The sequence below is a fragment of the Gopherus flavomarginatus genome, chromosome 1, assembly GCF_025201925.1.
Source record: "Gopherus flavomarginatus isolate rGopFla2 chromosome 1, rGopFla2.mat.asm, whole genome shotgun sequence".
NCBI lineage: Eukaryota > Metazoa > Chordata > Testudines > Testudinidae > Gopherus > Gopherus flavomarginatus.
The window spans coordinates 106837720-106909808 of NC_066617.1; the positions used below are offsets into that span (position 1 = coordinate 106837720).

The 72089-nt window shown below is 43.4% G+C and overlaps 1 protein-coding gene across 1 annotated transcript; it reads left to right on the forward strand.

The window, feature by feature from the left end:
* The first annotated feature begins 1192 nt into the window (after positions 1–1192).
* LOC127047581 (tyrosine 3-monooxygenase-like) lies at positions 1193–47520 on the forward strand. Its single transcript, XM_050946012.1, has 12 exons — positions 1193–1396; positions 2168–2342; positions 6873–6961; positions 10814–10881; positions 11976–12026; positions 19969–20114; positions 27989–28124; positions 30830–30899; positions 35258–35314; positions 40163–40258; positions 44910–45043; positions 47361–47520. The coding sequence occupies exons 1-12, from the start codon at positions 1193–1195 to the stop codon at positions 47518–47520; spliced, it is 1386 nt and encodes a 461-aa protein (XP_050801969.1).
* Positions 47521–72089: the final 24569 nt, after the last annotated feature.

The window sequence follows — 72089 nt, forward strand, 5'->3', positions numbered from 1 at the left end:
AGAAACCAGCCCCTTGGAACAACATGGGTTTTTGCCCCAGGGTGAAGTATGCAAAGAGCCCCTATCAGAGTGGCAAGCTGGGGGAAAAAGGCTATTGAAAGTAAAATGTGAATCTGAAACAAAGTTTAAAGCGGACTGCGAGATTCCGGGCACCTTGCAAAAATCACAGAATGTTGACGACTGGCATCTCTTCTACTTCACTGCTTAAAAAAAATGTAATCACCGATTTATAACATTCTTAAACTAAGCGTTTGGAAATAATCATATTGCACGGCATAGGTTTAGGCATAGCTAATAACATTCTCTACGTGACAATATTTAAAGTAACGCTTAACACTCTTAGCTGACATTGCAGCGCGGTTTAAAGAGTTACTAGATTGAACAGTTGCCCCTTTCCAATTCATTCTAATTTCCTCTCGTCTCCTCCCTGCTGCTGGCGGGGACTATTGCTTCGGGAAATAAAATGTAAAGGTTTCTTTATGATTACCTGTTCCCCAAATCGAAGACCTTGAAAAGAGAAATTCTGCTTCCACTTTCTGAATTACCTGCATAATTAAACGCGTTAGGTAGAATACGGACCAGTTCAATAGTGGGAATTTAGCTATAGAAAGAAGATTTTTTTCCAGTTAGACAATAAAAGCAAAGAAATATGGGGGGGGGGACTTTTTTCCCCACACACAAAGCGTGAATGCTCAGATTCAGAAATGTAAACTGAATCCAGATTTCAATTGGCCTCTTAACAAAAGATCTTTATTTCTAAACCGGTAAAAAGATGCAACACTGCCGAAAATAGACACTTTCAAATGGAGCAGGAGGGTCCTGCTTTGAAATTACCATGAGAAGGGGGGTTATTTTAGTCTCCTGCGCACAGTGTCCGCAGCGCATTTCCATTGATCTCCCTGGGGCGGGCACCATAAATGGTCCTAACTCACTGCTGGGCTCCCCCCAGTGTCAGACACGCATGGAATCCTACACCCATCTCGCACTGTAAGGACGCCGGGGAGGGTTTTGTCCCACAGCCCTTAGCAGCGGGTGTATAGACCCCGTTAGCTGCCTATGACAGATCTCCGCTGGGGCTGGCACTGAGCAAGGCGAAGCCAAGGGCTGGTTCTCTGAAACTCGGCTCCTGTAGGCGGCGTGAGCTAAACACCCATCTGCACAGGTGGATCTGGATTTCCTGAGCCGCTTTTCTATGAAGACCGACGCTGCGGGCGCCCCAGGCAGGCGAGCAAGCCTCCAAGAAGATGGGGAGAAGGACGCGCCGGCCACAGAGCCCCTAGGCAAGGGAGAGGGCCTGGTCTGGGAGGAAGAGGAAGGAAGAGCCACCCTGATCCTGACCTTCACCCTCCGGAATGCTAGAAAGGCCGGGCTCTCTAAGACAGCCAAAGTCTTCGAGGTACAAACCTCCCCAGCCCGGCCTCCCTCCTAATCCTCGCCCTCCGCAGCATCCCTCTGCCCTGCCTCATCCCCTTCCGTGCTCCATTGGAGCCCCCTGCCTCTGCCCCCTAACCTTCCCCTCTCTTCTCACATGCTTGTACCTTCCAGCAGACCTGCTCGGCCTGACCCCCTCTAGCCTCTGCACGTGTCCCCCCCTTATAAGCCCGCTGCCTCTTCCCACTTCCTAGGCTCTCAGCTCTTCGATTCCCCTGTATGTTAGCATCACCTCTCTGCTCAGGGGGGTTGGCTGGGGCTCTCCTGGCTGAAGGGGGTTGCAGGGGCGCTTTGAAATGAGGATGGAGGGTTAGAGGGATGGGAACAGCTGTTTAGAGGAACCATCTTGCTGTATGGGGGTATTTGTCCAATGTAAGCAGCCCGCCCTGCCCTCTCCCATTCTCTGATTATGGTGCCTTGAGGTGGAAAACGATTCTAGAGTGAAGAGCCCTCAGCCAACGTGACCCTCTGGCTGTTATGATGCTGTGGATTCTCTCAGCAGATTCTATGCAAACTATCTGAAGGCAGGATCCTGAGTGAAAGAGCTGCTCATCTCCCACAGTAAAACATACACCCCAATGGACAGTTCATTTCAGGCATAAGAAAAATTGGTGTTGGCATTTCTTGTAAAGCTTTATCCAGTTGTCTTTTAAAAGACATATTACAGCTGCAGTCAAAGCGAGCTGTCTTTCAGTGATTTTAGATTTCTCACCACGTGTACCTTTGTCTTTTGCAGACTTTTGAAGCTGGAATCCATCACTTTGAAACCAGGCAAGCCAAAAAATCCAAGAACACTACTGATGACCTCGAATTTTTTGTCAAATGTGAAGTTCATAATTCTGATGTCAGTGTCCTTATAAACTCCTTAAAGAAAGTGGCAGAAGATGTGAAAACTATCAGAGAAGAGAGAGGTATGCAATGTGTGGAACCTGTACCCTAATGGCTAAGTCCCCTCCTCCCACCAATGTGTCTAATTGTATTTAAATTATTCATTAGGTCCAGAGTTTCCAGTTTATGCATGTGATGTTAGGCCCCCTGTCCTGCAAAGTGATGTTCCTGAGCAGATCCCACATTCATGCATAGCTCCAGTGACCTCACAGAGGTCAGTCTTCCTAAAACACATTGCAGCATTGGGGTCCACCTGTTTTTCATGCATCTTCTGTTTCTAGATGATTCTGAAAATAATGTACATAAAAATATGCAATAGATTTTATCAATGTCATATTCTCCATAGTAGTTCTGTGCGTTCTGTCTCTGTGTGTCAACATGTAGTAGCTATTATATTTTCTCTGAAATAGAAAATATTCAGGAAACCTGATGTTCTATAAACAAGAAGTGCTATTATTATTATTTGTTAGAATACAGAGTGTTCTCTTTTTAAAAAATTTTTAAAGGACAGGATATTCCTTCTGTAATATTGCTTGTTCTCTTAGGCCTGGTCTACACTACACATTTAAACTGAATTCAGCAGTGTTAAACCAATTTAACCCTGCACCCGTCCACACAACGAGGCCCTTTATATTGATATAAAGGGCTCTTTAAACCAGTTTCTGTACTCCTCCCCGAAGAGAGGAATAGCGCTGAAATCAGCATTGCCATGTCGGATTAGGGTTAGTGTGGCTGCAAATTGACGGTATTGGCCTCCGGGCGGTATCCTACAGTGCACCATTGTGACCACTCTGGAAAGCAATCTGAACTCGAATGCACTGGCCAGGTAGACAGGAAAAGCCTTGTGAACTTTTGAATTTCATTTCCTGTTTGTGCAGTGTGGAGCTCTGATCAGCACGGGTGGTGATGCAGTCCCAAATCCAAAAAGAGCTCCAGCATGGACCGTATGGGAGATACTGGATCTGATTGCTGTATAGGGAGACAAATCCGTTCTATCAGAGCTCTGTTACAGAAGACAAAATGACAAAGCATTTGAAAAAATCTCCAGCCTATTGATAGACAGAGGCCACAGCAGGGACTCAGCACAGTGCTGTGTGACAAGCATAACGGAAAGCCAAAGAATCAAATGGATGCTCATGGAGAGAGGGAGAGTGGACTGAGGACTCTGGCTATCCCACAGTTCCCGCAGTCTCCGAAAAGTATTTGCATTCTTGGCTGAGCTCCCAATGCCTGTAGGGTCAAAAACATTGTCCGAGGTGGTTCAGGGTATATCTTGTCAATTTACCCCCCCTTCCCCAAGAAAGAAAAGGGAAAAAAATCGTATCTTGCCATTTTTCAATGTCACCATATGTCTACTGCATGCTGCTGGTAGATGCAGTGCTGCAGCGCTGAACAGCAGCATCCCCTCCCCTTCCTTTCCTGATGGCAGATGATACAAAATGGTGGAAAACTGTCATCATCCCCTGAGTGCTTCTGGCTGGACTCGGTGAGGTTGGCTGGGGGCTCCTGCGTAAAAATGGGAATGACTCCCGGTCATTCCTGGCAGACAGTACAAAATGCTTGGTAACCGTCCTCATCATAGCAGCTGGAGCCTGAGCTCTATCAGCCCTGCCCCTTTCGTGTCTAAAGAAAAGATTCTGTACTCCCTGGACTATCATAGCAGCGGGAGGCTGTGCTCCTCTTTCCTCACCCGTTAATGTCCTGCCTGGACTATCATAGCAGCTGGAGGCTGCCTCCCCCTCATTTTATCTCGCTAAAAAGTCAGTGTTTCTTATTCCTGCATTCTTTATTACTTCATCACACAAATGGGGGGACATTGCAACAGTAGCCCAGGAGGGTTGGGGGAGGAGGGAAGCAACGGGTGGGGTTGTTGCAGGGGCACCCTCTAGAATGACATGCAGCTCATCATTTCTTTGGGATCTCTGGGGCTCTGACCCAGAGCGGCTGTGCTTTCTGTCTCTCTAGTAGACTTGCCCCATATTCTAGGCAGGACTGACTCTATTTTTAGACCAAACATAAAGAAGGGAATGACCCGGGAAGTCATTCCCACTTTTGTCCAAGCGCCCCCGGCCAACCTCAGCGAGGCCAGCCGGGAGCACCCATGACAGCAGCTGATGGTACAAAATGATAGATAACCATCATCACCAATTTCCAATTGCAAATAGTGCAAAATGATTGATAACCATCATCACCAATTTCCAATTGCAAATGGTGCAAAATACTGATAACCATCATCTCATCACCAATTTACAATGGCAGACGGTGCAATAGGGATGGTAACCATCTCTGCTATCTTGCAAAGGTAAATGAATGCTGCTATGTAGCACTGCAGTACTGCCTCTGTCAGCAGCATCCAGTACACATACGGTGACAGTGACAAAAGACAAAACAGGCTCCATGTTTGCCATGGTATGGCGTCTGCCAGGGCAATCCAGTGGAAAAAGGGCGCAAAATGATTGTCTGCCGTTGCTTTCACGGAGGAAGGATTGAGTGATGACATTTACCCAGAATCACCTGCGACACTGTTTTTGCACCATCAGGCACTGGGATCTCAACCCAGAATTCCAAAGGGTGGGAGAGACTGCAGGAACTATGGGATAGCTATGAGATAGCCACCCACAGTGCAATGCTCCAGAAATCGCTAGCCTTGGTACATGGACACACACCACTGAATTAACGTGCTTAGTGTGGCCGCGTGCACTTGACTTTATACAATCTGTTTTACAAAATCGGTTTATGTAAAATTGGAATAATCCCATAGTGTAGACGTACCCGTAGAAGAAAAACAACCTTCTCACTAGCCAGCCTGAAATTAACAGTGGTCTGAGATCTAAACAGCCGTTGCCAGAGAATAGGGGCTCAGCCTATTGTGGTAATTCTTACGTTCATTGACTGGTGAAGAGTGAATGACTTATGATCAAAACCTGAGGAAATGATAGAGAATACAGGTATATGGGCTTCATGCATGTGTGTAACACTCATTTATGCTAATGCAAACTACATTTTTTAGTTCAAGTATGAATAGGCACAGACTTAAACACATGCATAAGTGCATTACTGAATCAGGGCCTTATGCCCAATTCGGAAAAGCACTTCCACAGATGCTTATCTTTAATCAAGTAGTTAAGACGCATTGACACCAATGGAATTTAAACATAGGCTTTGCTGAATGGGGACCTTATTGGCTGGTGGGAGCATATACTGTATGCAGTGAACTGTACATAGTAACACCTGCTTAATCAAATGCCACCTGGGACAGAGAAAACAATTCTGAAAATGGGGGTTGTATAAAGTGAGGTGTTATTGGGGGAGGAAATATGGGCCGGAGAAAGAAATGATAATGATAACATGGCTTTTCTTCAGCTTTACTGCCATTGTTCATTTGGGGGGGGAGGTTGGGGCTTTTCTTCAGCTTTACTGCCATTGTTCATTTGTGGGGGGGAAGGTTGGGCTGGGTTTTTTTTAATCCATTGATTTAATAATCTATTTTCAGCATTCAACATTTGATTTAGGAAAGCACTTGAGCACATATTTAACTTTAAACAATGTGAGTTGCTACTGAGGAGAAGTCTTGCAGAAATGAATTTTAAGGGGGGATTTGAATGTGACAAGGCAGGTCACCAAGTCAATAGGAACAAGGAAGGTGTTCCCATGAGTGTGGAACTGTGAACGTGAGAATGAAACAAAAGGGGCACCTCAGCTGGAAGCTTGGATGGAGGGCAGGGAGCAAGCAGGGAGCAGCAGAAGATGAGAGCAGAGATGTAGAGAGCTTGAATACAAAGATAAGGAGCTTGAATTTGCTGGGAAAGGTGAGTGAAAACCGGAGTGGCACGGTAGAGATGGTTATTATAGCACTGTTATTATAGCACTGTTCCCAATGAACAGAAGGGAGAGAGGTTTGCTTCTGTCTTAAACTGTGATTTCATGTTGCTTAGCTCACGCAATTGTCATGCAACCCATCATTAAGGCAGTCTCTGTTTTGTAAAGACAGTTATTTGTAATGCACTCATGAACTCAGAGCTCAATCCTGCAACATGCTGAGCTCTCTGGTCCTGATCCAGCAAAGCATATGCTGTTCCATTAAAATCAATCGGAATATTCACAGATTAAAAAAGTAAGAATGTGCATATGTGTTTGCAGGTTTGGGGGCCTTGATAACCCCAGCTGCACTTGCAAATAATCATGTCTGGAATTATTTGCTCCCGTAACATTTTAGATGCAAAAAAAAGGCAGTGCTGGTTAAGGCCACACTGAACTTCAAGCATCATGACTAAATGCAAGAATATCACCTTTTACAAAAGCAAATTTCCGACTGACTATAAATGAAGCTCGCCTGAGTGGGGCCCTCAGGGTTTGGGTCACTGTGAACAGTGGCACTGTTTGTCATTTTTCAGCTCATTTTTAGTTCACCCTTTGTAACACATGGGGTGTAAGATATTCCTCCTATGAAGCACAGGTGCTTATTCTCAGTGGTTTGGTTTTATTCTGTCTCTTCCCAAGCCTGCACTGAACCTGTATCATTTAAATGTACCATTTTCTGCTATCTCCAACAGTCCCATGGTTTCCAAAGAAAATAAGAGACCTTGACAAGTGCCACCATCTGATTGCCAAGTATGAACCTGATTTGGACCACGATCATCCTGTAAGTTGAAGTTCATCCTTAGGTTACCTTTGAAACGATTTAAATACCTTGGTTATTTCTGCAGTCCAGAAGAAGCACAATAGAAAGAATTCTCTGTAAAACTAGCCTCTGAAACAATTCTATGCCCGACGTTTGTCTTTTAAAGAGGGGATTTACAATGGACACCAGTGAACTAGGAATGAATGAAGTAACCTAATAATAAAAAATCTTATAGACCTGTTGTATTAATTTATATGGAATAAATGGGCCCAAAGAGCTAAGTGTTAACATGATCCTGTCGCTGTCCAACATTAAACAGTGTCAGACTAGGTCTGGTGTTTAGTACACGGAGACTTCAGTCTGCTTAGTATCACGGCAAACACACCATTAAAATAGTTTTAACCCTTTAATAAAGATACAGGAGAAAAAAGGAAAAACAGTTAAAACATTTGAAAGATAAAGTATTAAGTAAGGTTTTTTTTTTAATAGTATTCTTGTCCACTTTCCCTTTAGCTGTAGAGTGTTTTTAGAAGGAAAATCCTCCTTGTCTGACAGTGTTTTAGATGGTAATAATTGTCCTTTCGTGGGGAAAGGGGAAAACATTAGTTGAGATGGGCTGGAGTTGTTGTTATTGCCATTGTTGTTGAAATCTGATGCTGTTTCCTAGAAGACACAGCAAGACAAGCACGCAGAAAAGAGGAAAGTAGAGAATAGCAAAGATGCAATATTTGTCCCTGGTGTTGACTCTCACATGCAGTATCACTGTGTGAAAAACACTGGCACAGAACGCGGTCTTATTGGGCTCTCTGAGGTGTGACAAACCTGCACAGCATCAGGCTGTTTAAGGCATTGCTTTTAGCTGCCTTTTTGGTCACAAAATATAGTCTTGGCCAGCTAAGTCAGGCTCTTGTTAGACAGAAGGAAAAAGAAAAGGGATAGGAAAGAGAAGACATAAAGTGGGGAAGGGAAAAGACACAAGAAGGGGCAAGGGGGAGAACAGTCTCACATCCCAGGTGGGGTTTGGGATTCAGTCACTGTCAGTGGACGTGGTGATGTCATCTGGGTCCCTCTCTCTGGCCCAGTCTGGTAAGAACCATCTCTCAGGATGAGTACAAGGAAGGCCCAAAGGTATGACAGGAGAGCCAGGGTCCCAGGAGACAATGGGAATGGCAGCCATGATGGTAAAGCTTACTCTTTTGTGTTCTCCCATTTTTCAGTTAGCCAGCATGCTCCTAATTTCCCCCCACAACATCTCTTTTTGAGGACGCTAAAAAGGGATCCATGGGCAGAATAGCCCATCTCCTCATTATGTTGTTCACCAACTAGGCCTCATTTCTGACACAGCTATTTTGGTTAATTAATTTCCAGATCCATACTTCTCTTGCTTACCAGCCATGATCTTAATATAATCCTTGAGTTATATCAGTGGCCATTTGGGGGCGGGGGGGAAGGGAGGGCTACTTCAGTCTTTCTGGCTCCCTTTTGCACCTTTCCCTGTCAACACTTATCAGGGCCGGCGCTTCCATTTAGGTGACCGAGGTGGTCACCTAGGGCGCTAGGATTTGGGGGGGGGTGGCATTTTGCCACCCTTGGTGGCAATTCGGCAGCGGGGGGCTCCTTCTGCTCTGCGGGGCTTCGGCGGCAATTCTGCGGCGGGTCCTTCACTCGCTCTGGGACCTGCCGCCAAAATGCCCCGAAGACTGGGAGCCACGGAAGGACCCCCCGCTGCAGAATTGCCACCAACGACCGGGAGCGTGGAAGGATCCCTGCCTAGAGCGCCAAGAACCCTGGCGCCGCTCCTGCTTATCATTATATGTGATTGGAACATTTTGTAAACTTTCATCCACTTTCCCACAGTTGAGCTTGCAATTAAGGTAAATTTGTAGGCCCAATGATTACAACAGGTCCCCATTCAGCAAAGCATTTGAGCACACGTTTAACTTTTAAGTACATGGTTAAGTGCATCCCTGTTCCGAAAAGCCCTTTAGCATGTGATCAGGTCTCACTTTCTAGACAAGAAACCTCTCATTCATTTGCCACCCCCAAATTACAACATATTAATCATGTGCTCAGCTGGTCTGACACAACAATGTGTTCTTGTTCCCCAACCTTCTGCATCTTGCTTTATTTTAGGTCTTGATCCGATGGTCTTTACACTTACTGGCAACTTTACACATGTGAGCAGTCCCATTGAAAAAGATAATAATTCTTCCCTGGCACACAGAGATTATAACATGCTCTCAGAGTCAAATTCTTCCCTCAGCTAAATGTGCACACCTCTACATTCGTATTCATGATCATAACCCTAAAGGAAAAGTTTGGCCCTTAACATGAAAAATGGTTCCAATAAATGTTGAACAATTTACAATAATAAATATTTGCACAGTGATACCAATCAGCTCTGCTTTATTAGCTGTGTTAATATGGAGCCAGAATTTAGATATGATTCTTATAATATCAAAAGTAATGTAAATCTGAAAGGGATTTGATTCCATGTTTTTAATATTTATTGAATAATTGGAAAGACCTGACTGAAAGAGCTGAATTTCTATTAAAACATAAGGAAAAAGAAACCCTGAATTTAAATTTGCTCCCTTTTGAGCAAAATATCATATGTCCATCTCTAAATGTCTCATAATTAAAAATGGCTGTCACGACTTTCCCATTCCTAGGCACACACTTTGATCAGCACTGGTGTTTCTGTGTTGTTAGTACAGCCTTTTCCCCCGCATCCCTCAGCTTCCTGTCATGACCCTTGCCAGTGAAAAGCGGAAGATCCTGTCTGCTTTTTCCTAATTCTATTTTGTGGACCTTGCAGATCTCTTCAAAACCCACCAACTAATCATGCTTCTGACTTTTATGTGTCAAAAACTACTCAACTTTTATTTAACCAAATTAAACATAACAATAGCTTTCAGTAACCCTTCTACTTACTCCCGGAGGGAAAGCCTGAGCTTATAAGAGTCAGGTGGTACTTCCCTTCCTGACCACAGTCCAGCTCCTCGCCCTCCTCTGCAATCCAGCTCCCTTTCCCCAGAGCAACAAACCTATATCATTCAAATTCAACCCCCAAAAGTTCCAAATGAGCAGGCTAATGGAGCTTCCATTCAGGAGTCCTGTGTTTTGGGTACCCAGATGACAGAACAAGGAGTCATGGTCTCAAGTTGCAGTGGAGGAGGTTTAGGTTGGATATGAGGAAAAACTTTTTCACTGGGAGGATGGTGAAGCACTGGAATGGATTACCTAGGGAGGTGGTGGAATCTCCTTCCTTAGATGTTTTTAAGGCCAGGCTTGACAAAGCTGATTTAGTTGGGCTTTGGTCCTGCTCTGAGCAGGGGATTGGACTAGATGACCTCCTGAGGTCCCTTCCAACCCTAATTTTCTCTGATTCTATATGTCCTTTTGGTCTTTGTCTAGAGACACATCTCATCTTACAATTTCACTTAACAACCCTTACTCTATAGCAACGACTCCTAGCATACAATTTCACAGCAGCAAAGTGCCTTTTCACAATGGCTAAGCAGAAAATCAATGGTGTGAGTTTAGTTTCTAACTCTCCCATTTAAATTGAGCCTTTCATTCTGTATAATGATCACTACTCAAGCCTACTATATCTTCATGCTTAGCTGTGACCAAAGTACACTACATTCCTTTTTAGGAACAGATCCAAAGTCAGTGAGATTTCATGGGTGTAACTAAGTGCAGAATTTGGCTCACTCTGTAATATTCCCATGATTCCTTGCCACAGAGAGACTGCAATAGAAGAAACAATCAAATTCAGGCCTGTTAGTTTTGAATGTTTCTATCATCAAATCCATTCAAGCCCATCACTGTCCTGATGTAAGAGTAATGCTAATTTATTTCCCAATTTAGGGCTACACTGACCCAGAGTACAGGAGACGGAGAGCCTTCTTTACAGACCTGGCCTTCAACTACAGAGAGTAAGTGTAGTACCACTGGAAAACTGCTTGTTCTAAATCAGTTTCACATTTTGTGTGCTCTTACAGTAAGTAGTTTGATTTTGTTCACCTGTAAGCAGCTTTATGGTTGATGTAACTTAATCCTAGGCCAATGGGCTGTGGTGCCATCTGTTGGAAAACTGAGTTAATCACAGAAACACACATCCTATATAAATCAGGAACATTTCAGAATACAATGAAAAATAATGTAATATTTAACTTTAGGGCTGCCTTCACACCTCACTGAGCTCTGCATAATTTCATGTAATTCTAGGGAGCAAATGGTCTCTATATGACTCTTTCTTTTAAATTATAGGATGAGAGTATCTTCCTTCCAGGATTTGGCATGTACCTTAATAAACCTGTCAGGAAGACAAGGACTTGTGCATGTCCTACAGAAAAAAAAAGATGGACTTATCCTCAAATGAACAATTTACACTTTCTTGCCTTTCTGTGTAAAAAACACATGGGAGTGGAAGAGAAGTCTGAGGACTTGTTCTTCTGGACACTGAAATTCATTCTATGCACTTGTGGGTGGCATTAGCAAGATGCATAATGGCCTTGAGATGTGAGACAGATGGTGCCCAAGAACTCAAGAGAAACCCTGAACCTTGAGAGATTTCTGCTTAATGCCAGCCTCTGTACATTGTGGCTAGTCAGCCAGCTCCCTCACTAGTATTGTGAATTATCTCCTTCTCTGATTGTAGATACAACTACAGAGAGGAAGTTAATGCTGAAATATGCACAATATACCTATACACCCACTTGCTATATAATTGTTGATGGTTTTCCAGCAGCTAAGCAATTGGAACGGGAAATAATACAGCATTGCTTCCTCTACATTCCACTAAGTGGTTTACCCTTTACAGTATTTCACTGTTTGCACCATCCCTGGGGATTCGGTGGAGCCTAGGACACCTGGGTCATAAAACCCTTTAGAATCCTTCAGGATGATTATTTATTATTTGTATTTATTTTAGTATGGCAAATAATCCTGAGGCATATAAAGAAAATTAAACTTGAGACTAGAACTCAAATCAGCTACATAATTTTTTTTTCTCTCTCTCTCTTTAAAGAGGAGACCCTTTGCCTCGAGTTGAGTACACTGTCCAGGAGACTGCTACTTGGTGAGTATATTTTTCATACTCTGTCCCATGACAAGTCATGGGGCAATTCCACTGAAACCCAGGGGAATTTCAGAGGTGCAAGAAGTGCACAATAGTGCCCCACATCTTCAAATAATATTTGACATCTCTAGTTTTAATTGATGTATTAATTATCCCTTCTTGTGGTTCATTTTGCAGAATTCTATTCTCCCCATGCAAGTGTAATTCCTAGTGTTGCTAAAAGGAGTTACATACCTGCATTGAGGGGTGACTAGACCTCTGAGTCTACTTCCAGGTTACATTAAGTGGTGAGAATACATCAAAAGGCTCAGGGTTGGTGCACCTAAGTGCTGGGGGAGGCTTTCTGCTACATTTGTGGCCCCTTTTCCTGCTCCCACCCAATTTCCAAGGTAACAGAGGCAAATTTGATCCCTATCAGGTTGGAACAACCTCAGGGCTGCTCTAAATTGCACTGGCTAAGGGGCTGTTAAATCCCCTGTGATGTTGATAGGAGGTGGGGAGCTTAGGACCAAAGCAGCACAAAGTAGACTTAGTAGGGATGTAGATCTAGCCCTCAGAGTTCTGGTTCAGTTAGAAGACACTAAAAGTTTGGCTACTTAACAATACTATCCAGAACTCTTGAAAATTTGTCTGGAAAACTCATGAGAACAAGTACTTTTTAAAGATTTCTTTTGCTTCTGGTTGGGCTGGAAATAAAATGAAACCATTTCTCGCAAGGTATTTTGGCAGCTTCTGTCTTGGCCAGAACCTAGAAGTGTATAAGACTGAAAAATGATCAAATAAATGTTAACTGAGCATTTCAGAATCTTTAAATGAGATTGTCCCAAGCCAAAAAATTCAGATCTGGATCCAGATCTGGATTAGAGTCTGTGGCTTTTGTTTGGTTCCTTATAAACATAGGAGCCTGAAATCATCTGGTACTGGTCTCTGCCAAAGAGAGGATGCTGGACTAACTGAAACACTGGTCAGTCCAGCATGGCAATTCCTATGTTCTTAACTTGAAATTGAACATTATCTCGTTCATGTTCTACTTAGGGGATAGTGTGAAAAAAAAAAAGAAGAGAGAAGAGGAGAAAGAATAATCCAGTGGGGAAAAAAAGGGTGAAGATTGAGCAAAAAGAGTGAAAAGTCATGTGAAAGTGGGAGGGAAGAGAAAAATCAGTGTAGTCAAATGTATATACTGTGACAGACCCAGACCAGTGGGGTACAGAAGTCTGGTAGAGGGCAAATATACTGGTCACTGGCTGAGTAGGTTTCTGTTCCCTGAGTGACCAGAGCAGGGGCTGCACTAGAGTAATCAGGAACCTGCTAGAACCAATTCAGGCAGACAAGCTGATTAGATCACCTGCAGCCAATCAAGGCAGGCTAATCAGAGCACCTGGGTTTAAAAAGAAGCTCACTCCAGTCAGGGAGGGGGGAAGCCAGAGGAGAGGAAGTGTGTGTGAGGAGCTGGGAGCAAGAGACACAAGGAGCTGAGAGTGAGAGGATGTGCTGCTGGAGGACTAAGGAGTACAAGCGTTATCAGATACCAGGAGGAAGATCCTGTGGTGAGGATAAAGAAGGTGTTTGGAGGAGGCCATGGGGAAGTAGCCCAGGCAGGTATAGCTGTCATGCAGCTGTTACAGGAGGTACTAGAGACAACTGAAATCCACAGGGCTCTGGGCTGGAACCCGGAGTAGAGGGTGGGCCTGGGTTCCCCCCAGACCTCCCAACTCCTAATCAGACACAGGTGGAGTTGACCCAGACTGTGGGGAAGATCATTGAGGTGAGCAAATCTGCCAATAAGCACAGGACCCACCAAGGTAGAGGAGGAACTTTGTTACAATACGTGTACACACACACACAGTGTATTTTTCCATTTGAATTTTTCTCTTCTCCTCTTTCCTCCCCTGCATATGCTAGAACCGATGCAAAGGTGTGCTCTGAATATATACATGCTGAGATAGATAGTAGGTGCAAGGGAGTGCATCTATCTAGCAATTTATGGAGTGAGGGATGTTTCTAACCCCAGTGCACAGTACAGGTTTCCCTTTATGTTAAAAATGTTCCTTTTAAAGTTGGCTCACTCTCTGAATAAACATGGTCTTAACTTACAATAAAAAAGCTTCATGATCTCAGATGAACTCAGGGCAAGCCACACTAGAAAGAGTCACTTTTCACACCAGTGCAGCCCATTTCCCCATGTGTTTTCCTCATTGTAGCTCTCCCTGTGCAAAAACCCCAGTGGGATTTGCAACAAAAAAATAATGCAAGAAATTCATTAAACCTAGAAGACATTTGTCAACTTCAGAAATGGATGAAGGTTTAGGAAGAAAGGAGAATTCTGATTTCTTGTCCACCTCCTTCCATCATCCCTAGCTGCCTTTCAAAAATCACACTATATAGCAATAATTATTGTTATGGGTTACTTGTTTTACAAGAATGTCTTGTGGTCCCACTTGAGATCAGGGCCCCACTGTGCAACATGTACACATAGTTGAAGATTGTACACTCTTCTGGGTAGGGCCTATCTAAATAGACAAGATGGACGAAAGGTGGGAAAAAGGAAAAATTATTATCCCCTTTTTGCAGATGGGAAAGTGAGAAATTAGACAATTAGCCCAAGGTCTTACAGGGCACAGCCAGGAATTGAGCGTAGATCTCCCAAGACCCCAACCAGCGCCTCAGCAACAAGGTCATCTTTCCTCTCTGAAAGAGTTTTTTATTTTAAATAAAATCTATTGGGCTTTAGAATTTGCAAAATGAGCACCAGATAACTACCAAGGAACATCATATCTTACTCATCCAACTGCTATTATTTTTCACAAGCTAGATTTTCAAATAACCTTTGAAAAGTAGTAACATGCCTTTTAAGTCCTTAGTGTCATGTGCACGACGGCTCCCATCAGCCAACAATATTGGCATGTTCTGGTGTGTGGGAATGTTGTATTTAAGAAAATTAAATTTTGTGTTCTTTCCTGTTTTTCCCCTTTTTCTGCCAACCTCTGTCATGGCAGCCATTCTCCATCTAGAACTATTCCCACAGTGGTAAATGGAACAGGCCTTCCGGTGGTATCTATCCATCTCTTCAACACAGTTAGCTCCAGCAACCCAAATTCCAAAATTAGATCTCACAGTTGTTACCGTAACTCCCTAGGGCTGTGTGCTGAGGTCAGCTGCATTACAGTACAACTTAATATGGATACAGGGAAACCAAAGGGGAATTTTTTTAACATGCTATAAAGTCCCTTGATGTTAGCTCTAAAGAGCTGTTGGATTCCTTTAGTTTGTAGCAACATGTGTATAAAAATGAAAACAAGAGCAGAAATCTCAGCTTCCAAAAACAGGGCTTGGACAATCCGAGTCTATGTTGTCAGGCATAGTTATTGCAGAGCCATAAACAGAACGATCATGGGAACAAATGGGGAGATGTTTACTGGGAAGAAGTTGCCCAGGAAAAGGGAGAACAGAGGACAAAGATATTGAGACATATGTCATGTGACAATAGTAAAGGCGGACAGTCATCTTTTTCTAACAGAGAACAAGGAACTTAATTAGAATAAGGAAACAGCATTATCCCTAAAGCTGTCCCAGCTGCCTTTCCCACTGCTTCACTGTCAAGATTCTGCCTGGAATCTTTCACAGCCCTCACCTGTCATTTTAAAGAAACAGTACACATATGCTCTCAGCATGCATGCATTTACAGTGCACTTAATTTACAGCACTATTCAGATCAAGGTTCAGTTTTAGAAATCCAGATTTTTACTAGCTTTTAGTATTTACAAAGAATATTCCCTTTTAAAATAGTTATTACCTTCCTCCTCCCACACTAAATAGGGCCTGATCCAACTCCACTAAAGTCAGTAAGAATCATTTCACTGCCTATAATGTGAGTTGGATCAGACCCTAAATTTCTCAGGTGTATTATCCTCAGTGTTCTGAATAAATTTTATCTAGGGAGGTACTAGAGATGGTCAGGAAATAATTTTCATCTCACAAAATGTTTTTGAATATCAAATTGTAATTGATTTTTTCTAAAAAAAATTAAGTACATTTTGTTTAGCCGAATATCCTGTCTTCTGATAGTGGCCAGTGCCAGATACTTCAGAGGGAATGAACAGAACAGGGTAATTCTGAGCAGTGGCATAGCCAGGTGGAGGGAACAGAAGGAGCATAAAAAAAAAAGGCGCCACCAGCTGCGGCTCTTTTACTGACTGGGCGGTGCTTTTACTCACCCGGCAGCACTCCGGGTCTTTGGTGGCACCTTGACGGTGGGCCCTTCACTCACTCCGTGGGACTTTGGCAGCATCTCCTTCAGTGCCACCGAAGACACCCAGAACGAGTGAGAATCCACCACCGAAGACCCTGAGTGCCACTGAGTGAGTAAAAATTAAAAAGGTGCCAAGATGCTCAGTGGGGGAGTGGCCGCTGCCCCACTCCTCCCCAGCTAAGCTACTGATTCTGAGTAATCTATTGCCTGTCACCCAGTTCCAGCTTCTGGCAGTCAGAGGTTTATGGACACCCAGAGTATGGGGTTCTGTCAACTGACCATCTTGGCTAATAGCCATTGTAGGACCTATTCTCCACGAACTTATCTAGTTCTTTTCTGAATGCAGTTATCATGAGAACATAGGAATGGCCATACTGGGTCAGACTAATGGTATGTTTTTAGGATTTTGTCTAAAAACCTACCACCAAGTGTGTATAGATATATATTTCTCTTTCTCAGCAACTGAAATTGTTCAGCTTATAATTAAAAAATGTATGATTTTTGGTTTTAAAAAAATTGGTTTTCAGGTTTTTTAACAAGATCCCTTCAAATTTTGAGAAAAACAGATTTTTTTCAAACATTTTCACTGATTCAAAAAGCCATTTTCTGTGGAAAAAATGTTTTGAAGGACCATTTTCCACTTTCTCTAGCAACCACTCACTCTTCTGTGTCCCAGGTAATTTTAAAAGCCCATCCCAGACATCTAAGGGTGGCGCATCATTCCACAAACCATTGATCATACAGGGAAGTGACTACAGCCTGGCTCAGGATGGACTGCCTCTGCTTTCCCCCTTGTGGCCTGGGGTCTTTGAAGACAATCCAAAGAATGAGAAGAGAAGGAAGTGCAGAATGAAGGAGAGGAGTACATGTTCCTTAGCTCACCATCTGCTCCTCCTGAGTAGCTCTGTGGAGGGGTTTGGTTTTAGGAGGTTCTGCCTTCAAAGCAGGTTAACTTTTCCTCTGCCTCAGACAGCTAACTATGGAGCTGGTTTCCAAGGCTTTCAGACCTAGAAAAGCTATGCACTGAAGCAGTGGGAATTTTGCCAGTGTAAGAACTGCAGAATTGAGACCTACATGTACACAGTTCTGTTTTCCTGTCACTGAATTGTAGCCACCTCTGGGCTGGAACACTGCCGTTGTGCAGTGCAGATCAATAGTGTACAACAGCTGAGAATACTAAATGAAGACCACTGTTTCTTCTCTCTATTGTCGAAGAATAAAATATGATTTTTTTTATTTGCAGTGCTTATAATTTTCTTTAAAAAAGTAAACTGTTTGCAGTAAAAGCATATGTAATACTAAACTTAGTTCTAGAGCAATCCATACAATTAATTTTAAACTTGTCTCTATTGTAAGTGTAAACACAATTTTAAATTTTCTAATAGGGAAATATTGGTCTATTATAATTTTTTTTAAAGTTTTGTACAGTATATTTAAAGTAAAGTAAGCGTATTTAAAAGTCTGTAATTTCTGTTTTCTAACTCAGTCTCTTTCTACTTGGTTTGTAAGCAGAATTGATAGGAACATTGGAGTGGAAGGGTTCTGCTGGGAAACCACAGCATACAATTCCATTCATAAATTTATCAAGCTCTACCTTAAAATGAGTTTGGGTGTTTGGCCCCACAACTGCTACTGGGATGCTGTTCCAGAACCCCTCTGATGGCTAAAAACGTTCATTTAATTTCCAGCCTGTTGTTCATGGGCAGTTTATACACAGTTGTTCTTGTGTCAACACTGTCCTTTTGCTTCAATAGCTGTTCTCCTTCCGTGGGGCTTACCCCCCAATGTATTTATAGAGAGCAGTCAGATTTCCCCTCAGCTTTTGTTTTGCTAGGCTAAAGAGGCTAACCTCCCCTTGTCTCCTCTCACATGATAGGCTCTCCATTCCCCTGATCATCCTCACAGTTCTTCTCTGCACCTGTTCCAGTTTGAATTAATCTTTCCTGAACACAGGTGACCAGAAGTCCCACCCCCTGGTGACAACTAGAGGTAAAGCAGCCTCAACACAGGGAATGTCCCTTTGCTGCTGACTGTAGGCATCCGAAGGCATGATCACAAACTCTTCTGCAGGGATTCGCCTTGTCTTCTCAGAGTGTGGACTGCAGTCAGAGGGGCTGCTATAGGATCAGGTTCCTCTGCTTACCGCCCCACTTTGCACTCTGCTCATCCCACCCTTCTTGTTAGGGTGGGGATGGCCAGCACTGGCCCTTCAGCATAATTGGTCCCTACAGCTAGAGCGGGCTGAATACAGGGCTCATAAATATTCCTTTGAATTTCCAGCTGCTCAGTTCATCCTTATTCATGTGCTCTGTACAATGGTTTGGAGAATGCCTGTTCCTTGTACAAATAGCTGCATTCACATGTGAACCGAGGTATTTATGCCCACACAAGATAGATTCATTCCTTTTATGTTATTCCCCGTTTCTGTCATCCGACCAGGGAGTAAGAACAAACCATATGGAGTAGAAAGGGGCCAAAAAGTGACTCCTCCAATATCAAAGTATCCTGGCAACAACTTCTTTCTCTGTGGGGCTTCTGTCCTCCATGTTTCCTCCTCCAAGCCCTGTACTAGAAGGCTAGTATCTAGTGGCTTCTCCTCTTCTATGCTGATGGTGATAATTATGCAGACAAATGGTGCTGAAAGACTTGGCTACAAAATACACTGTGGGCCAAAGCCTCATCCGCACGATGAGATAAAGCTCGTTGGCTGTGTCTATTTACACTGGCTGAGGCTCTGGCCCCTGTCTGCTCTGTGGAGATGGTCCAGGCTCATGCAGCTTTTACAATACTGACAACAGCCACTGTCTAAGCCTGTTTCTTTTTTTTCCCAATTACACCCACGCTAACATTAGAAGTTTATGTGATGGAATGACACCATTACAAGATACTGGCTATCACCTCCATAGCAACAATAGCAGCAAAAAAACTACAATACAAAAACAAGAGAGTCATTTTCTTTAGTCAGTATTTCCAAGAATGAGCTCAATTTTCATAAAACAATGTTTATACACTTGTTAGAACCCCAGAGCTGGGTATGACTAAATATAACCATTTCTTTAAGCTTCCTTACCATCACTTTAGTGCTTGTTTATTTTGCAACAGCTAAATATATTTTAAAAGTGGGGCCTTTAAAATGAAATAATAAAATACATGAGAAGGGCCCAAACTAAAGCCCTAGATTCCACGCACTGCCAACAAATTTTATATAATTGTATATAGCATCTTTTATTACAATGAGCTAAACCCCTCCAAAATTTGAGGTGATGGACATCTCCATCTTTCATTCAGATCTGCCTGGGCGGTATCTTGCACTTTCACAACAATCCTGATGCAAGAAAGCACTGAAGCATTTTATGCACATACTTAGTGCTTTCCTGAATAGGGAAATTCTGGGTGCCCGTTTACAGTTGAACAGTTCATGTGGTTCCACACAGGCACCAAGATCTGCCTGAGCAGAACCAAGTGCAAGATCGAGGCCCACATCCGGTTCCTCATTTTGTGCCCATCTCCTGGAAAAATCCTACCCTGCAGCCTCCATCCAGGCTTCGGCTCAGAGCATTATTTTTTCCGAGTTCAGCTTGGTTTTAGATACCCTCTCTGCACTGCCTGTGTGAACAGCTGTGATTCTGAAGCCAGGGAGATGAGGTGCTGCTCCTAGTAAAGGAGATGAACTAAGGGTTGATGTTCTTTCAGGAGAGAAGTCTACAGGAAGCTGAGCAGCCTCTATCCTACCCACGCCTGTAAGCAGTACCTGGATGCCTTTCAGCAGCTGGAGAAATGCTGTGGATACCAGGAAGATAGTATACCTCAGCTTCAGGATATCTCCAGATTTTTAAAAGGCAAGACTCATAGACTCATAGACTCTAGGACTGGAAGGGACCTCGAGAGGTCATCGAGTCCAGTCCCCTGCCCTCATGGCAGGACCAAATACTGTCTAGACCATCCCTAATAGACATTTATCTAACCTACTCTTAAATATCTCCAGAGATGGAGATTCCACAACTTCCCTAGGCAATCTATTCCAGTGTTTAACTACCCTGACAGTTAGGAACTTTTTCCTAATGTCCAACCTAAATCTCCCTTGCTGCAGTTTAAGCCCATTGCTTCTTGTTCTATCATTGGAGGCTAAGGTGAACAAGTTTTCTCCCTCCTCCTGATGACAGCCTTTTAGATACCTGAAAACTGCTATCATGTCCCCTCTCAGTCTTCTCTTTTCCAAACTAAACAAACCCAATTCCTTCAGCCTTCCTTCATAGGTCATGTTCTCAAGACCTTTAATCATTCTTGTTGCTCTTCTCTGGACCCTCTCCAATTTCTCCACATCTTTCTTGAAATGCGGTGCCCAGAACTGGACACAATACTCCAGTTGAGGCCTAACCAGCGCAGAGTAAAGCGGAAGAATGACTTCTCGTGTCTTGTTTACAACTCATCTGTTAATGCATCCCAGAATCACGTTTGCTTTTTTTGCAACAGTATCACACTGTTGACTCATATTAAGCTTGTGGTCTACTATGACCCCTAGATCTCTTTCTGCCATACTCCTTCCTAGACAGTCTCTTCCCATTCTGTATGTGTGAAACTGATTGTTCCTTCCTAGGTGGAGCACTTTGCATTTATCTTTATTGAACTTCATCCTGTTTACCTCAGACCATTTCTCCAATTTGTCCAGATCATTTTGAATTTTGACCCTGTCCTCCAAAGCAGTTGCAATCCCTCCCAGTTTGGTATCATCCGCAAACTTAATAAGCGTACTTTCTATGCCAACATCTAAATCGTCGATGAAGATATTGAACAGAACCGGTCCCAAAACGGACCCCTGCGGAACCCCACTTGTTATACCTTTCCAGCAGATTTGGAGCCATTAACAACTACTCTCTGAGTACGGTTATCCAGCCAGTTATGCACCCACCTTATAGTAGCCCCATCTAAATTGTACTTTCCTAGTTTATCTATAAGAATATCATGCGAGACTGTATCAAATGCCTTACTAAAGTCTAGGTATATCACATCCACCGCTTCTCCCTTATCCACAAGGCTCGTTATCCTATCAAAGAACACTATCAGATTAGTTTGACACGATTTGTTCTTTACAAATCCGTGCTGGCTATTCCCTATCACCTTACCACCTTCCAAGTGTCTGCAGATGATTTCTTTGATTACCTGCTCCATTATCTTCCCTGGCACAGAAGTTAAACTAACTGGTCTGTAGTTTCCTGGGTTGTTTTTATTTCGCTTTTTATAGATGGGCACTATATTTGCCCCCTTCCAGTCTTCTGGAATCTCCCCCGTCTCCCATGATTTCCCAAAGATAATAGCTAGAGGCTCAGATACCTCTTCTATTAACTCCTTGAGTATTCTAGGATGCATTTCATCAGGCCCTGGTGACTTGCAGGCATCTAACTTTTCTAAGTGATTTTTTACTTGCTCTTTTTTTATTTTCTCTTCTAAACCTACCCTCTTCCCGTAAGCATTCACTATACTAGACATTCCTTCAGACTTCTCAGTGAAGACTGAAACAAAGAAGTCATTAAGCATCTCTGCCATTTCCAAGTCTCCCGTTACTGTTTCCCCCTCCTCATTGAGCAGTGGGCCTACCCTGTCCTTAGTCTTCCTCTTGCTTCTAATGTATTGATAAAAAGCCTTCTTGTTTCCCTTTATTCCCATAGCTAGTTTGAGTTCATTTTGTGCCTTTGCTTTTCTAATCTTGCCTCTGCATTCCTGTGTTATTTGCCTATATTCATCCTTTGTAATCTGACCTAGTTTCCATTTTTTATATGACGCCTTTTTATTTTGTAGGTCACGCAAGATCTCGTGGTTAAGCCAAGGTGGTCTTTTGCCACATTTTCTATCTTTCCTAACCATCAGAATAATTTGCTTTTGGGCCCTTAATAGTGTCCCTTTGAAAAACTGCCAACTTTCCTCAGTTGTTTTTCCCCTCAGTCTTAATTCCCATGGGACCTTACCTATCAGCTCTCTGAGCTTACCAAAATCCGCCTTCCTGAAATCCATTGTCTCTATTCTGCTGTACTCCCTTCTACCCTTCCTTAGAATTGCAAATTCTATGATTTCATGATCACTTTCACCCAAGCTTCCTTCTACTTTCAAATTCTCAACAAGTTCCTCCCTATTTGTTAAAATCAAGTCTAGAACAGCTTCCCCCCAGTAGCTTTTTCAACTTTCTGAAATAAAAAGTTGTCTGCAATGCAGTCCAGGAACTTATTAGATAGTCTGTGCCCAGAGGTGTTATTTTCCCAACATATATCTGGATAGTTGAAGTCCCCCATCACCACCAAATCTTGGGCTTTGGATGATTTTGTTAGTTGTTTGAAAAAAGCCTCATCCACCTCTTCCACCTGATTAGGTGGCCTGTAGTAGACTCCCAGCATGACATTACCCGTGTTTTTTACCCCTTTTAGCCTAACCCAGAGACTCTCCACACTTCCGTCTCCTATGTCCATCTCCACCTCAGTCCATGTGTGTACATTTTTAATATATAAGGCAACACCTCCTCCCTTTTCCCCCTGTCTATCCTTCCTGAGCAAACTATACCCATCCACCCCAACATTCCAGTCGTGTGTATTATCCCACCAAGTTTCAGTAATGCCAATAATGTCATAGTTGTATTTATTTATTAGCACTTCCAGTTCTTCCTGCTTATTACCCATACTTCTTGCATTTGTATATAGGCATCTAAGATACTGGTTTGATCTTGCCTCCCAGCTTTGCCCTGACCCTCCTTCCTCTCTGCCATTATAGTCCGTGCTCCCTCCTGTTTCCAACCCATCTCCCAGGTCTTGTTCCCCACTTACCTGTGGGCTTTGCTCACCTGTCCCCGTCGAACCTAGTTTAAAGCCCTCCTTACTAGGTTAGCCAGTCTGTGTGCAAATAAGGCCTTTCCCCTCTTCGAAAGGTGAACGCCATCTGTTCCTAGCAGTCCTTCCTCGAATAGCATCCCGTGGTCGAGGAAGCCAAAGCCCTCCTGGCGACACCATCTTCGCAGCCAGGCATTCACCTCCACGATGCATCTGTCTCTGCCCAGACCCCTACCTTCAACAGGAAGAATCGAAGAGAATACCACCTGCGCTCCAAACTCCTTAACCCGTACTCCCAGAGCCCTGTAGTCACTCTCTTGATCTGCTCAATGTCACACCTCGCAGTATCATTTGTGCCCACATGGATTAGTAGCATGGGGTAGTAGTCAGAAGGCCGGATAATCCTCGACAATGCCTCTGTAACATCTCAGATATGGGCCCCTGGCAGGCAGCATACCTCCCGGGATGAACGGTCAGGGCAACAGATGGGTGTCTCCGTCCCCCTCAGCAGAGAGTCTCCAACCACCACTACCCTACGTTTCTTATCAGTGGTGGCAGCAGACCTCCCAGCCTTAGGGGTACGAGGCTTCACCTCCTTAACTGTTGGGGGTGATTCCTTCTCTCCTGTATCAAGAAGAGCATAACGGTTATCTTTTACCACAGCAGGAGGGTTCGCAGCAGCGATGGAGCACTGCCTGCTGCTAGAAGTAACCAGCTGGCTCTGTCCACCCTGAGCCAAGACATTACAGTCCATTGTATTTTAGCACTCCCTAGGTTGGGAATCTACAATGATGTGTGATGTAAAGAGGTGTTGATGGTGATGGTAGACCCCCCCATTCTGAATGAACTGGGCATGAAGTTCTGTTTGCTAATAACAAGGGAAAGGGGGTAGGAATAGGTACAATATTGAGAGGGTGCAAGCTCAAGTTAGTCTGTCAGCAGATGTTTGAGTGACAGAGGACAGTGGAGATTGAGATCCTGTATTACTAACCCCCAGGACAGATTCAGTTCCAAGACAGGGTGTGCCTTTTCGACAAATCGGCTTGCCAAATTCTCTGTAATCTGGAGTAGCCAAGAAATGGCTGCAATAAAAGAAAACACCCTCCTTGCTGCTCTCCCAGCAATAGGAAGTGTGCCAGATGCAGGCCAAAGACAGTTGCTAAAGTATGGCAAAATAAATATATAAATGGTAGATATAAATTAGGTTTAAATTGGATGTTTGTCAAATCAAGTGAACCACTCAATCTGCCAATAAACAGGTGCAAGACAAATTGGCTTAACCTACTGCTGAAGAGATTTCCAGTACATTGTCATTTTAATTAGAGACTAACGTATATTGGGCCAGATCCTTGTGTTGATTTAGCAGCACAAAGGGAATGGACAGCTGCATTGCTAGTGCAGCCAGGGATTGTAGTGCAGCTACATCTCTCCAGATGTGGAGAAATCCTTCAGTGGTGTAAATTGGAAAGGCCAGAACTATGTCATCGACCCACCCAACAGCAGGAATAGTAGGCATTTCTGAGTGGGCTGACGGCATTGCCAGGGCTAAGAGGAGGGGGAACTGGAGCACAATGCCCTCCAGAAATTCCAAGATGGCAAAGCAGTCTTAGAGATTTGCTGTTGCTGACATAATGTAGAGCTAGTGAACATGTGGTCAGAATCAGGTTCATAATACACATTGTTTTTCTTAACACACCTTTGTTGTTACCTTCATGTCCTATTCCTGCCACTGCCTCTGCTCAGCTGACTTCTTCCAGACCCCTACTTATCACAGCCAGTGTCTGGAAGATGTCTTAGACCAGGTCACTTGTCTTTTTCTTATCATTTGCCTCTCACCAGCGGTCAGAGGCTGTTTCCCTTTGAAAACATGCTGCAGTGAAATTGTCCTGAAAAAAAGTAAGACTTGAAAGTGTCTTAGCTAAGAGAAGTTTATTCGATATAAGAAAAAAGAGAATCATTTAAAATAATAGTGGATCACAACATTCCCAATCCCAACTAAGGGAATATCATACCTCACTGTGTAGGTAAAATGACATTTTGTTTCATTGATTATCGTTAATTTTGGAAAATCCCACACAGTGGGTCCAACCATGTCTTTCCTTGACTCCCTGAGTCAAACCTCCAGGCTTCACCCATCACCTAGCTCTTTCTCTGTTCTCTCTTCTTTTTCTGCTCCATTGAGCCTCTCCTTTGTATACATGGCAACCATATCTGTCCCTGACCAATTTAGGGCTTGTTTTAGTATTCTCTCTCCCCTCTTCCTGTCTATCCCACCCTGCATCCTGCGCTCACCATAATATCGGAGCATCTCTGGATGGTGGCAAGGAATCGGGGATGTTTCTTCTCTGTGTGTTTTACTGCCAGTAGTCAGCAGGGAGCTCTAGCTTTGTAAATAGGTCTTGGGATACTGTTCTGAATGTGACTGATATTGGTATTTTTTTATCAGTCCTAGCTCACTTCAGAAGGGATAACAGCAGCAAGGAGATTAGGGAAAAGTAAGGATCTACTGGTGCTCACTCTTTGTATGTGTACAGTTAGATTTAGTTTACTGATGCCTGTGACTATCCACATCTGCTCTAGATTGTGGTCCTAAGTTATTTCCATGTGCCAACATGCAAGTTGTTCTGGGCAAAAGTGTGATAAAAAAAAGTCTTCAGTTAGAAAACTCTGCAAATATCTGTCAGGGGTGGGAAATTCAGAGTGTTCTACAAACCCGTGTTGTTTATGGCTGGACTCATATAGTGGTGGATAAGATACTTGGGTCCAGGCTGAATCTATATCCTTCGATACCTTCTTGTCATCATTAATTCTAACTTTAGAGTCTCCTTATCACACAGCGTTCCTCTTTAGGGCATTGTGAGAGTTGCAGTTGCTGTCAGTTCCCTTTGGTACAAACTCACTCTAAGTCGGAGTCTAATAGTACCATTGCAAGATCTGCAGCAGCTGCCACAGCCAGTCCCATGTCAGTGAGCCATCTTGTGGGATTAGGGTACATAAGGCGTACCTCTTATTTTCAAATACCTTGGGTGGAATCCAGCCCATGTTGTGGGTGGCGAACAGCTGCACTTCCCCAGAGGAGCTCTGGGAGGCATTGTGTCTCCCAGAATTCCATAGCATGCGGTGGGGACATGCAAACCACTATAACCTATACTGGGAGGCAGTGTGCAGTTCCTTCCAGCTGTAGGTGGAGCTGTGGTCATGTGCACTGCTAGTCCTGAGCAGTCCCAGTGCTATAGCCAGGGCCTAAATGCCATGACAGGTCTCTGAATAGCCAGTGTAGGTTCTCCCAGCTCCTCCTGATACCCTGGCACAAGCAGGTAGTCCAAGTACAATCTAAACTCTTAGATTCACATGTACTTACTACTGTGTAGCTTACATGATGCGTCTTACACACTGTCTTTGAATTTGGCTCAACAAATCATAGAAATTCAAGATGGAAAAGACCTTTCCTCCAGGTCGTCATCCTGCCAGGGAAAGAGTGTTCCTTGCTTTGTCCAGTCTGACTTCAAATGTCTCTAGGGATGGGGCTTCTACCTCTTCCCCCAGAAGATTGTCTTTATATGAGAAAGAGAACTAGTGACCAAACAGACCAAGACCAGATATGCTGGAAGAAACATAAAACATTTTGTGCGAACAGCTTGGTTTCTGTGGGAAACACTTCTGTTTAAACAAAATTAGGAAAGCAAGTATAAAGCCATTTCTGTCCTTTTATTTTTTTAGTTGTATGCAATAAAAGTAATTAAAATAAGAGCTGAAACAGTATTTATGAAAGCAGCGAATGCAACACAGATTTGGAATATGGGGCTTCAAAAAGATTATCATCGACTCTTGTTAAAGCACGGCAGTTTTACATGACGCTTTTTGAACACATAGAAAAGAGGGGCTTTGCCAAAAGGGGTTTATAGTTTAAACTTAGACAAATAAAACACAAAGGTGCAAGATCAGATGGAAAAAAGGAGTTGACAGCTCTGAAAAGAATGTTAAAATGAAAATGTAGAAAGGCTAAGGGCCAAATTACCCATAATGAGTAACCCTACCTGTTACTTACCTTGTAGGGGTCCCATGTAGTTTCAGTTGCTGCTGCACCCTAATGATTTCAACAGACAGCAAAAATCAAATATACACTCTCCAAAAATATGTGGCAGTGTGCTGCCAGTGTAAATCCAGTTTCTGCTTTTGAATCATGCATACCAAATAAATGAAACACAACATAATACCATATGGTAACTTGACTACTTGAAGTTGATTGTGTCATAAAAGGCCCATTCAGGACCATAGGAATTACCAGACTAGCTTAGACCTGAGGTCCATCTAGTTCAGTGCCGTGTCTGACAGTAGCCAGCACCAGCTTCTGCAGAGGAAGGTGTAAGAATCCTGCAGTAGGTAGTTACAGGCTAATGTATAAGCAGGGAATATACCTCCTGAGCAGCCAATAGCTGGAAGTTGCCTTATGCCCTGAATCAAGAGGGTGTGCATATCATCCAAAACTCTTGTTTATTTCTGACATTTATTATTACAAGAGAAGAGAGCTGACAGTGGTTAAGGCAGTGGGCTGGGACCTGGGAGATCCAGCTTCAATTTCCTGCTGTGCCACAGCTTTCCTCTGTGGACAAGTCACTTAACCTCTCTGTGCTTCAATTCCCATCTGTAAAACATGGATTATATCCCTGCCCTTCTTCACAGAAGTGTTAGAAAGATAAATACACAAAGGATTGTGAGGCACTCAGATACCATGGTAATAGAGCCCATATTAGTACCTAAAATAAACAGACATTTTCCTTATCCATCTGTACAAGAAAGTTCTTGTACAGATGGATGCAAAGGAAATTTCAAACTGCTTGGATGGTGTGGAATTCTCATGTTCAAAGTAGATTTTCCTGCTGGGTTGTTTTCTTTTGCAGAAAGAACAGGCTTTCAGCTGAGACCGGCTGCAGGGCTGCTATCTCCTCGTGACTTCCTTGCCAGCCTGGCATTTCGTGTCTTTCAGAGCACACAGTATATAAGGCATTCCTCTTCCCCTACGCATTCTCCAGAACCGTAAGTAGGATGATATGGCACAATCCAGTGGTTCTCAGTCCGTGAGCCTTTCGTTGTAGTGGTGGTTGTACTAATTTAGATGGAATGCGGGGCCTCAAAGAGTCAAGGGTGTTAATGTAACCCAGTCATTGTCCAACATTCTCAGTGCTCAATAAGGTCTTTGACATACAGAGACCTCACTCTGCTTAGTACCATGGCAAAAACACCATTAAACATCCTTTAAACCTTTTATTAAAGATACAGAAAAGAAGGAAAAATGTAAAGCATTTGACATGTAAAGTATTAAGTAAGGCTTTCACTTTAACAACATCCCTCCCTTGTTCCCTTTCACTTTGGCTGGAGAGAGTTTCTAGAAGGAAATGTCCCTTTGTTTGACAGGTTTTGTGATGGGAATAACTGTTCTTTTGGGAAGAAGAGAAGTTAGTTGAGATGGGCTGGAGCTGGTCTAGTAGCTGTTGTTAAAGTCCAATCCCATTTCCTAGAAGACAAAACAAGACATGCACAAAATGGGAAAGATGAGAACAGCAAAGGAAGCAGCAGCTTTTGTCTGTGAGGTTGAGTAGCACTTGCAACCTCATTGCTGGAAAAGCACAGGCAGTTCACACAGTCTTACCAGCAACTCTGAGACCTGACAAACTCATATCATCGCCGGGCAGTTTAGAGCATTGCTTTTAGCTCCCTCTCTGGTCACAGGCTTACAGCAGTGTTAAAAAAATGCAGCCAGATTCTTCTCAGACAGAAGGAAAAAGGAGAGAGAGAGGAAAGAGAAGAAATAAGGTAGGGAAGGAAAAAACAAAGGTTGTGTGCAAGGGAAACCGACTCTCACATGGCAGGTGGTGTTTGGGACTCAGCGAGAGCTAGTGGGGGAGGGGATGAGGTATGCTCCCTTCTCTCTGGCCTAGTTTGGTCAGGACACCTCTTAGAATAGTGATGCAAGTGGCCCAAGGTTCCAGGAGATGGTGAGGGTGGCAGCCATGATGGTGAACCTTGCTCTTTCTTTTTCTCTCATCTTATATCAGCCAGTGCCACAGCCCATTAGCTTTTCCCTCAAGGTCTGTCTCTCTCTTTTTTTTTAAGGACGCCAAAAGGAAATGATGGGCAGAATGAGCCCATTCACTCATTATTTGATCTACAAATTAGGCCTAATTTCCAACACACAAATTTTGATTCATGAGTTTTCAGACCCCATGCTTTTCTTGTTTACCAGGCTTTTCTTGTTTATCACAGTCCTTGAGTTCTATCAAGAGACTCTTTTTGCCTGGACTAATTCAGTTCTGTTTTTTCACTTATGCTAATTTTTATAAACAACCTTATATGACAGTCTGAGTTGGACTTTGATTATCTTTTGCCCATCAACATGGTTGTTATTGTAGGTTATTGTGACATTTTAAGACCTTTCAGTCACTTTTTATAGTTGAGCTCACAATTAGGATCAATTTGTAGGCCCAATTACCACAACATGGTCCACAGAGTGAAATAATTTGAGAAGCAAGCAGAGGTGGAAGTGGTCCATGAGTGGGGGAGTCTGTTTCTTTTGCAAAGATGTCTGGAGAAGGAAAAGACTGGGGAGAATCTGGTTTAATCTAATCATTCTTATTGTGTTGACCATTTGTTGAACTCTGAGAAGATGTTTGGCTGCTTCCACGACACAGGAAATATGGGCCTAGCCATGAGAAGCTTACAATGTAAATTAGACACAGCCTCTTGGCTTGATTTTGAACACCTATCAATCTCATTGAAGTTACTGGGAGTTGCGGTTGCTCAGCACCTTTGAAGATGAGTCTACAAGGGCCAAATTCAGAGTTGACATAATTGGGGAGGAACATTGAGGGGTAAGTTACACATTGGTAAGAGTGGATGAAAGTGAGTATAACTTACACATTGAGTAGGTGGGGAGGAAGGGCTTGCCCTGCCTTATCTTACATCCTCTTCTTAGTTGCTTTGCTTGCTATGAGCCCACACTTCTGCCTCTCCAAGACCTACACCAGTTCCACACCCTTTCCACACAAGTTCCACACCCTTTTCAAATCAGCATTCGCACCACTTCTCAGTTTGACTCATGGAGTACAGTTTGAAACTGAGTTCATACACAGATTATATGTACAAGAGGCACTGGATAAAAGGCTGGCCTTTTCTGTAGTTGTGGCCTGGTTTTCGGAGAAGCTGCTGAGCACACACAGGTATGAATGAAGTCAGTGGGAGCTGTGGCCATTGGAGTTCTGTTTTCATGATGTGTGTTCAAGGCTTGGCAAGGTTATCAATGAAAGGCTGCATGGAAGAAGTAAATTTTGGGGAGAGCTGTCCATGTAAAGAAGGAGGTATCTGAGCAGATTACTGGAGCCAGGGAGTTCTAAGTCATAGCATGGAAGAATGCTTAAAGACAAGAGTAGGAAGATAACACAGAGCAGGACAGGTAGGAGGCTTGGAAAGAGCACAGACAAGTGGATAAGAGAAAATGAAAGCAGAGACCTAAAGCCAAATACTCAGCTGTCATCTGTCTGACTCCAGTGGTATCCTTATATATGTCTCCAATGGAGCTTCACTGAACTATGCCTGCTGAGAATCTAGCCCATGTGAAATTGCTGTGCAAAGAGCCGGAGACAGAATAGTAGTGAAACAGCAGCTATGCCCTGCTTAGAATTGCACTTGGGGGGTTTTCACATAAAACAAGCTTTATTACATGAGAAAAGTGACTTGTTTTCCAGGGACTGCTGCCACGAATTGTTGGGTCATGTTCCCATGTTAGCAGACAAAGAATTTGCACAGTTCTCACAGGTAAGGAACCTTGTCTGTAATTTCAGTAGCAATGAGTACAAGGGACTAGATATGATTTGCTATTTTAATTTGGAAGGTTTGATTGTCCCCCATTTATACCTGTATAGGGTAGTGGTGTTATTTGTACTCTCTTGCATTGGGAGTGCCAGCTACACCCTGGAGGAAATATACCCCAGGGCAGGGCAGGCAGTATCTCCTAGGGGACATAAGAACCAAAACAGAAATAAGAAGAGGGAAGCTTCAGTTGCAATGGAGACTCCTAAGCACGGCCTGCCTGAGAATGAATAGTCTCTTCTTTAAGGTACCCATCATACTGCATGGGAACTCGCATCTCTGGGTTTCACAGACAGGAGCCATAATAATTTAGGCTGATCCTGTCCCTGCATTTTCATTTCAATCTGCCAGGGTACTTCTTGTATGTCCTTCGCCATGGCATTCAGTAGAGTTTTGTCTTGTTTATAAATGGCCATATTCTGACACCATTATTCATATTGATTAGAGCCTTACCTCATGAGCAGTCTCCTTAAAGTAAACGGGACTTACATGTGGAGTAAGCTGCTACTCCATAGAAAAGTATCAGAATCTGGCCCAAAGTGGATTTAGTGCTTCTGAAAAACTGTGTTCTGTGGCTAATTAGGAAACTGCAATCTCTAGGGATTGCCAGTCTGTTCTCTAATTAAACACAGAACAGGTACAGCATGGAAAAAAGCAGCACAAGCTTCCCCTACCCTGAGTTATTAATGTGCCTCAAACTTGATCTGGTGGGATCCTCCCAGGGATGAGAAGGTTCCTCATGCAGTCCCCATCAGTCTTTGCCCTCTACTGAGACTACCAACAAAAAAGCCAGGATTTTTGTGATATAGACGCCTGTCCAGTAGTTCTGGAAAGAGACCACCAGTTGGTTTCATGTCATGGAGCCTAGGGTCAGAGATCAAAGCCAAGGGTCAGAGATCAGGAGTCAGAGTCAAGGGTCAGAACTGGATTACCTGGAGTGAAGAAAGGCTTGAGCAAGGCTGGAGTCAAGGCAGGACCAGGGCTGGGAAAACGCAGGAGCTATCACATGGTCATCATTTTTGTTATTACCATATTTGAAGCAGTGAATCATATAATATTCTAATGCCCTGTGACTGCCCTGCCCTGCCCTGTGGGGAGAACACTCCCTTTTGCTTGATAGTAGAAATAAAGAACCATTAAAAGATGTAAAAATAAGGCGCTATAGTAATTTCAGAACCACCAGGTTCTGTTGGTGTTTGCTCGGCTCTGTTATGGAAAAGTGAACGCAGGCTCATGAAAGCTCACTGATTTAAGTGAATGACATCAAGTGTTTTTCATGGCTGAATTCCTGTCATGGAAATTCTTCTTGATTTCATCCACTATGTGAAAATTAATGGTAAAAATGCCCTTGTTTTGTTTTTGTTACTATGACACTGTATCCAGGGCTTGAACTGTAAGGATGCTCCGGAGAATTGCTGTTCCCACTGTTAAAATAATATAATTAGCTTAATGGGGATCATACAAGGGAATAGGCAGATTCTTCTGTCAACTCTGCTGCTGAAGAGTTCAGTAGTGGTATTTTGAAGTGCCAATAGGCCCAATCCAGCACTCACTGAAGTTGATGGGAGTCTTTCCACTGTCTTTAATGGCAGTTTTAACAGGCTCAAATTTCCATTGGGCTGGTAAAATTATGAAGTAAATTGTATTTCAAGCAATGCTGGAGGTGTATTATGCTCAGATTACCAAGGTCTGTTTGATTCTGTTCAGGTTTTTATACCCGTGTTCACCAATGTAGTATTTTCCAGTAGTCCATCAAGCCATGTGACTACACATCTGTCACATGTTGTTTGTTCTCTCCTTCTCTCCCCAAAGGGAGAAGTGTGAGTAGTGGAGTGTCTTTTCTTGGTAGCATATGTCTTTTAAAAATATATATACACCTGTTACTCAGTGTTTGTTCGAGAAGACAGGACAAAGAAATGCACCATGACCTTGGATTGGAAAGTGGTGAGGTTTATGATGGTCCTTTGCTCTAGGGGGGAGTTCACTCCAAAGATTGGGATTGCCCTGGAGAATGATCTGTCTCCCGCACAGACGAGCTTGACTCAAATTGTCCAAAATTCCACTGCCCTGGGGAGCCTAGTTGTTGCCTGCAGACTTTTAGATGGTCTTGTACATACCCTAGGCCCAGGCCATGGAGTACTTTGAAGATAAGGACTGAGACCATAAATTCTATGAGAATCAGTGTAAAGAGGGTGTCATGTGATAGGAACATAGGCGGTCAGAGCCAGTGGTCAGAGCAGGAGTCATGCCCAATGGTCAGAGCAAGAGTCAGGTCTAGTCATTAGACCAGACGTCCGTAGCCAAGGATCAGAGTCCAGGGCCAGACCCAAGGGTCACAGCCAGAGTCAGTAGCCAGAGCCTAGGGCCAGCGATCAGAGCCAAGTGTCAGAGTTGGAGTCAGAGGTCAGGAATCGGAGTCAAGGGTCAGAACTGGATTATCTGGAGTGAGGAAAGGCACAGGCAGGGCTGGAGTCAAGGCAAGACCAGGGCTGGGGACCAGCAGGAGCTATCACAGCCATGGGCAAATGCTTTGAGCAGCCGCTGAACTGCTGCTGCAGCTGGGCTTAAGAGCCAGCCTGCTGACTCTGCAAACAGTCGGGCAGTGTAGTCAGTCAGCCTAGCACCGGCAAGCTGTGCTTGTCAGCTTGCCCAGAGAATTGCTGTGCTGCAGGCCCTGCTTCCATACTGGCAATGTTGCATGTCCTGATTTCTGATAGAGGTAAGGACAGGTGTGATGTGCTTGTGGTAACCTGCACTGCTGAGGAGACACGCTGTTGCATTCTGAACTAGTTGGAGCTTCTTGAACACAGAAGTCTTCATGGCCAGGTATATCGCAGTGCTGCACTCCAGCTGAGCGGTGACGAAGGCATGAATCACTGAGGGCAGGTCTTCACTAAGTAGAATGGGACGGAGTTTTCTAACCAAGTGGAGCTGATAGAAAGCATTCCTCACAGATGCTGCTATATGACAGCTCAGTGAGGCATCCAAGAGTAGTACTAGACTACTACTGAATTGACCAATTATGCTGTATATCTTCCACCAACAGGGACTGCACTGTAGCTACAAGCTCTTCAAAATACTTTCCTCTGCCCACCAACATCACCTCCATCTTGCTCAGGTTCAGCTTCGGCCAGCTGTTCTCCATCCAAGAGCTGAGCTCATCCAAGCACTGGAATCTCTTGATGGCAGTATTGTGGTCATATGTGGTGATGGATAGGTAGAGCTGTGTCTCATTTGCATATTGCAGGATCTTGAGTTCACACCATCTGACCCATTTACCTAGTGGTTGCATGTAGATTTAACATGAAAGAAGCAGCAGCAGCAGAGATTCCTTACCCATTGGAGTTCTGACTGTATGACGTGTATGGCATGAGGCATGTTACTTCCTTACTCACACAGATTCTTTGTAGTGAGAGCCATTTCTGCTGCTCTCACTCCTTCAGTCAGAAAACACAATCGAGTTTGTAGGGTCATATCACTGATACAAGACAGAAGAAGCAAACTTTTTCAATCTCAGATAAGGTTTGGCTCAAGTTTTTGGTTATTTTTCTGATGCTAAGGGGACAGCGGTTCTTTTTTTTATCCAAACCACTTCACTCATTCTCACCTGTAACATGCTGCTGAATTCTTTTCTGTACAGTCAGGGTTGAAGATGGAGAATTCCAGAATGGGTCTTGTAGCTGAGGGGGAAAGAGGAACAGTTAGGAAGAGAGGAGAAGAAAATAATAGGAAAGACAGTAAGGAGGCAGGAAGAGTACCAGAGAACAGGAAAGGGAATCCAGAAATGTAGATAGGGAGGCAGAGAGGGTAAGGGGGAAGCAATTGAAAAGGCAAGGCTGGGTGGCTAGGCTGGCAGATGGGCATCAAGGACAGTGAGTGAAGCTGGCATAGGAGCTAGAAAGGGGTCTGGCAGGGTGGGAAAGAGACTATTTGTATGTTGCCAGGCCATGCAATGGGAGAAGCTGGAGGTGTCATCCGGCCATATAGACCTTGGCCATGTAACAAGATTTCTTTGTTTGGGGAGAGAGGGCATGTGCCTTGAGTCAAAACTAGGTGAAGAGCTGGTCAACATTAGGCCAAGAACTACATGCAATTAAACAGTTTTAATGATCAACAAATCGGGTTCCTTCTGCTGTGTAGATGGGGCAGCGAGACAAAGGTATCCTGGAAACTCCTGTAGGACATATTGGTTGACAAATAGCAATGACTATTTCATGCTAGAAATGAGATAGTACTCCTCTATCTCTGTCTTTCTCCTGTTGGCTAAACATTAACACAAGTACAACATTGTCTACTTGCTTTAGGCTATTGGACTGGCTTCTCTTGGATCATCTGATGCTGAGATTGAAAAACTGGCAACAGTAAGTATAGATTACACTTTAACACCAGAGATAAAATACAAGGACCCTGATTTTGAGAAAATACTGAGTGTTCACTTTCAGGTGTCTCAAGTTGAGTACCCAAAATGGAGGCATCACAAAAGTCGTCTCTGAACTGTATCTCCAGATCAGGAAAGGGCAGAAGCATACGTTCAAGTCCATCCTTCTTCAGGAAAGCAGATAAGCACATACGTAACTTTAAGCAAGTGTTTAACTATTTTCCTGAATCTGAATGTCTTCCTGAATCAGGGTCTTCATTCAGTTTCAGTCACAGAAAAGTCACCAGTCACTTCCAGCTTCACATCACCCCAACTACTAGGTCAGATTACCTGCATCCTACTATTAAATTAAACCAGCATTGAAAAAGAGTTTATTTTTGTGTGAGCACAAACCAGCAACTAGCTGTGATGATCCACATAGGCACTACAGTTGCAAACACTAGAACTATCAAAAGCAGTCTCAAGGTAGCTATTACTCTGTAGGCAGCATGGCTTTGCAGATAGAGCCCTTCTAGAACTCAGAAAACCTGGTTCTAGTCTGGCTCTGCTTCTGGGGGATCTCAGGCAAGTCATTTCACCTCCCTGAACCTCAGTTTCCCCCTCTGTGAAAAGGGGATAATGATACTGATGTACTACCTAAAGTGCTTTGCAATCCATGGGTGAAAAGTGCTATCTAAAAACTAGGTGTTTTTATTTCATCACTTTTCATTTCAGACAGCAGAAGTTATATTTATTTACATGACCAAAACCTCAGCTGGAGTAAGACAACATCATCGCCACTGAAGTCAGTGAGGCTTTTCAGCAGCTGAGGTTCTGCTCCACAAGGTCTTTCTTGCGGTTGTCCCCTAGCCAGCAGCCCTAGTCATTAGGGAATCGAGCTCCAGGGCTAAACCACAATACAAACTCACAGGTGGCCTCACTTTACCAGGCTGCCCAGTCCAAGCTCCTCACAACTGTCCTGCAATCTGAGTAGTGCAGGGCCCACATAGCAGAAAGCACCACATGATTGCCTGGCTTCTTGCCATGCAAAAATAGTTACTGGCCCCCAAAGCCAATGGCCCTAAATGTCAGCCTGTGGGAGTTGTGTACGACTACTGTAAGGAAGGCTGGACTATCATATACTACATCACTTAGTCCTGGGATGGACAATACTTTAAGAACAAGGAGAGCCCACAAAAGATATCCTCTGCTCTCCTGTGATCAAATTCCTGCACCAGGAGTGCGAGTTCTTGTGGAAAGAACAGGGGCTCTGGAACAGCGTGTATAGTGGGGATACTTCCTTGCTAATGAGAATCACCACTTAGTGAACTCACATTTTAAATTACACTGGCCAGAGATGTTTTCAGTTTGAACCTGCAAACTCTGAGTGTATTGATATGATAACATACTATCACCTCACGCTGACCTATGTAATTTGAGGATAGGGAGGTGGTGTGAAGACCAGGGGCAAGCTGGTATAAATGAGGATAGCTCCACTGACTTGCATGGGGTTCTGGCCTCGTAATGAAACACCCTGGGGGTACGTCTTTACTGCAAAACAATACCCACGGCAATGAGTCTCAGAGCCCAGGGCAACTAACTTGGGTTCACAGGGCTCATGCTACGGTGCTAAAAATAGCAGTGTAGGCATCCAGGCTCAGGTTGAAGCTTGTGAAACCCAGGAAAGAGAGAGCGTCTCAGAGCTCAGGCTCCAGCCTGAGTCCAATCATCTTCACTGCTATTTTTGACCCAGTCACACAAGCCCCCTGAGCCTGACTCAGCTGACCCAAGCTCTGAGACTTGCTGATGTGGGTCTATTTTTGAAGTATAGCTGCACCCTGGGTCATTCTTTTAGGAATACCTACCATTTCATGCCAGGACCACCCAGAGGGGGATGGGGCAAGTGCGGCAATTTGCCCCAGGCCCCGGGTCCTGCAGGGGCCCCCATAAGAATATAGTATTCTATAGTATTGCAACTTTTTTTTATGGAAGGGCCCCTTGAAATTGCTTTGCCCCAGGCCCCCTGAATCCTTTGGGCAGTCCTCTTTTACGCAACCTGGCCTATTCCAAAGGCACATACTTGCTCATCAAGATGATTTTTGAGCACCAGGAGTAAATCAGCTGTGTCGGGGTGAACTACTAGTCTAAGGAAAGCTCTACTAGAGGCAGAGGAATCCTTCTAACCCTCTCTTATACAAGCAGCTCCTGCAGCCCCTCCTGCCCCTCTATGATGAGCCCACAAATATCTTTGCAAACCCTGCAGTTCTCAGTCTCTTTGTTGCAGACCAGGAGAGGGTCACCAATAATAGCTCAGGGGTTGTGAGCCTGTCTAATATCCCTTTCTCCAGTCACCTGTTGGAGAAGATTTGCTCAGCCATGTTTGCCAGGATGCAGACTGAGAGCAAAGTGCCCCATAAACCTTTTAACTCTTCTGTGGCACCTACTATGAAACACAGGAGCCCAGGCATCCCATAAAATGCCATGGCAGGAGCCACACTGCCACCCTCCCCCAAACATCTCAGGAATCTATGGCACATCTGAGAAAGCCTCTTTGTGGGTGAGCAAAAATGGGAGAAAAAGAGCTACGTTGTCCCTAGATCCCATTTACGCCAGTACTTGGGAATTCAGCTCTGTGAGGGAACAAATTCATTCTCTTTAGTTTTTTACGGTTGTCTAATAAAGTGATGCAAACTCTGGGTCAGATTGCGAACCCCTTACGTCACTCATCCAAGTGGTCCCATTAACGTTGATGGGACAACTCTTGAGACTCCTGGCTCATCAGTGGAAATATGGAGTCCAAAATCTGGCTCTAAATCACCAGATCACATAGAGACACATTCTGACTCCTCCTGCTGACCTTACTCCATGAGATGTCTCCTGAAGTCAGTGGGACCATTTGTGGAATCAGGCTCATGCTGAGGCATGAGTGCTGCTGTCACAGCACTCATGGGGAGGAGGGATAGTTCAGTGGCTTGAGCTTTGGCCTGCTTAAATACAGGGTTGTGAGTTCAGTCTTCAAGGGGGACACTTAGGGATCTGTGGCAAAATCAGTACTTGGTCCTGATAGTGAAGGCAGGGGGCTGGGCTCAATGACTTTTCAGGGTCCTTTCCAGCTCTCTGAGATAGGTATATCTCCATATATAACAAGCTGGCTCTTAATTGCCTCCCAACTGAGATGTATGGTCTAGTGCCCAGAGCACAGGTCTTGGGAGCCAGGAATATCTTCATTCCCTCTTATTTTTGATACCTCTCTCTCTCTCTCTGTCATGTTGGTTAACTCATTTAGTTGGCCTGCTTCCGTCTCTCCACCTGTAACAGGGCTATTAATGCCTATATCATAGGACCATTGTGAGGACTATCTAGTTAATGTAATTAACAAGTGCTGCTAAGTGTTATGCGATTGATTTTACTAAAGTTAACTCTGAACCACTATTGATTCCTTCGTCTATTCAGTTCTTAATATTTAGATTGAACATGTGTCCAGTTCTACACAGCTGGGTGAGAGCAGGATAGATTGAAAGTTGTCAGCATTCATGTTTGAACTCACTGCCCAGACAGTATCATATTATATATCACACTATAGCTGTGAGTGTCAAGATTCAAGATCCTCACTCACTTAGCATCACAGAAGTGGCATGGGGTACTTACAGGAAGAATGGGGCACCCCATTCCACCTTCCTATCCCTAGGGAGCCAACCAAAGAGATCCTATACTAAAAAGATGAGGAATGGGAAAAGATCCCCTTTAGAAAATAAAAAGAACCTACATGATTAGAACATCACAAATGGAGTATTATCATTTGAAATGTATATAAAGTAGTTAGAAGAGAAAACCCCTAAGGAACAACAATCTTGGATGTTTGTTTCTTTGTTTGCCTGTTTGTTGTTTGGGGTTTTTAAATTGTAAATGGCCTTGCTAATAACAAGTCAGAGAACTATGAAGATATAGATCAAAGAAACCAAGATATATTGGTAGAATAGTCTCATACTCTTCTGTGAAGTATCAGCAACTCTTTAAGTGGAATGTTTTAAACAAATCACGTAGGTCTTGATTGAAACTTAGGGCTCAGCCCTGTGTAACAGGAAGTGCATAGCTGAATGCCCCAGAAGGAGGGCATTCAGATGAATTGTGATGAATTGAATTGAATTCAGATGAATTGAGATGAATTGTGACACAGATCCACATTGGGAATATGATTCCTTCCTTCCCTGTTGTTTCTTGTTCTTGGGCAGGTTATAGGTTCCACCCCTCCTTGCCCTTCTGCTGGGGAAAGGTACTGAGTGGATAGGCCCTGCTTCCTCCCTCCCCCAGCTTCCCCATGTCTGAAACTGCAATGTGTGAAGTGTTAACAGGGTTGCAGAGGGGTAAAGTGTCCTAATTCCCTTACTCTCCTGAGCAGATCTTTAGGGCTGGGTCATAATCCAGCACTTAATGTGGAACTACTTCAATTTGCAAGGGCAGCCATAAGGTATTTGTCCTTGCTGTCTGTTGTAATGTGATAAAGATGGAATGGCCTTAATTTTAAAGTGAATGTTAGTGCTAAGGGATGGATAATTTCAAATTTCTGCTAATAGTGCCATACAGAGAATGGAAGGGAAGGGACCTTTCCTATCTCATTTTGCTCAAGTAGTACATAAATTTACATATATATACATGTAAATATATAAATATGTAAGGATATTTTCTTAAAATATACAAACTTAATGCTTAAATATAAATAGAAATTAAGAAAAGTAATAAGGAGAAAAGAAACCAAAGAAAGATAGGGCACAAGTCAAATGAACAAAAAGGGAGGCGATTAGTAGTTTAGTTTATGGTTCTCACAAACTGATTAGTTGTTCTTGGTTATCAGCTCTATTGGTTTACTATTGAGTTTGGTCTCTGCAAACAAAATGGATCCATCAAAGCTTATGGGGCAGGACTCCTTTCATCTTACGGGGAGCTTGTGGTAAGTAAAATGTATTTATTATTGACTGATTCCTATAATCCATTTTCGAACATTTGTGGGAAAAGTTAATGAATGTTTTCTGACATCAAAATATTCTGAGGATCATTTTAAAAAAACACTTGATCACCACGTTTAGAACCTCACTTCTCCACTCCTCCCACCCTAGAGAAATTCAGATATTCCCTTCTCTCCTACAACAGCCATCACAAATGTGAATAGAAAAGTTATAGTGTTGTCTGTCTTTCAACTAAATAGTCCACATAGCCATGAAAACTAACTATACTTATGAACTAATAGACTGTCTCCTTACGGGACCTTCACCAGTACAAGCTTGGGCTCTCTCAGCATGTGCACAACGTGCCCAGCCATTTGATGGCATCAGTAGTAACCAGGCAGAGAGCCAGTAACCTGCCCTCAAAATAAGTCAGTAAGGATATGCGACAGTCTGAAGTTCACTGCAGCTGTATTGCAGGTCACTAGAAAAACCTTGTTTAAAGAGATTAGCTGCACAGTTGCCCTGTCCTGTTTAAAACTGGCTCAGAGATTACTAGGGCCCTACCATTTTCAGAGCCATGAAAAATGCATTGTGGACCATGAAATAAGTGCTTCCCTGTGAAATCTGATGTCCCCTTGTTCCTAGGAGCACCCCAGCAAAGGAGACTCCGTGCTTGGCTGGGCAGGTAAGGGACAGGACTTGTCCATCTCCTGCACAGTTGCTCTGTGGGGGGAGACCAGACCCACCTCCGAGTGCCTTCTCCTGTTGCAGGACACTCTCTGGGACTGGGCAGCAGCCCCAAAGGTTCCTATAGCTGGAGGAGACCTGTGGAGTTTTGTCTAATCTTCCCTGTGCTGCTGGAAATGCCTCAGCAAAGGGGGCTCCTAGCTCCAGCTGGGCAGGAAAGGGACAGGTCTTGTCACTCCCTTGCACAGCTACTCTGGGGGGGAGGCAGAGCTCAGACCCACCTCCACCTCCAGGAACCTCCTGCCGCTGCAGGAAGCTCTGTGGTTGCTGCACAGAAGTGAGGGTGACAATCCCATGACCCTCCTACAACAGGTTTGCAACCCCCAACCCCACAATCCCTTTTTGGGTAGGGACCCACACAGTTACAACACCATGAACTTTCAGATTTAAACATCTGAAAACATGAAATTTACCAATTTTCAAATTCCATGGCTGTGAAATTGACCATAATGGACTGTGAATTTGGTAGAGATGACCACAGATGCCTTGACAGATCAAAACCCAGCAGACAGAAGCGTGGCTGTCTGACATTAAGCCTGTGTTGCTGCCTGTTATTCACTAGAGGGCAGTGAGTCTTCTGGGACTGGTGTGCTCCTAACTCCTGCAAACTAGACTGCAGGGTTCAGTTTCCAAACTGAATGGTGCATGGTTTGCAGAGCTTTCCCTTATGGTCTGCAGGGAACAGTTCCTTCATTAACACTAGTATAGAAGTATGTGTGTCTTTGTTACAATATGGTCAGGGGCGGCTCCAGGCCCCAGCACGCCAAGTGCGTGCTTGGAGCAGCAAGCCGCAAGGGGGTGCTCTGCTGGTGCCGCGGGGGCGGCCGGCAGGGTGCCTTCGGCGCCTTGCCTGCGGGAGGTCCGCTGGTCTCGCAGCTTCTGGACCTCCCGCAGGCATGGCTGCAGAAGGTCCGCTGCAGCCGCGGAACCAGCGGACCTCCCACAGGCAAGCCGCCGAAGGCAACCTGCCTGCAGTGCTTGGGGCAGCAAAATGCCTAGATCCACCCATGAATATGGTAGTGTGATCTTGTGCATGACCATATTTTAAAATGGTATTATAGAGGTACAGAACCTACACATATAATATTGGACTTTCTCGCTTTGAACCAAAAGATCAACGTGCATCTCCACAAATTATGTTCAGTTACCCTATATTTGGTTTAGACTTATACTTGTTTTCGGATAAAGTCTGCAGGCTACTGATATTTTCTTTAACTTCCCTCTGTCTTCACCATATGCATTGTCAACAAATATAAAGTTCATCGCTGATTTTATTTATCTTTTAAAACCTGTCAGATCCATTATCAAAATTGAATATGGAGCAAGGATCAACCTTTGTTTTAATCCCCTTATATACCTGAATACTTTATAGCTTTAAATCTAATTTATTTCAATGTTAAGCAGGGTAATAAAGGATATTGGTGCTCATGTCTCCAAATACGTATGTTTTGAGGCACCTAGGTTAAAGTTCAGAAGCTCAGCAAAGGTTAACTAGTAGTTTTTCAGCATGGCCTCTAGAGATGTTGACAGAGCTTGAAATCTCCTTTAAGTGATTAATCACAATAGAGAAATCCAGTCAAGTCCTAAGGCTAGGTCTGTGGTGAGAGAATACGAACTTGGTTGTAAAGGCTAAAGTTACATCTGCCCTTTAACTGAACGTAGAAGGCAAGCAATTTGTATTGCTGCCTAATTTTCCCATTAAGAACTGTAGAATCATTCTGAGATGTTTAAACTCTTTCCCTGCGAACTGCTGCTACTTCATTTTAAGATGAACTGCTTCCATTCAACCATTCTATTCTATCAAGGTTCTCATACCGCGCTCATCACTGTAGTCTCTGAGTGCCTTCCAGTATCTCATTAAGTAATTCGACTAACATCTGTGTGTATTCTCTCATTCTCTATCCCAGGGGATATTTTTAAAATATACATGTTGCTTTGTATTTATGTTACAGAAGGCAAGGTCAAAGAGATGCACCTTGTTCTTGGGGTGAAAGGCGGTGAGGTTTCTGTTGGCCTTTAATACTTGGCATGGTGAGGTTCTCAAATGAGCCCCTGAGAAAGTTCCAGCTCCAGCAATCTTTACCCTTATTGTAGAGAATTCTGTCATGTCAAAGAAGTGTAGTTATTGACCCTGATTTCTATCCCAGGATACTAGGTGGTCTTTTAAGTATCCTGGGCCCAGGTGACAGAGTGCCATAAAGGTACAGACTGAGACCTTGTACTTGAATTTAAATTCTATTAGAAACTCGTGTGGAGAGCAGAAGATGGATGTGATGTGCTCGCAGTAGTCTATGTTGCAGGAGGAGAGTTGCTGGGCCACACTGAACTAGTTAGGGCTTCCTTGGTGCTGAAAGCTTCATGTCCAGATATATTGCAGTGCTGTAGTTCAGCTGAGGTGTGAATACATGAGGCCAGGTCACTGTCCCCTAGGATGGGACAGAGTGTCTTAGCCAACCAGAGCTGATAGATAGCATGATTCATGGATACTGCTATATGAGAGCTTGGTTTCAGTGAAGAATCCAAGAGTACTCCTAAACTTTGGATTGAATTATTCAGTTATCAACGGATCTAATGGAGACTTCCCTGTAGCAGTACACTCTTCCAAATGTTCCACCAGCATCACCTCAGCTTTGCTCAGGTTCAGTGTCAGCCAGCTGTTCTTTTCCATGAACTGATTTCATCCAAGCACCGGGCCATCTTGATGGTAGTGGTATGATTCTATGTGGTGAAGGATAGGTAGAGTTCTGTGTCCTCTGCATGTTGTTGTTCGTGAGTTCATGCCATCTGACCAGTTCACCTAGTGGTTGCACGTAGGTGTTGAATGGGACCAGAGAACATGTCCATCTCTCTTGGTGGCTGCAACCCAACTGAGCTGCAGGGTCCACCTTTTATACTTCCTGTTCCTCTCTCAACCCTCTGCTTCTGGTGTGGTGAGTGTGGCTTTCCTGGTTCTGCCCAGTAGGGGGCATCTGACCATCCCTCACTGTCAGTCTCCAAGGGTGGCCACACCTTTTTGCTACAGGTTGGTTGTGCAACAGGCTAAGTGGAACTGGAGAAAGAGGATAAGATGTCAGGAAGAACAAATACTGGTGTAAGACTAGAGACTCAGGAATGCAGGCATGAGGATTGTTCCTGGATATGGCTTGAAGACAAACAGCCATACCTTAGAACATAAAGGTGGCCTCTCAATATGTTTAATAGAGCTTCAGTTCTTTCATCGCCATGAGCTTGTTGCATAATTTATTGCTCATTAAATAAGTTGGTGGGACTTTAAAAATAAAATTTGAAGATTGTGAGGTGAAGGGACAGCTGTGTTACTGAAACCAGGAGCTTCACCCACAGCTCACTTGGTTTGGAGAGACCTGCACAGTCAAAGACTTCATAGCACTCTAGCATTTAGAAAGAAATTTCAAATCATTATGTGATAAGAGGCAAGTGACTCAAAACTAGATGGTTAGCTCAAAATCAGAGATGATGCCATCAGGCTCTGAATGATAGAGAGCCAGAGTATGCCATCCATATCCACCTTGGTAAAATGGATTATTGTTTTGACATTTTTTCTGTCAACTCCCTACCTAGTATTTATATCTGACTTGCATTTGCCTTCTTTATTAACATTTCAGAATCAATGTTTAAAGAGCTTCACACCCTGAATTTCATTCTAGAAAAGGGTTACGGTATGCCCACCCTGCATTGTTGCAATGCATGAAACCTCTTCTTTTCCATGTGTGTTGTATTAGTGAACAAATATGAAAATAAACTTTAAACTGTAAATGTAGTATCCTATTCATAATTTATCTTGCCCCATCCCAAAGGCACTTTAGACTCTTAATCAGTACAATGGATGTTTATTTTGTTATGTCTTTATGCACAAATTCTAACCTTTTGTGTTGTTTTTTGTTTTTAAAGTATGCTTTATCAAACAAGCCTGAGCACAAACCGTTTGATCCTGAACTGACTGCAGTTCATCCATATCAGGATCAGACCTTCCAACCCGTCTATTTTGTAGCAGAAAATTTTGAAGATGCCACGGCCAAACTCCAGTGAGTATGTCATTGATGCACATTCTTTTCATTGAGATAAATACATTGGGCCAAATGCTAATCTCCAATGCACAGGAGGCACTACTACACCCCTGCCCGATCTGGTAGCTGAGCTAAGGTTAGAAGCTGGGCTCCATTTACAGTATCAAGCTAGATACATCCTCATTCCATAAAATACGGTGGCTGATTCAGAACACACATGATCTGCACATTTTTTAATAAATAAAAATACTGCTTTTTAAAAGCAATAGTTGCATATAAGACTCCAGCTACATACCTAGCCAGCCCCCAACCCCAACATCCAAAAAATGCCTTACTCACATTTATCCTTGCACCATCTCTCTGAGGTAGGTTCTGTTGCTGAGAGGTAGAGACATAAAATTACTTTCCCAAAGTCACACAGGAAGTTTGTGGCAATCAGGAATTGAAGCTAGATCTCTTGTAGCCCTGTTAAGGGGCTTTACCATAAGGCCATAGGTGCCCACTCTATGGGTGCTCTTGGGCTGGAGCACCCAAGGAAAATTAATAGTGGGTGCTCAGCATACATCAGTGGGCTCCTCCTCCCTCTCCTCCCTCCCCCAGTGTCTCCCACCAGCAACAGGCCCCCACCAATCAGCTCCTCCCCCTCTCCTCCCAGCACCTCTCACCTACCCTGATCAGCTGTTTGATGGCATGTGGGGACGCAGGATGAGGTGGGGGAGAGGCTGGGTGATGCATGCCCCAGATGCCGGGAAGTGGAAGGGGTAAGGGACCAGGAACAGATGGAGTGGGACAAGCCAACCCCTCCTCCAGCTGCTGGGATGCTGATCTGCAGCATGGCAGGCCGGCATTGGCAGCTGCCTGACATAGCCTGCTCAGCCTGGCTGGGGAGGCAGCTTCTGCTCCCTGCCCGGGCTTGGGTGCCAGGGACCGAGGGTGAGCAATCCAGAGTCTCCCATCCCCGGCACATTTTCGGCTTGCTCAACCATGGTCCCCAGCAGCCAAGCCCAGGCAGGGAGCGGAGCCACCTCCACAGCCAGGCTCTCTCAGGCAGAGCAGCGACCAGGAGGGGTGGCATTGGAATGACTCCCTCCCACTCCCTGCCCGAGCTCCCTCCTGGGGGGGAGGGGAAGGTGCAGAGGGATGACAGAGTGCCCCCCCACAACACACACAGGTAACATGTGACCTGGGCTGGGCATGGGGGAGGGTCGCCAGGGGGGATGACATGTGACTGGTCATGGGACTTCCTCTTTAGATCGTGCCCGCCCCCCAGTATGGGAAGGTACCAATTGTCTATGAGGTGCCCTTGGGGGAGGGGGCAGAACAGGGGTGGAAAGAGGCAGGGTCGGGTGGGGCCTTGGGGGAAGGGACGGGGCCTGGGATGTCGTGAAGGTTAAGCACCCTCCAGGAAATGAGGAAGTCAGTGCCTATTCACAAGGCCATCCTTCTGTCCCAAATGTGTAAGCACAAGGGAACAGAATTAAAATTCACAGTCAACCTAAGTTCTGTCATAACATTAGAGTGCAATCTAGGTAACACTCTTATAAAACAGGGTATGTCGGGGGGGGGGGGATATAATTTCCTAGATTTTTTTTTTAAAGGTCATAAAAAATCCTATTGTGTAACAATGCCCTCCTCCGCTTTTAGCAGTGTTTGAACACTGAACCATCAGCACATTAGCTGGCAGGAGGAGAAGGCAGCTATTGGTTATAAGGGTGGGTAAGAAGCTGCTGTGGACATGTGCTGGGTCAGGGTGGGGAATTCTTCAAAGAAAGTCCACTCCAGCTCCCTTCCCCCAACCTCCTAGAGACTCTATCTTTTCCAAGGGTTCCCAGTGTACAGTCTGCTATTGAGGTAGTGACAGCAATTTAGGTCTCACCTTAGGTTACAGTGTTCAGCTATTTTCGCACTCTGCCAAAATGTTGCTGACTACTCATCTGACTGAAGAAAAATGGTGATTTTTCGAAAGTGTAAATCTCTGTTAAATCTGAAGAGAATGTTACGGAACAATGAAAAGGCAATTCTCTGGCCTCAGGGCTTTATCCAGTCGAAATTTCAAAAGCCTACAATGGAGGTTTTGCAGCATCTCAAAAAAGAAAAGCTTCACAAGAATCCTTCATGGTGGAAGGTGTTAGGTAACCTAAATGTAGGGATTGCTTCAGCTCCCCCTATAATTATATAAATTCTAAATGGAAACATTGACATAAATGACTGCTATTAATGTGAAACAGGAGTAACATAGTGGTAAATAAGGCCCTACAGGTTTTACGTTTAGGGTTTTGTCTGCAGGTTCAAATGTCATTTACCTATCTCTTATATTCTTCCCCCACCCCTATAGAAAATATGCTCTGAAGATCAAGAAGCCTTTTTCTCTTCACTATGATCCATTCACCTGCAGCATAGAGGTTCTGAATACACCTCAGAAAATCAAGAACAGGCTCAGTCAAATGAAAGAGGAGCTGAAAAACCTCTGCTGTGCCCTTGAAAACATTTCTTAAAAGCCAGTCTTAGCTGGTGCTGAAATGTGTACAAATAACTCAAGAACTTACTCATTTCTAGTGGTGAAACTGTGTGTCTGAAGATCCTAACTCATGAGTAGCTGAGTCAGTCTAATCACCTCAGTGAGTCAAGCTACACAATCTTAGCCACATTCATTACTTGTTATAGTATGTTTCAGTGACAAACAACAGAGTATTCTACTTTTGATAGGCAATATATAAGCTAGTATTGAGTGGAGTATATTTATCTACTGCTGTCCCCTTTATTGCGTTATATTGATATATAGAAACCCATGCCACTTTTCTAGGGCTATCTCATTGAATGACACAACTTTTCAGACATGTGACTTTTGTTTGCCAATTAAATGACCCCAAACAATCAGGGCTGATAATTGCTTGAAAATATCATCCGTACATTTTTGGAGCTCAGTTCTGCAAACAGTTACTAAGATGTATAATACTGGCAACCATGCATAGTCCCCTCAATCTGCCCTGTAGAAAATATTTGTAGGATCAGGGCTTGAACTTGTACATGGTATCTATTTGAGACTGTCACTTCATTTAGCAGCCTTCTTATTCTGGTAGATAATTTAGTGCCATTCACAAGAGCCCTACGTTTGCTATGGATTTACTTTCCTCTCTCTCTCTCTCACACACACGCACACGCACACGCACACGCACACGCACACGCACACACACACACACACCTACCTCCCTTTACTTACTTACTTTTTCTTTAGAGCCATTTGTTTCATTACATCTTGTAGTAATTTATCTGTCTGCTTCTTGCCAATTGGGGCATAGGCAAAAATGTTTGATGACTAATAATAAATCATTTTTGAATAAATCAAAATATTATGTTCATCAAACTGGTTGTTTTGCTTTGTAGACTGAACCATGTGCTCAAGGAAAAATAGGTGGAGGATAATGCCAGAGAGAAAGAGTTATCAAAATATTTTCTATAGATGGACTCTACAGGCTATAGGGTCTCGTTCATGAATTCCCTCTGAGAGATGGAATTTGGATTTTAGACTTGAGTTTGGCTGGCGCTCAGAGTAGACCTATATTTGGAAGGAATGGCTCTGTTTTGTCCAAAGCCTCACACTTACCTTGGAGGGACTCCAGGGCCGCCCACACACTCTTGTCTTTTCCAGTTCCTGGAGCAGTGAGAGAAAAATAAATAACATAGGGCCAGCTTCTCCTACCCTTACATATGCCTATGAGTACCTTACTTTTCAAGTAAGGCCATTGATTGCAGCAGAACTACTCAGGGAGTAGGGTACTACTATGGCAGAATCTAGTCCTTAGCTGATTTTGGTGTTTTTAACAGCGCACTATTGTGATAAAATGCAGACTTAATGACAATTGTCTAGATTCATCCCTGGTGTAACTTCATTCACTCCTATGGAGTTCCAACAGTGATGAATTTGATTCATGATTTCAGGGGTAAGTTGCTCTTTCCATAAGAGGCAAAACTTGCTGTCCTTACGCAAGTTCTAGGTCAGAGTCTCATATGATTCAGCAAAGGCTGTTCCAAAAGCAGCAGTGATCATACTTTCTTAAGGACTAAATTCTTTAACCCTTATTTGGTGTAAGGACAGAGGAAGAACTGCAGGGTTTGACCCAAAATGACGTGGACCAATTGCATTGCTCTTACAATAGCTGTTGTTTCATCATCATAAAATAACCATGGAAAAACTAGCATATGGTGCCACATGAGGGTGATAGAGGCTAGCAGCAGATAATATCAAACAGAAAAAACTATATATAGTTCACTTTTGAGTTGTTTCATGTTAATCTCTCATAGGGTGACTTGAAAGCCAAGTAAAACATGTCTTGTGACTTGAAACTGAACTATGGATGAACTCCCTGTGGTGAATATTTTGCTTATCCTGATAAACTTGTTTTTCCTAGATTGGGTGCATGTAAAACAAAACAGTGTATTTTATTAAATCTGTATTGTGTTTTTCTGTGATATGTGGGAGAATTCTTGGGAAGTCATTACTTTTTTTTTCTTAGCCAACTCTATCCCCTACCCATTTTGACCCCCCTGAAGTCACCAGGTGCCAGATTGCTTCCTTGTGGACTTACAAGGAGTTCCCAGCATGGTCACATCTTAGGATTTTGTGGACTTGGCAAGGGAGAGAGAGGAGTCTTAAGTAATGTCAAGTCTTTATGAAACTGGGCCATGTTTCTCCCCATTTCTCACCTCACCCTCCTCTTTCCTCCATTGAGGATCTGTATTTCACGGCAAAGCTCTCACAGTCCAGTGAGATACCCCTATTTCTCAACCACTTTCCTCTGAGACATCTTCATTCTTTACACTGGGGTGAAGATCTGTTATGGACTGAACCTCCATCCTGACATGACCAATAAAAGCAACCAAGGAGCGGGAGAAATCATGACCCTTCCCCCTATGAGTAGAAAGTATCACATCCTCAATAGTTCCACTCCCTACTGACCCAGGAGGAAAGAAGCAAACTCACATGATAAATTCCCAAAGGATCCTAAAACACGTAATGAACTGATGGCTAGACGTATACAAAGGGGTCACTTAACTCACCACTGAAATTCAGCCACCTCCAAGATTTCCCTGAAGAGTGAATTTTTATAACTGTTTAATAGCTAACTGAAGCACTAGTTAAGATAGGAAGCAAAGATAAAGGGCCAAATTCTCAGCCCTCAGTCCAGTAACCTTGCACTATTCAGGAAGTACAAAGGGAGTGAAAACTTCACCTAAATCCTCTTCTGGGGATTCATGGGGTAGTGCCCAACAGTCATACAGGCAAGCTATACACCTCCCTCACCACATTACCAGTGCAGGGGGCATGTCACAGGTAATGGGGTGAGGCAGGGGATGACTGGAGCACAATGTGCATTAGCAGTCCCCAGCTGGTGTCTAGGGGTGTTTCCTGGTCTATTTTGCTATTAAATTTATTTCAGTCTAGGATAAACGAAGAGGAAACAAAGTCACAATACATATTTAACTAAGTGGCGGAAAGTGCTCCTTTCAGTAGCCAAAGCAAGCCCCTCCCTCCCTTCCATTGCTGCAGCCCAGTTCTACAGCACTGTTCATTGGACTGTTATTGTAGAAGCCTGCATCACATGTAACATACTACAAAAGACTGCAATGACCAGGCAAGGTAACGTGAGGAAAAAGCTCTTCCAGTTTAGAAGCTAAAACTGAAGCTGAACTAGCTGGTTTAAATCAGTTTGGGATACCACTGGAAATGTAAAGGACCTGAACTTGCTACCACTGAAGTCATGAGGCCAGAGCTTCAGCTCACTTAAAGCAGTGGTGAACCTTTGACGTTAGTAAAGCTACACTGATTTATAGCACGCGTGGCGCTGCAGCAATAGAAAAAATCCCATTGAGTGCAGTGGTGCATAAACAGGAGCCGAATTCAATAAAGAAGTCATTTACAGTAATGTCAAATCACAGCATTTAGTGACATGGCCCTATATTGATTAATAGAGAATAACTCAGTTGCATGGATTTAACTGAGGTTCATCAAGCGCTATAGATAGGCCCACTTTAAATACACTGAAATCAATAGACAGCAAACCAACTCATAGAGGGTCAGCAGCTGTTACGGTGGCAATTAAACAGTGTTATGTTTCAAGAATGTCTTGAGATGACACAGTTCTGCAAAAGAGAAAGTGTTGCTTAACAAGAGTATGAAAAACTTTCTCAAATTTTTTTTAAAATATGTTGTTTTTTTAAGTGTTTCCTGAATTGATCCCAGAACTGTTGGGTTTGAAGTGGAACGTGTGTTGGCTGATGGTAGAAAATTTGTAAAAAGTGTTTAAGCCTTGTACTTCAACCAGTCAGTTTGGGTCCTACTCTCATGTCAGTTCATATTTCTTGGTTTAAATCTAAGTAAACAGAATGATTTCACTCAACTCTTTTGTCTCTAGTGTCCTACAAATACAAGCTTTGAAACTGGATCTGACCCTTATGTTTTGCTCCCTTATAAAACATTTTGTTAGCTTTAGGGCATTGGGAAATGGAAGGAACTGTGTTTGTAACTTATTATCCACTATTGTTTGTTGCAACCTTTTTCTAATTACTTATCTTCTTTCTTTGTCTGATTTTATCCAACGGTTAGCAAAACATGCTTTCAGTTACAAATGAGTTGTTCAGAAATCCTAGCAAAATATTAAATGCATAGAACATAAGAACAGCCATGAAGGGTCAGACCAATGGTCCATCTAGCCCAGTATCCTCTCTTCCATTGGTGGCCAGTGCCAGACGCTTCAGAGGGACTGACCAGAGCAGCACAATTTTGAATGATCCATCCCCTGTCATCTAGTCTAATCTTCTGGAAGTTGGAGGTTTAGGGACACCCATAGCATGGGTCTGCATCCTAGACCATCTTGGCTAAGAGCTATTGAAGGACCTATCCTCCACTAATTTCTATCATACATTTTTAACCCACTGGTACTTTTGGCCTTCACTACAACCCCTGGCAGTGAGTACACAGACTGATTATGTAGAGTGTGACGAAGTACTTCGTTTTGTTGGTTATAAACCCACTGCCTATTAATTTCATTGGATGACCCTTGATTCTTGTGTTATGCGAAGGAGTAAATAACACTTAGTTATTTGCTTTCTCCACACCAGTCATTATTTTATAGACCTCTATCATACCCCCCCTTAGTCATCTCTTTTCTAAGCTAAACAGTTCCATCTCATTTTAAGCTCTCCTCATATAGAAGCTGTTCCATACCCCTAATCATTTTTGTTGCCCTTTGCTGTACCTTTTTCCAATTCTAATATATGTTTTTTTATATCACTGAGGTTATAATTTATTCCTGTGGTATTTATTTCTTATGTTGGGTGCAACCTGATTAAACAATGCTTTTTCTACTTGCATAGTGTTTGGTCCATTATCAGATCCTATATGACTTATCTTGCTTTCACTCAACTGCATTAAGGGAAGATCAAAGTGAATTTCCATGAGGAGGAAATTATCTTTCTGATTCCTTTGCACTTGAGTTCTCAGTTTGCCCAGGAGCAGGAATGATAGCATGAAAAGACAGGAATCTTAGAAACCTACAGAACAGCTCACTATACAGTACTTTGAATGGCAACAAAAAAAAACTGCTCTAAGAACAGCTGCATGGTTATCTATTGCAGAGCTAATTGCTGTTCATAATTTTTCTGTTACTCTCTAGTTCTCCAAAGTTTGTCAAAAGTTCTAGGTATCACTTATCAGTGGTAAGACCTACAACTTGTTATGGGCAAGATCTTAGTCTCATTGAAGCCCTAGGGCCATATCAACTGGTATAAAAATGACATAGTTCCATTGGCCTCAACAGAGATACATCAATTTATACCATAGGTACATAAGGCCTAATCCTGTGCTCCATATTCAGATGCTAACCAAGACCTAAATGGGAAAATCCAGTCAAAGAGCCAAAAAACTCTGCTGCTTTTAACTTATGACATTTCTTTCACATCATCTCTTTCATTGGGTGGGGGTGAGAGGAAGGGCATAGGGATTGGGGAGGCAGGATTGGGCCCTCATGTAATGGTAAGGCGACATGACTTCAAAAGGCCATTAGGGCTATAGCAGAAGCAAGGAACTTCTTCCCTGGAAACCATCAGGAAATACATGCAGCTGTCACAGTGAGAGCAGGAAAGGAGGTGTGGGCTGCTCCTTCCCTCCCCAACCACCACGGTGCTCCCTGTGCACCTGAGCTGTTATGGGAACCGCAAATGCAGCTTGCTTGATTCCGTCCCCCTGCCCATCATTCCCACCACTTTCAGCATTTGCATGTGCAGGAAATCCCCAGGGAACTGAAGGAAGCAGAAGTAGAGAATGTTCCTGTCCTTCACCCCCAGCACATCTGCCCTTGAAGAAGCGGAGCCCAAAACCTGCAAAGGGCCTTCTGTAATGTTGGGGGTGGGGGCAGGATTCAGCTGTTTGTTTGCATCTTCTGTATTGAGAGTCAGGCCACTGTTATCCAGTTCTTGTGTGGGTGCCTTTCCCGCCATAGCTAGAGCCCTACAGGATGAACTGCTCCTTAGTCCTGTCTCAGGTAAAATGCTTCTTAATAATGGTTCTATGGCTGGAATGTAGGGGAATATTCTGTTTTCCCCTCTCCACAGAAGCACAATGGGTGAACTGGAAGCAGCGTTCCCCTCAAGGGCTTGCAGGGGGAACTCATAGGCAGCCCTAAGGTTTTTTACCCACGAAAGCTTATGCCCAAATAAAATTGTTAGTCTTCAAGGTGCCGCTGGATTCCTCATTGTATCAATGGGTTTGTTAGCTATATGAATTCAGGGGCCACACAGGCTTGATTCTCCATGCAAGAGGAGAATCAGGCCCTCAACACTGCCTGCAGCAGCTATTACAGTCCATGGGCTATACCAGTTTTGCCACACTGGTAGTTTGTATTGTCTTGGTTAGCGGGGAGGATTCAGCCTCTGATATGCTTCCAGATAGATCACTCACACGCAGCCACTTTTTCCCTGGGTGATGGGGCTTCCACCCTTATTGCAGTATACCTATGTATAGTAGTTCAGTGTTATTTATATTTTGTCCACAAGGTGGTAGCATAACATTAATATTTAATAGAAAGACAGTAAGTGTCTTAATTCTGGACCAGCACCCCCAGAAGCTTTGTGGTATAGTGTTAGACTTTAATACTCACATAACGTAAGGCGGGAAAATGAAGTTCAAACAAGAATACCACAAAGCAGGTAAATATTTCTAAACAAACAGGCATACAAACACCCACTCCAAGCCAAAGAAGAAAGTTACATGAGAAATATGAACAACATGGACTAAAAACACTGGTCTACAATTTTTGAGAGTTGTCTGCTTCAGAGATAAAATGTCCTATTTATTATGTATTTTGATGTGCTGAATTCAAATATGACAATTAAAACAACTGATTGGCTACTATTTCTAAGCTATTTAAGTTTTTACATTTTATGTCTATGTATATTGTGTAGATAGTAGAGTTTTAATCATAATTTGTAAACCTAGGTCTTTTCATGTGTTTATGGTTGCTTTACATGATAATATTTCACCTGTCCTGTTTATGTAACACTTTAAAAATCAGCAAAAGTGTTATATAAATAAAATTTATTATGGAACAAAAGGCAAAAAACTATTATGTACATAGTTTAGTTCTATTCAGTGTCTACTCAGCGCTTCTTGGCTTGTCTCTTGTATTCATTAAATGGAGCATCTCTTGTCACTGTCCAGCAATAGTCTGCAAGCATTGATGGGCTCCATTTGCCCTGATAGCCTGCCAGGAGATTCCGCTGCTGTAGTCTGGAGCCCAACAGCTCTGCCTTACTCTTGGGTAGTTCCAAATCCCTGACAAGGTCATTCAGTTCACCTTGTGTTATGAGGCGTGGTTCAGAAGAGGAGGATGGGAGAAAATGTGGGTCCTATGACATTGATGGTTCAGGACCAGAAGGTTCATCCTCTTCCTCTTCTGACTCAAGTGAGAATGATCCTGGTGCATCAGGAACCAGCAGTCCTTCTCCGTGGGGTACTGGGCGTATAGCTGATGGAATGTTTGGATAATGCACAGTCCACTTTTTCTTCTTTGACACACCTTTCCCAACTGGAGGCACCATGCAGAAGTAACAATTGCTGGTATGATCTGTTGGCTCTCTCCAAATCATTGGCACTGCAAAAGGCATAGATTTCCTTTTCCTGTTCAACCACTGGCGAAGATTTGTTGCACAAGCGTTGCAGCATATGTGTGGGGCCCACCTCTTGTCCTGATCTCCAATTTTTCAGCCAAAATAAAGGTGATAGGCTTTCTTAACTATAGTGGTTATACTGCCCTTTTGTGATGCAAAAGTCACTTCACCACAAACATAGCAGAAGTTATCTGCACTCTTCACACAAGTACGAGGCATCTCTGCTCACTTTGGCTAAACAGAAATGTGTCCCTTTGCAAAATCAAACACTGACAAATAAGAGAGCAGGACCCTGTATGATTTCTAGAGCTGATATAGGGCAATTTGTTCAGCAGAGTGATGTAAGCTTCATTATGATTGCATCATCCATGACTGCTAGGAATAACATGATGCAATTCATATCATGTATGACGCGATACCAGCTTCAGACTGCATCATTCATTGTTTTGCCTAAAAAGCAAGTACTGTCCAAACCCAGTCATAGATTTATTCATAGATCCAGTCAAAGATGTATTTTAGTCATTTCTGGTTTAAATTGAGATCCCTTCCCTTTATAACTCACTTATCCTCCGCCATTCCCAAGTCAAGGGTCGTATATACTGACCCAATAGCATATCTTGAAAACTAGAGCGAATCAACAATTTTAAGCATCATTTTCATTCTCAGTGACCCAGAATTAGTAAAGTTGGACTACATTTATTTCAGAAGCATTTTGGCTGTAGAGCAGTGAAACATGTAACTGAAATGAGTCATCCTGGGTTTGCTCTTTTGATTTATTTTGAGAAATAAGGGGGCAAATATTACTAACTGTTGTTCGTGATGGTTGAAATCAGCTGAGGTGCAGTAGTTGATCATGCTTAGAATCAAACTCGAGAAGACTGGATGGAGGAAGATGTTGGTGGAGGGTCCTGAGTTGTAGAACTTCTTCCTGCTGTGCTCCACCAGAGCCCAAGTTCACCGACTTTCAAGACAGTATGCAAGATCCATTCCTTTAGCTAAGTAGTCACTTGACTAAGGCTCGGTTGGCTTCCCTAAGGTTGGTTGGGTTGGTTACCAGAGATCATGGCTATTTCTGCAGTCTTTTGGGGTTGTACAGATTAAAGTGTTCTTTTAAAGTATGCAACCCATCCAGATACTATGGTGTTCATGGCGGAATAAGTTATCAGATAACTAAGTATGGATGTGAGTACTTAACACCATTAATCTGCTATATAATATAGTGAGCATAGTGAACACCTCGTGACAACCCATATTTTCCCATAATCCACTTAACTTTCTTGGTTCATAAGGTTACAGCCAATTGATTTGGAAGAGTCAATCTCCTATTCCACCAGAAATAAGAGCTTACTGTTCACTGAAATCAGCTGGCTTGACCCTCTTACCCAACTGAGAGTCTTCTACACTGGGATTTATATACTGTTGATATCACTATCTACATTACCTGCTGGATTGACAGGCAGCGATCAATCCAGCAGAGGTCGATTTATCGCATCTAGTCTAGACATGGTAAATTGATCGCCGAGCACTCTCCCGTCGACTCCAGTATTCCACCAAGGCAAGAGGTGCAGGCAGAGTCAACGGGAGAGAGTCAGTCGTGGACTTACCGCAGTGTCTTCACTGCGGTAAGATGGTATAAGTGTATTGACTTCAGCTACATTATTCAAGTAGCTGAAGTTACGTAACTTAGATCGATCGCATCCCCTGCCCCCACCCCCCCAAGTAGACCAGGCCTATGTTTAAAAACCTGAAAACTAATCAAGTTTTTTCACAGACCAGTACAATGTTGGAGAGATTCTGGTGCTGGCCCAGTTAACTACAGCATTAACATTTCCTCTCCTGTAGCAGCTGGAGATTTTCTTTCTTTAACAGTTATCAAAACCAGAAAACCTAATCTTGAACTTCTTGGAGTTACAGGAACTACCTGCATGTGCAATGGTTATGTACATGAATAAGGGTTTGTAGGATAGGGCCAATAACGAGGGTTAGTATGCTACAGATTATAAGTATTGCACAAAACCATGTAATTTCTTAGCTTCCCAATGGCATCTCTATATTTCGTGGGTGCTATTTCTATGTGACCAAAATTCATCTATGGCTTGTGTACTGAGTTTGGAGATTAAACATATAGCTCAGAACCACTTAAAAAGCTTTTATCTGTAGAAATAATCACATAAAATAAAATCATTTAAAAGGAGGTCTTAATTATATTTCTGTTTCCAAATCACACAGCATAATGAGGGTGAAACATGATTACAATAAACTGTTGTTCTGCAAATCATCATTAATGAAGTTAAGAGCAAAAATTTTGGTGTGATCAAATAGTGTGAGCCCATTTTTTATTGCACACTTGGAGTAAACATAAATCTTTTTGAAGAGCAGTTGGGGAAACCAGAAATATCATATATCATCTTTCTTGTAAGGACAAATCCTGATCATATGGAAATAAATAGGAGTTTTGTTATTAACTGTAATAAGATCAGAATTTCATCTTTAAAACATTACAGTGGAAAAGACATTGGATCATGCTATATTTTTCTCTGATATATTGAAGAGCCCATTATGCAAAATTTATTCCCCACGTATGTGATGATAGCCTGTAATCAAGCCACCCTTCAACCTTCTCTTTGTTAAGCTAAATAGATTGAGCTTCCCAAATCTATCATTGTAAGGCAGGTTTTCTAATCTCAATCACTCTGGTGGCTCTTCTCTGAACTCTTTCCAATTTATTAACATCTTTCTTGCTTCTGGCAGTGGTCACACCAGTGCCAAATACAGAGGTCAAACATCTCTACTCCTACTCAAGAGTCCCCTGTTTAGCTATCCAAGCATCACATCAGCACCACACACTTTTGGCCACAAATCACATTGGGAGCTCATGTTCAGCCGCATGACCCCCAAATCTTTTTTACATGTCATCCAAGAAATCAGTTTTAGAGAGATTTGGGTTTCAAAAAGTACAGAGCACCCATACTCAGAGTTAGGCCCCTTTAGTTTTGATTTTCCTCACTTTCATTCATTCATAGAGTTTAAGGCCAGAAGCGATCATTAGATCATCTAGCCTGACCCCCTGTATATCATAGGCCTTTAAATTTCAGTCAGTTACCCCTGTACCGAGCCCCATAACTTCTGTTTAATGCCTTTAAATTGTCTCAAGTTGGGTACCTGAGGAATCAAAATTGCTAGTCACTTTTGGAAATGTAGGCCTCAAGATTTTTAATTACCCCTTTCCTGGAGATGCTCATGACCCCTGCAAGGTGTTCAGAAGTACATCCACTGACTTTAGTGGGTTTTGGATTAGGCCTATAAAATAAGCACAAGCCGCCTTTTCAGGAAGGCCAGGACTACTTGGATCCCCTCCTCGAACCATCTCTTTTCTTCACCTCCATGCTTTATATTCAGGTGCGGGTAATGAATCACCTGCTTGCTTCAGTGATTCAATACAATCCACTTAACTCTTCTCCAGCAGGATCAACATCTGCTAACACAAAGGAGTGTTTCAAACAAACTCTTCCTGCCTGTTACAGAGAGTGATCAATCTTTACAGGAGAGTATCAGCATCAGAAGTGAGCAGTGCAAAAGGGTCCTCTGCCCCAGAAGAGATCACTTCAATCTCCTAATATAGTAGACTGCCCTATGCCAGGATGAGAGTGTTCTTTACAACCAACACAAAATTACAAAAATGCTATAAAAATACGCTAACTCAAACAAAATGTCAGTATGTGGATTCTCTCACCATGCACCAACACATGTCACAAAACACATTTCCTGTAGCAGGCATCTTAATGAAAACAGTCACCATATGCACAATTTCCAAATGTGAAAACCTGAACATTTAAGGCCAGGGAAAATCTAACTCTGCAAAGATTTTCACCTTCCCAAACTAGGCTGAGCACTAATGGTAGCTAATGTTTCGCACAGCACATACTATTGTTTAGGCTTGTCGCATCTATGCTCATTTATGCCTGGACATTCTTTTTGGAACCTTTGCACCTGTAGAGCTCTAGTCTGTCAGCACCCTCACTCTGGACATTACTGCAGCTTCTCTGTTCTTCAGTCTAATACCTGCTTTGCATTCTCCTAGATTAGGCTGACCCTACATCCCATTTTGGCCAGGACCATCCCTCTTTTAAGCCCTCTCCTGGCCATCCCAACTTTTTTTCCAAAAGGAGGCATTTGTCCTGTTTTCTCTTGCTGACTTGCTTAGTTGGCAAAAGCAAACAGGACAAATGCCAATTTTGGGGGGAAAAACATGAGGTGTGGTGTAGAGGGGGCAAGTGGATATGCCAGCCCCACACAGGGGAGAAGCAGGGCTGGGAGTGGGGAGCAGAGTTGCAGCATGCAAGGCCTCTCGCAGGCTTCCAGCGACCAGGCAACAGACTCCTGAGGGGGCCCACACAGGGCTCCAGCAACAAGGCAACAGCCTGGTGTGTGGGGGGGAGAGCACAGGGCTCCAGAAATGGGCAACAACCTGGGGGGGGGGGCAGGGTTCCAGTGGCAGGCAACAGCATGGGGAGGGGCTCTCAGGTGAGCAGCTGGGGGTGTCCTGATTTCTCTTTGGGAAATATGATCACCCTATCCTAGATGGAATTGAGATCTTGATACTGAGACAGCAAAAGGGGTTACATATGTGTTTGGGAACAGATAGGATATTTTCCTGATCATGTATCTGGTCTGTAAAGAGTTTTAGAAATGGGCTTTTATAATCCTGTGTCTCCACTTTTACACTAACTGGGATATTCAACACAACCTCTTGCAATGTCAGAATCTCAGAAAAGTGTTCATTCTAGATGCCCTCATCATTGGTCTCATATTTATCAACTCCCTTTTGTGTCGTGTATTGCTTGTTTTACTGTATTATTGTGGGTGGTTTTTCAATTAAGCTTTCACTATGTTTTGACTGTGTTTATCATGTGGTACAGCAGCCTGAGAACATTATAAATACACAAATTATTAGTGTAAGGTTGGACTAACTCTGCTCCCTTTGAACTCACTGGAGCGTTACCAAAGACTTTAATGGGAGCAGAGTTAGACCAATGCTGAGTACTATTGAAAAGGCTACCTGGAAATCTTTACAATGTATTCTCTCAGTTTACTTCAGTTTTTCCTAAGGTCAGAAAACCCAGGAGCCATCCTTGAGCCTCCAGGGAGTCTGGATCTTGACAGTTAAAGGTTTTATTGAGTTTTCGTATTAATGCCATTTGCCATTTTGTGTACTGAGATTCAGGCATAACTATGCCATCATAGGGGCAGCTTACCAGAATTTCCATACTTTATTTTCTTGGCCTCACCTCCAGTTTAGCAAAGTTTGATATCTTGGTATTTCATTCGGTTTAAAAAAATATGTATAAAAATTGCTCCACTAGGATCAATGTGAAGCCAACTCTGCCATAGTCCATTTAAGGATCCCTAATGTCCCCCAGGTCACAGGTGCTGAGGGGGAGCCTAGTAGAGGAAATTTCTGAGACTTCAGGGAGGCACTAAAAGAGGAGAGAGGCACTGTGCAGCTTGTAATGTCCAGAGGAACAATAGCGACGTTGAGAAGTTCTGCAAGAATTCCTATGGCAAACATAGGAATAAGTCGAGTGCTTCCCAGTCACATGACACATGACAGCAGCTATTTAGGCACCTGGTAGCCTTTGGCTACATTATTCCTAAAAAGTACATGTTGTTGATACATTGCTTAAGGAGCACATAACTGGCTGATAGCATTTTCCAAACAAAGTACAAAACCAGCATGCTATATATAGAATATCTCTGTGTTCCAAATGTACATCGACATTGATGTTACTAGTATTTAAATAATAACCATCAAACTTTCCAAGACTAGACCACGGCACTAGTCCTTGCTAGACACAACAAAGTAACCAAATTTGGAGTTTCCAGGTCAAGACAGTTTTTAGTTATAACACTCCTTTAACAAAATGCACACATTTGGAAAAAGTAAAAAAAGTGAGATCACACTCATTTTTAAATAACTCCAAAATGTCTTGCCTGATTTTTTTTAAAATTTCCAAGAAAATTCTAGCCAGGCATAGGAACAAGCCTGTGAAATTTCAGGTGGATTGATTTTATCCTGACAAAATTAGGGAGGAATTCAAAGTCAGGCTTACAATGGAAGGTTTTGCATCCATCTTAACTATGGAAGAAACAAGCATCACTCCATCTTGTAATATACTCTCAGTCAGAACTAACAATTACTTTGCCTCTGTTACTATAGAGTTGAGCCAAAAAAGCAGAAAGACACAAGGCCAAAGACAAACCAGAAGACACAACGCAGAGACAGAGGAGAAGACAGACAGAGTAAAAATCCACCCCACATGATAACATAGCTCACAGATAAGAAAAGCTGCCTCTGAGAAAGCTTGTTCAGACATTAGGAGATGACTGAAGCACCAGGGGATGGCAAAACTACCTAAGCTGACCTGCTGCAGGGAAAAATTAATGGAAACGAGAAGGAGAAATTGGCAAAAAAAAAAAAAGTGAAGTTTGTCACTTAAAAAAAATCATTGTTAATTTTGACAGTACGCAAAGCAATAAAATAAAAAATGTTGGAGTAGGTCCATACCAATGGAATTCATTCTATAATGACATGCTTATAAAAAAATGTCAAAACACAATAATAAAGATATTGTAGAGTTATTTGTTTTTTTGTGCAGCATGCACATCTACACTACCATAAAAGGGAAAAAAATTATATGCTAGCTGAGTGTGGGGATGACAAGAAAGGGATCATAAAGAAAAGGAAGAGGGAGGAAAGGAAAGAAGGGAAAAGGAATGAAAAATGGTAAAGAGACAGGGCTACATTCAGATGAGGAAACATACCCAGCAAGAAGTTGTGATAAAGAGGCATCCTCATTGTCCTTTGGGATAAAGCTAAGAATAACTTGCAGGAATTTCCATCCCAGAGGGCTAGACCTGCAGCTGGCTTTAGTGAAGCTTTGCTGATTTTTAACAGTTGATAAATCAGCTGAGGATCTGGCCACCAGACTGCATAATCCCCAATTTTCTGACAGTAAAATGCTCTCAGAAGTGTTCATTGTTGGTCTGTGGGAAGTGTTACCACTTTTACCATCTCAATATCCCACCTTGCATGTAAACTTCAATTTATTTATTTTTCCTGGAGAAGAACCCCAGGCTCCCTCTTCTTCACTCTCACTTAGATCTGAGATTCAAAATGTCTAGCAAACTCATCCTGTTACCTTGCATTTATTTTTCCTCCTACTTTCTTCACACCATGTCAGTAGCGCAGCAAATGCCTTTCCATAGTCCTTGCCAGAGATTAGACACTGGTGTGTACTGGAAACTTAAGGAGCTTTCATGTCTTCTAATCTTTTCCCTACAGCTAAATCAATAGCTGCCTTTTCTACCCTTGAGAGATCAGCTGCACTGTACGCAAACTATTTAAATGTCTATATACAGGTTCTTTCTAACATCCATGATAGAGTATGGTGCACATCCTAGGTCTGATCCTCCACCCATTGAAAAGACTCTGAATCTAATTTATCAGTGACCTCTGTTCCTTGTCCTCCCTGTCCCTGTCCTTTCACATTTTTCTTTGCCAGAATCTTGAGTGTAAGTCCCATAACCTGAGTCCAGGAAAATGGAGAACAACGTGAGGAGAGGCTAAAAGGACTGCACCTATCACTAACAGCTTTATCCTAACCAATTGCAAACAAAAAGAACAAAAGACCAGAGTCTTCAGGAAGCACAGACCAACCTCAGCAACAATCATCTCCCTTTCTCCAATACCCTGCTCCTTTTTCCTTTTTATCACTCATCATCTAATATCAAAATATAAGGAACAACCTTACATTTTTGCATCCTCAGATCACTCGCTGAAGTCAATGGAAGCTTGAGTGTGCAAGAAATGCAGGACAGGACCAGATCTGAGGCCAGGACTATGCCTTTTACTTGTTTAAAAAGTGCAGTGCACCTTTAGGTTGACCTGGCCTAGATGAAGAATAATACATAACTAATAAAAACAACATAACCAAATAAATAAAATAAAATAACTATGTGGGTGAAACCAGCCAATACTCTGCTCTCGAATGAACTCACACAGAAAAATTAAAAAAGACAAAAACACCCTAGCAGCCAGGGGCAAACAATTCTCACAAAGCAAACACTCCATACTTGATCTTTTAATACTTGTCCTCATGGGAAACCTACACAATCCCTTCAAAAGGCAAGGCTGAGAACTTAAATTCGTAACTCTGCTAGATACCAATAACCATGGACTAACAGGGACACTGGTTTTATGCTCTTTAAAACAATTTTAACAAACCTTACTGCTGGCTAACCTTTAATTGGCCATTTCAAAACCTTTATGCATAATAATCGAACCCCCAATTGCCCATGTCAAGGGACTACCTCATCCCTTCTGCTAAACAACTGTCCCAGTTTGTATTTAGTTCAGACACTTGGCTTCCTTCCCCAGATCTGGAGAAAAGAGCTGTGCAGTTCAAAGCTTGTACCTTTCACAAACAGAAGTTGGGCCAATAAAATACATTACCTCACCTGCCTTGTCGCAAAAATAGTTGCAGTAGTTTTACATTTCACTAAGTTGTGTTCAAACTGTTCAATTTTTCTCCAGCTAGGAACAGACATTGTAAATTATTATTATTATTTATATTGCTCGTAGGCACCCGAGTCATAGGCCACAGCCCCATTGTGCTCACAACTGTACAAACACAGAGACAATCCCTGCTGTATAGAGCTTATACATGAGAGTGGGATGAGCTGAGCTTGTGTGTCCTACATCCTGAATTTCCCCTATTCTGATAGACCCTCACTATTTTCCCTATCACTGATTAGTTTCAGCAGCTCCGGTGAACTGAATTTGATGCCACTGGAATTCTGCAACTGGGTTGATTCCGCTCCTGCTTCTTGGGCAGACAGACAATCAGACCAGTTCCAGGCTTGCAACAGCAGGGCTGGCCTTACCAGGTGGTGAACTAAGGCAGCCACGTCAGTTGCCAGACAATGAGAGAGGGTGAGCACCACTAGGACCCAGAGTGTAGAAAATTGTGTCCGCTGCTGGTGCATATGTATTCTCTCTGCTCCAGGTGCACAGAGATGGTGAAGTGTTGTGCTGGAGGAAGGAGGGCACAAGAGACATAACAGGCAGCAGGAGAAAAGGTGAGAGGAAATAACAGAAAGCAGCAGGCGCTGCCGGAAGAGAGAGGAGGAGTAGCCTCTTATGTACCTCTCTAGCACCCCCAGGAGCCTGGACTGATTAACACCAGCTTCTCAGGGAGCTTCCTGTTTCCTGCGGCTTCCCTGAACACACTTGAGGAGAACAGGCAGTCAACTGAAGTAGTAGGAGCCTGTTAGGCCCTTAAGACACTGATATCTTCCCTCACTCAGGCCCTGCTACCAGCCTGCTTATTTATCCCCTTCAATTGAGTTCATTGCCATTGTGAGAATGCTTGCTACCCAAAACCTAGCGCTGCGTGGCACTTCAGATCAACTGTATGTCCAAACAATGGAAACTTCCTTAGAATTGTGAAGCTGATGGCTGAGTTGATGGTAGATTGTGCAGTACAATCAGTTGAAGAACATTTCATGAAGCTCAAGGAACACAGCAGTATATTTGGGATGTTTTACGATATTCCAAAACTCCTCACTATACCTGGAGAAGACTTACACCAACAATGCATGCAGGGCACTAGAGACGACAGTGTTGACACATGATGACATGCGCAATATTGATGCGAGTGATTTAGGTGATGAACTGAATGCCCTTTCAAGAGACATTTCATCAGGATCAACTCCAAAAGCTGTTCTGGAATATAAGTGCATAAATAAGATGACCACCCTCTTTCCAAATGCTTTTGTTGCTCTGTGCATACTTCTAACACTTCGTGTAACAGTTGCCAGTGGAGAACGCAGCTTCTCCAAGGTGAAGTTAATAAAAACACATCTACGCTCCACAATGTCACAGGATAGGCTAGTTGGCCTTGCAATCATCTTAATAGAGCATGAGCTGGCCCAGACTGTGGACCTTCAGCAGGAAGCAGTTCAAATCTTTGCAACCAAGACAGCATGGAAAGCACCACTTTGATTCTTGAAACAGATAAAAATACCAGTGTTTACTATGCAGACAAGAAAAGTTACATTTGCTGTTCAGGCGACTGAAAGTTAAGTGTTACTTAAAATTTTTGAACAAGGCATTTTAAGTTGTTAGTTCTCCTCTATTGGGGTAGGTAACAGAGCAGTATCATGAGAGGAGTAGAACAGGAAGAAGTAGAATTGAGACCTTTCAATGTTTTGGCCCAAGCGAGGAGGAATGGGGGCGTTATTTGAGCTCCCCGCCTCAGGTCCAAAATGTTGTGGGCCAGCCCTGTGCAGCAGCACCAAATTCAGTGCACTGGAACTCCTGTGAGTAATCAGTGGTAACAAAGATAGCAAGAGTACTGCTACTGGCAATGGGACAAAGCACCAACATTATCTCTGCTTTTCACAGAAACATACTTCCCTTTATAAAGAATTGCTTAGCAAATATTTTAATACAAATAACCTCAGCACAGCTGCCAATGCTGGCTCCATATAGACGGACTTGTTTACATTCTGGACCAGTGCCTTAAAACTTGTCCTGTGTATTCGACAGAAAGTTAACCCCAGAACATGTATCATCACTGCTGCAGGGAAAATCTCCAGAAAGATAACATCCTAACCTAACTCTCCAACTGAACCCAGGACATTGACCATGTTTTATAACATCAAGTGCCCTTGTAGTCACTCAAAGTAAATAAGCAAACAAAGACGTGCAGGTAGAATCATGTAACAACTGGGGTTACTGGAGCTTGCACAGACATTTGGCTCTGCACCAACCCCCTGCCTTAACTTGAATAACTACTGAAGACAGGGATGGCTCCAGGCCCCAGCACGCTAAGCACGTGCTTGGGGTGGCAAGCCGCTGGGGGCGCTCTGCTGGCTCCGCGAGGGCAGCAGGCAGGCTGCCTCTGGCAGTTTGCCTGTGGAGGGTCGGCTGGTCCTGCGGCTTCGGTAGTCCGCCGAAGCCGCGGGACCAGCGGACCCCCCCGCAGGCAAACCACCGTAGGCAACCTGCCTGCTGAGCTTGGGGTGGCACAATCCCTAGAGCCACCCCTGACTGAAGATCTAACTTTGTGCATTATTTTAAGATATTAAATGGATCTTTTCAAATATTTTGGTCATCCTAGCTCAGATGTTATCCTCTTTCCTTTTCTGGTATTGGCTTAAAAAAAAGTATGAAAATGGATGCTGAAGAAAGAAAATTCTGCCAGCAGCAGAGTGGTTAACGCTCCTCCAGAGGAGGGATGCCAAAGATCATTTTTTAGACCTGCTAAGAAGACATTAGTGGCTATCATGAAAATGTGGAACTGCCTGGATTTGTTCTCTGTAGCAGTACTATCAGCACGGAAACTTTCATGTTGGTGAGGGGGAAGAGATGATTGTTTGAGTTACTGCATAGCATGAAAACTTTGCAGGGAATAGTCACTGATGAAGAAAAGTCATTCCAGCAGAGGTACCATAATAACCTTTAGATACTAGGGTTCTTGGAAGATGGAGAGCAGGGCTGGTCCATGGAATTTGTATCTTGTTATCCTGGACTGACCAATAGAGAGCTAGGTTAGTCTTTTGTTGAGACGCTCCACTGATTTTATATTGTACCATAAATAGCTACCTGGGGAACTAGAGTGTTACTTGTTGCTAAACAGATTATAAGTATAGCATAATACAGCCAAACCAATCCAGAAACAGGGGTCCCTGACAGTCTATAAGTCCCCACCCCACCCTCTGCTAAATCCTAGTGCTCAGTGATGTAAATTTTATGTGTAAGTTTCTAAGAGGAATAAAGATGTTGTCCCCTTTTACAGCACCTTAAATTGCATGTGAAACTAAATTTCCTTAGGTGGACTTCTCTGCCCATCTTTAAATCAAAGGGAAACTAAATTAGCTGGGTTTCTAGTTAAACTTTTGTGGGTCATGAACCCTGTATAGGCAATTGCCATCAGTATCCCCAGCTACGAGTCTCATAGGTATCAATATTAAAAGAATTGAGCCAAGGGTGTGACCTAGAGGAAAAGGAGTGAGTAAAAGGGATATGTTGCTTGTGTAGGCAAAACAGTAGCTGGGGTCCTGACAGCCATTGTAGGGAGTGCGCCTAAGCTCTGCCATATCCTTGTTCAACTCCTACTTAGGCTGGTGAGCACTCACTCATAAAAGTAGTCCTGCTGAAGAAGCAGTAATGAAGTGTCACTGCTCTCGATGCAGGTTATGAAGGAAGGAAGAGCCACTTCTTCAGCTGAATCCTTCAGGTCAATAGCTATGGTTAAGAAGGCAGAGCAGAAGCAGTCTCAAAACCGTCATCCCTCAATAAGGTCAGAAAGCAAGTGAATGACTCACCTGATTTTTGGTGAGACCCTCAAATACAGCCCTAACTGTGCTAAAAATACTCAGTGGTCCTTCCTTATAGAAAAGTCATATAGAAGATAAGAGAAAATGAAAAGTGTACTGTAGGTTTTTTTGAACAATCCAATAGAATTTATTGGAAAATTATATCCCTGTTATGGAATTCTATAAAATTGTTTTTTTTAAAAAAAAACTAGAGAAAGAATATCACTCTATTAAATTCTATATAGTTTTAGAGTCATTTCTCTGGAAATCTATTGGATTCATCACATTAAATTCTTCAGGACTTTCCCTTTTGGATTTTTTCAATGCCAAAGCCAGTGAATTCCTGGAAGTTATGCGTTGTCCTTTTCACTTATACAAGGAGAGAATTCCTCTGGGAACTGAGGCTATGGGAAGTGCCCAGATGGTAAGAATCAAGCAGAATGTATTTCTTCTCAAGAGCAGTCTTACAGCTGTTCTAAATGCTGCTAGATACAGGGCTCTCTGTTTTGGAGAAATCTAAGCTCAAGAAAATCCTTCTAACAAACTAACCTATAGATCACTGTCTATAAATTACTGAATGAAAGCACCCACTTGGTCTGCTTGGGTAGTGAATAGAAAAAACGGCTTTTTTGTGTGCTGGTTGGTGGCAGAAGCAGCAGCCACATGTATGTGCAATTTTGAGATATCGCACACTGTGCAAAACAAAGGAGGTGAATAACTTAATGAATTCTCTCCTGCCCTGTATTCATGGCATCCAAGAGCAGTTCCAGTGTGGTGTGAGCTATGCATGAAGGTAAGGGTGTCTGTGACCTTGGCTTTGCACACTGCCTGCATTTAATGATGTGGCAGTTGTTGAAACAGAATGGGAATACTGAAGATGGCCCAGAAAATCTTGGAATATCAACACTTGGTGCAGAATGCTCTCACCTTCCACCATGTGAAGCCAGAAAGAGGGAAGTGGTGGAAATCCACTCTGCATATTGTGAAAAGGTTCTATGAGTAAAGCATTCTTCACAAAGTCCAAGATATACATTAGTCAGCACCTCTACCTACAGTGTGAACCTTAAATGGAGATGATGCAGTGTTAACTCTGTATCAGTCAAGTTATCCTTCTAAAATTCCTGCTGGAGACATTGTTTTTTCCATGTTATCTCATTGTAAGCAAACAGTCTCTTTCACCTGGTGTTGAGCATGCCGCAAACACAGCAGAGAGATTCAGGAATCAGAACTGCACAGTGCACTGCAACAAACTCTGGTTATAAGCTTGGATCCAAGTGTCAAGCATACAAAATGCCTCATATTTCACGAGGAGAGGACTCCTGGGTGGCAGGGATACTGCTATGAACTACTCCAGACTACTGACTACCAGGGTGAATTAGTGCATAAAACATGGGGTCATCACATACACCAGTTAGCTGAGGGAGAGCAGCAGTATAAGGATGTGAGTGTTAGGAGGAATAAAAAGTCTGCTCTGGATTCTTGTTCTGAACTTGACACCAGTGTACAAGGAAAGTCTCTGTGGGAGAGTTTGGAAGCCTTTGGCTCTCGTCTGGTAGAGAAACAGCAGTTGTAAAATCTCAAGAGACTAAGGCCACCCAAAGCGTGTCAGTTTATCAGCTGGACAGCTTTGGTGCTTCAACAGATGCCAAACCATAAGCATATTGGCAGGGGAAAGAGGAACTGCGGCCAGCACATACAGAATGGATTCTGAGTTTCTTCGTTGCCTGCCCTTCAGAGTGTGCTTAGAGTGCAGGACAGATCTTCATCCCTGACAAGTCTGCTATGCACCACTCCAGTGGCACAAAGAAATCTTACATCTGGATTTAAAGGCTGCAGGAAGATTTCTCCAATACAGAGGAACCCTCATAATACCCAGGAGTCAGGTGGGTCAAAGGACAGTCCAGATCAGTGGTCAGAGTTCACACAAGAGGTCAGATACAGTCAGGAGATCCAATTCATGGGGAAGATACAACAAGGCAGCTGGTGAGGTCAAGTAAGGCAGCAAGACAGGGTCAGGTGAGGCAGCAAGCTGAGAGTCAAGCAGGCTCCAAGTGGCAACTAGCAGGTAATGGTTTGTTGCTCTGACAAGGCCAAAAAGGAAGCAGAAAGTTTATATAAGGTCACCAGCCAATCAAGATCAAAACATTCCCATTCAAAAAGCTTCAACCACGTTCAAACTGAGTTCACCTGCAGGAGAGGTTGAGGTGGAGCCTCGGCATGAAATGGATCCTCCTTCTTCTCATTTTGCAACTTGCTAAGCTGAGTGTCAATCCAAATACCAAGTTCAATGAGGTGTTGATTCCTCTGGGAGACTCCATGCAGGCCAGTTCATCTTTTACCTCATTGCTCAGGCCTAGTTAAAATTGATGCAGCTGGACCGACTCATTCCAAGCCATATTTCCTGCCTGCTGTTGGAAGTAGGCATATGCAACTCTTCTCATCCAGGAGCTTGATGGAGCCTCTGTAAGTGTGCCTCTGTGATGCAGGCCTGGTGTGGATCATAGAAAATCACTGCAAAAGCCCCAAGAAGGACTCTCAGCTAGCCAACACAGGATGCTCGCATTCTAACAGGAGAGATACTCAGTCTAGGGCTTCGCTGGTGAGGAAACTAACAACCAGGCCTACCTTGGCCTGATCAGTCATGTGGACTTGGGGACACAACATAAACAGGAGCCTGCACAGATTCACAAAACATACCGTGGGTTCACTCATGATGCTCTGGTAAAGGTACCATGGGCTCAGATACTGAAGGAGCTGTGATCCATGGGGCATTCTCCTTTGCATTCCTGTAATCTGTTCCTGAAGGATGTGGGTTTCTACCTGGAACTGGTCCACCATAGCCCATAGAGTGTGCATGTAAGAGTGTGATTTGCTCCTGAGGATTTGGTGTTCTGGAGGGGGCCAGTAACACTACCCCTCTGGGTTCCATGCCCCCCTTTCCTTGGAGAAGGAGCAGACCAGGTGAGATCGAAGGCTGTCTGAGCAAACTCTGATCCCCAGGAGGCAGGCAGATCAAAAGGCAGTCCAGATCAGTAGTCAGAGTTCACACAAAGTCTGATAGTCAGGAGATCCATCCCAACAGGAAGATACAGCAAGGCAACTGAGGGAAAGGGATTGGGTCAGGCAGCAAAGCTGAATTGGCTGGGGCAGAAAGACAGAGTCAGGCAAGGCAGCAAGGCAGGTTCAAGCAGGGTCTGATTAGCAACTAGCGGGCAGTGGCTTGTTGCTCAGACAAGGCCAGAAAGGAAGCAGGAAATTTACTTATGGTCACTGACCAATCAAGGTTAAGACCCTGCAAGTAGCGGAAGACTGGAGTGTGGCCCTGCACACCTTTGTGAATTCCCTAGGAATTTGATGAGCCAATGTGGTGTGACAGCCAAAGCTGCCTCTCAAGAACCCAATGAGCCTGGGTTTGAGACTGGGCTTTAATACCAGAGTCTTCACAATTCTAGGTGACCCAGGGATGTCATAACAGCTTCTACACCACTGTAAGAGTGTGGCCAAGGGAAAGGAAGTCCATCTGGAGAGGTGGCATGCCAGTGATCTGCAACTGCCAGAAATGTTCTGTGGGGGCCATGGGTGGCCAGTGTAATGCATCGTAACCTTCAGGCTGCTTTACATTGCATGTACCAGGGTCCGCATAAAGCCACCTTTGCATCCCTTCTGCTGGGTATATTGTGGCCAGGACAACTAAATTCAGCACTTCAGTTCCCTACTTGCAGAGATGTGGTAAAGAAAGACAAAAATATTGTATTAAGTTAGCTATGGGAAGGCATCTAATCCAAGCAGTAAATACAATGAACACAGCGTTACCAGCAGATGTAAATTGATGAAAACCCTGTCTAAAGGAAGTGCATTAATTAGTTATCATTTGTAGTACCATAGCACCTAGGAGTCCTAGTCTCAGACCAGGACCTTACTGTTAGTCACTGTTTAAACAGAGAATCTTCTACCCCAAAGAGTGTTATTCTTCATTCTTTGTGCCACCATCTACCTGCAAGCAAGATTTTACTCTGCTGTGTAATAGAGGTTACTGTGGCAGTGTTTTACTTGAGGGTACATCTACACAGTAGCTGGGAGGGTGCTTCCCAGTGCAGGAAGGCATATACGTTAGCGCTGCTCAAGCTAGCATGCTAAAAATAGCAGTGTGACTGCTGCAGCACAGACACCAGCTTAGGCTAGTACAAGCCCATTCAACCCTTGGCTCTGTTCTTAGGCAACTAGCCCAAGCTGTCACCCATACCCATGCAGAAGAGAAGAACTACCTGAAAGGGGGTTCCAAAGAGGATGGATCTAGACTGTTCTCAGTGGTAGCAGATGACAGAACAAGGAATAATGGTCTCAAGTTGCAGTGGGAGAGGTTTAGTTTGGATATTAGGAGAAACTTTTTCACTAGGAGGGTGGTGAAGCACTGTAATGGGTTACCTAGGGAGGTGGTGGAATCTCCTTCCTTAGAGGTTTTTAAGGTCAGGCTTGACAAAGCCCTGGCTGGGATGATTTAGTTGGGGATTGGTCCTGC

What these genes read in the sequence shown, in the direction of transcription:
- LOC127047581 (XM_050946012.1), top strand. Translation starts at nt 1,193, where the DNA reads ATGAAGACCGACGCTGCGGGCGCCCCAGGCAGGCGAGCAAGCCTCCAA. An exon ending in GTCCAGGAGACTGCTACTTG is followed by an intron (nt 12,027 to 19,968) that starts GTGAGTATATTT and finishes ATGTTCTTTCAG; the next exon opens with GAGAGAAGTCTACAGGAAGC. An exon ending in CCTACGCATTCTCCAGAACC is followed by an intron (nt 28,125 to 30,829) that starts GTAAGTAGGATG and finishes CTTGTTTTCCAG; the next exon opens with GGACTGCTGCCACGAATTGT.